At 43.5% G+C, this 72,089-nt stretch overlaps 1 protein-coding gene across 1 annotated transcript; it reads left to right on the forward strand.

Moving 5' to 3' along the window:
• The first annotated feature begins 9,332 nt into the window (after positions 1 to 9,332).
• Positions 9,333 to 35,583, forward strand: LOC118239756 (zinc finger protein 120-like). The gene is made up of 5 exons (XM_035453545.1): positions 9,333 to 9,453; positions 9,655 to 9,715; positions 10,940 to 11,313; positions 27,496 to 27,506; positions 35,365 to 35,583. The coding sequence occupies exons 1-5, from the start codon at positions 9,333 to 9,335 to the stop codon at positions 35,581 to 35,583; spliced, it is 786 nt and encodes a 261-aa protein (XP_035309436.1).
• Positions 35,584 to 72,089: the final 36,506 nt, after the last annotated feature.

The raw sequence follows: 72,089 nt of genomic DNA on the forward strand, positions 1-72,089 counted from the left end.
TGTGTGGAGCAGATATTTAACTGAGCATTGAATGAATGATAATCACTGTTATGAACAATTAAAAAAATTCATACTTCATTAATGTCATTTTCTAATCATTTTGGAAATGTGGGTAACATTTGTTTGAAGCAGGGTCCTTAGAATTGCTGAGATCATGTTCTGCTCACTGAGCTACACCCAGCCCTAAATGGAACTATCAATTATTATGTATCTGATGATAAGGGCTTCAAACTTTGCCTGTGGCAGCATGCCCTGTCCTTTAAGGCACAGTCATGTTGGGCTTTGTGGATTCCCTGACACACACATCATCACCTGGTGTCTGGAGCATTGAAGTTCATGAGAGCTTTCCCACAAGACAGTAGACCAAGGGACATGAATAATCTGTATAGAAAATGAGGATCCCATTAATATCATAATTTAAAATAACAACTTCCCTGAACAATAGCAATCATTTAAAAACAATAAAGACTTCATCAGTTTCTGGAATATATAAGCAGGATGACAAATGCTGTCCACACAGCAGCTGGTAGGGAGCAGCACCAACAATGTTAGAGGTAAGGGCCACAGCTGTGCACAGAGGACTGGCAAAGACTGGTGTCACCCCAGAGGCATGGGAAGTGAAGCAGAGAGCCTTCTTCTCATCTCACCCACTACCCAGGCTTTTGCTTTATTTCAGCTTCTGGGGGTCTCTTGCATCTCTTGGCTTGTTGCCCCACCCTCCAGTTTCCAAGTCAACAGCCTAGCTCCTTTCTATCTTGCTACATTCTGTCGTCTCTACTTCTGTTATCGCATGTCCTATTCTGACACCAACTGTTCTCTTCTGTTCCCTTTGAAGACCCCGAGGCTGCATGGGACACATCTGGATGCACTCTCCTTCTTAAGATCTGTGGCTTAGTCACTCGTGCAGGTCTCTTTTTGCCAGTAAGGAGCCGACAATTAGAGTACTGGTGAGCTGGAGTTTCCCAGAACCACCGCATCATAATTTCAGTGCAAGAAACATAACAAAAGGAGCCAGCAAGCTTTCTGTGTGTAAAACTATGCCAGCTGGGGCTGGAAGGATGGCTCAGTGCTTAAGAGCATGCATACTGCTCTTTCAATAGCTCAAATTCAGGTCCCAGAACTCATATCAGGTGGCTCACAACTGTCATTCTCCAACAACAGGAGTATCTGATGCCTCTGGCCTCTGCTGGCATCTATACTCACACCCCCAAACACTCTGGCCCCCACAGATAAATAAATCTTTAAAAGTAGGTCATATGCTGAGTTTGGTGTCACACACCTCTAATCCCAGCATTTGGGAGGCAGAGGGAGGCAAATCTAGGCCAGCCTGATCTACATAGAGAGTTCCAGGTCAGCCATGGTGCTGGGAAGCCGCTGGCTGCAAACAGCCCTTCTCACGCTCTTCCCTGCTGCCTAGAATCTCTGATTGCACATTCACTTGGTGATAAAACTTCCTCCCAATTCATTACTTTGTCTCTGAATTCTTTCTTTGGCAGAAACCTAAATTACAAAGCATAGATCTTAATCTCAAACGCTCTGTTTGCTCCCTCTCCAGCTTTTAAAACAAGCCACAGCTTCACTGTAGAGAGGTGCATAACCTGGGAAGAACTTCCTGTTAGCCTACAGTATTATTCAAAAGCCAAGAAAATAGGGCGGGGGGGGCTGGTTCAGTTAGGAACGTGCTTGTTGCACAGCTTGAGGACAGGAGTTCAAATCCCAGGCACCCATGTAAGAAGTTAGGTACTACAGTCCTTGACTGCAATCCCAGCTCTGAGGAGACGATAAAGGATGCTCTCTGGGACTCAGTAACCTAGTGGTCGGGTCAAATCTGTAATCAGTGAGTTCCAAGTTGTTGAGAAACCTTGCCTTTGGTCAAAAAGTCAAAAAGTGATTGAGAAAAACATGCAGTGTCAACCTCCACCTACACACACACATGCATGAATATACACACTAACACATTCACACATAAATAAATGCAATGAAGACAGATGACCAAGTCATGGCACTAAAGAGACCGCATTCACCAGCAACACAAGCACACAGCTTCCTCTCTTGTTCTGCACCAGTCTAAAGTACAAGATGCTTCTATTCCCAAACACAAACAGGAGGGACCAAAGTCAGGAATCTTCCAAGAACTTTGGATTGTCCCTTCCTACAGAGAAAGCCAGTTATAAAATTTCCTAGACCATTTCAGAGTTAAATAGCATGGCTAGCCCATGAGTAAAGCTAGTCATGTTTATTATAGAAACAGGCTAAGAAACTAGGATTTTAATAGCTCAAACACAGCCCTGTAATTTCATTATGCATTTTCCATTTTTGACAAAGTAAGTGGAATTATAAAGAGTACCCACAGCATTGTAGGGGAAGAAAAATCAAAGTATTATAGTGTAGTTACATTATCTGGTGTGAAATGGACATCAAATGTAATAAGCATATTGTTCACCCCTGTTTTAAATACTACATTTAATTTAGGATACATACAACACTGCCAACCATTTACAAAGTGGTTAGGCTTTAAATGTAAACTGTTCCCCACAGATTCACATATCTAATGACTTGTCCTCAGCTAGTGGCACTGTTTTCGGAAGCTGTGGAATTTTTAGGAGGTGGGGACCTAACTGGAGGAAGTCAGTCTCTGGGGATGGGGTCTTAAGATTTGCAGCCCTGCTCTTTGTCAAGATTATACAAATGCAGCCAAGTTCCCCTCACTGCAGCCCAAGCTGCTTCTGCCACCACCACACTTTCCCTCAAAGCATGAGCTAACACAACACAATCCTTCCCACTGTAAGCGCTTCTTGTCAGGTTCTTGTTTGTGACGATAGTAAAGTAGCGAATGTAGACTATTGGCACTGAGAAGATCGGCTGTTTAGATTATATGCTGACTGTGTTGTTCTCAGACTTTTGGAACGGGCTTATGGGAGGAATGCGGAGCAGTTAGAGGTGCTGTCTAAAGAAGATCTAGAAGGCTGCGAGTGGCACTGAACAGCCTAAGAGTGGGTCTGTGAAAAAGCAGACTGCCTATGGAAATACGGATAGTAAGCAGGCCACTCACAAGGCTCCGGAGTGAGCTTGAGGTAGTCACTGTTACCTTCCAGCCACATCTCACTGGTGTGCTGGGAATTCTAGTGAGGCTGAATCAACAGCCACAGACTAATTTGTTTAGCAGAGTAAATTTCCATACAGCATGGAAAGCAGGCCATGGCATGGTTATTCTTCTCGGGCTTTAGTGTGTTGTAAATATGGATTCTAAGCAGAAAGTAGAGCACTGAAATGGCACCAAAAGACAAAAGTTAGTTGGTGAGGCCAGGAGCAGGAGTAGATTAAATACAGAGCAGGTGATGGGCACAAAGCACCTGCCACAGGTGTATCCAGCTCACAGAAGTGCTGTGGGGATCCAGTTTCTCTGGGTTTCATGCACTAAAGACCCACAGTTCTCCAAGAATCATCCTAGCCTTCATCACCACACATCTGGTCATTGACTTAATCATATAATAAATACATATAAATGCTATAGAACTGCTTTAATCTACCACTAGTAAATAGTTAAGTCCCCAAAGAAAGATATGTGGGATGTTGAGATAAATCAGTGGGTAGAGTGCTTGCCACCAAGCCTGATGACTTGCATGCTCAGCACCCAGAGGGGTGGTTCCGCATTAACCTTCAGGACACGCCCCTTCTCAGGGTCAAGGCGGAGCTTCAGGCGTTGCCCCTGGTGATTGAACATCGAGGCTCAGACCCGGCTCCTCCCGCTTCTTTCCACCCTCAATGCCACGGAGAAGCCAGCTCTGGAGGAGGCGAGCACTCAGCAGGGAGCACATCAGCCCCGCCCCTGAGCTCCGCGAGTAAACCCCGCCCCTGCTCTCTGCTCGGCCCCGCCTCCGGCCTCTCTCGGCCCCGCCCTGCTCTCTGCTCGGCCCCGCCTCTGGCCTCTCGGCCCCGCCCCTGCTCTGTGCTCTGCCCCGCCCCTGCTCTCTACTCGGCCCCGCCATTGCTCTCTGCTGGGCCCCGCCTCCGGCCTCTCAGCCCCGCCCCTGCTCTCTGATCGGCCCCCGCCTTCATCCTCTCGGCCCCGTCCCTGGACTCTAGGTCACACCCCGCCTCCGGCCTCTTGGCCACGCCCCTGCTCTCTGCTCGGCCCCGCCTCCTGGCTCTCTGCTCGGCCCCGCCTCCGGCCTCTCGGCCCCGCCCCTGCTCTCTGCTCGGCCCCGCCTCCGGCCTCTCGGCCCCGCCTCCGCTCCCGGGCGCTCGCTCAGCTGCTGGGCATCCGCGCTTCTCGGCCATGGAGACCCCTGGGAGTCTGGACAAGAAAGTCAAGCTGAGCGACACCGCGCAGAACGGGGGGAGTGGAGGCCGCGGGCGGGAGCGCGAGGAGCGGGGGCGGCTGTGTCCAAGCACTGTACCCTCAGAAGGTTCTTTCCTCTGTCGTCACTCATTGGTTGCAGAAGCTGAGATGGTAAGCGCGACGGTGGAGACCGTCCAACTTTGGAGGCTGCAAAGGCCTTGGTTTTAGGTTTAGATGGAATTTTTTATTCCACAGCTAACAGGATCCTGAGGTTTAAATTCAGTCTTGCAAATCATCGCTTACCCTTGGCAAGTCAGGGGGAAGGAAAAAGCTGTTTCAGGCAGATGTTCTTTTGAAGTCATTAATTTACCATGTCTGCCGTCAGGATCAGGAATTCTTACTGTCTCCTTTCATTCTTTTCCTTAACTTCTTAGAAGGTGAGGGGGCGGCGGAGATAAAGGGAGAGCAGGATATTGGGAGGAGACCTGGATTCCTAGCCTGGGCTCTAGTCCCAGCCTTGCCATTTGTAAGTTGGACGATCTTGAGGGAAGTCACTCTACTTTGAATCTCACATGACTGAGGGTGTAACAGTGTGCCTTTTGCAGGATTGTTTTTATTTGAAAGGGCGGTGAAACATTCCAAAGGTATTTTATGGGTAGAAAAGAAAGTTGATTAAACTGGAGTATTTAAAAATAATTTCAGTGAGGCCTCTGGCAGTGGGTCAGTATTTATCCCTAGTATACGAATGGACTTTGGGAGCCCATTCCACATAGAGGCATACTCTCTCAGCCAAGGCCCTGCTCCAAATGATATGACAGACTTTGAAGATTCCCCATGGAAGGCCTCACCCTCCCTGGGGAGTAGAAAGGGGGTGGCGTAGAGTGTTGTTGGGGGACAGGAGAGGAGGGGAGGGAGAGGGAACTGGAATTGACAAACATGCAGCTTGTTTCTAGAAAAAAAGGAAAATAATGATTTCAGTGAAAAAAAGAACTGATACAAAGACATATGACCGTTTAGGTGACTTTGTAAATTATATTTCAATGGGTTCTTACGTAGGTGTGTGTGTGTGTGTGTGTGTGTATGTGTGTGTGTGTCTTTGCCTCTGTGTATGTCTCACTGTGAACATCTATTTGTCTCTCTCTTTCTATGCTTCTCTATGATAAAAAGATCATAGGTCAGTTTATGCTTGGACTTGGCTGAGATTCTGATTTAATCAGGTCAGAAGACTTCTGCACTATGGCTTACACTACATGAGATTCACAATTCTGTCCTTGTAATCCTCACAAAATTACTGCTGACATCTGGGAAAGGAGTAAACCCATCCTCAAAATGTTCTTTTTTTTATTTATTTCTGTCATCAAACATTGCTCAGTGGTATATGGGATATCACTAAATTAGGAAGGTTTTCTCTTTCTACACAGAAAGGTATATTAATTTTGTGTGGTGGTTAATATTGATTTTCAAGATGATAAGATCTAGTTCAGTCAAGGGACCCTTCTCCAGGCACAATTGTGAGGGCATATCTATATCTTATTTTTCTCAGTGTATGTTTATGAGACAGGAGCTTGTACATTTAGTTCATTGAGATGAGAAGACTCTTCCCCCTTCTAGAAGTGATAGCAACATTCCAGTCCATGGTATTGGTAAATAGTAAGCACCAACATGTATCATTATCACCATCCTTTGTTTGGGAAAACTTTGTTTTGTAATGACTCCCATATTGTCTCTGCCTCCTTCAGGCAAGGCATTGTCTCATGTCTTCTGTCTTGGTGTTTCAGACAGCTATTCTGAAATTACCTAATTCACAAAGAGTTGCTTACCCCTGAGAAGGTAATTAATTAAAGGTTTTTAAATGGGAAAACTGGATATTAATCTTGATCACCTGAGGTGATAAGATCCACCTATAGGTGCTTGGTAGCACCTACCTTCCCACATTTCTCTCGAAAACCTGCTGCATCTCAGAAAGCAAAATAATGACAAACAGTGATGCTTCCCACAGAGATACTCATTAACACTCTAACAGAGTACCTAAACCATCCTCCAGAGACAAGACTCATTGTTTTTTGTGTCTACATTTCCCATCTCCTCTCTGGGGTACGGGAAGGCCAAGCAGGAGTGCTGAATCCATTAAACATGTGCTTTTTCTTTTTTCTTTTTCATTTAAATGAATTTATTTCTTGTAACTTTGCTCTGTTTTCATTTGTGTTTTTGTTCAGTTATAAGAACAGTTTTTAATTTGTGGTGGATTAGTGGCTAGCTTAATAATGGAATAGGATATTGTTGAATGTAATATGCCAGGAAACATACATTCAGAGCTGACAAGGGCAGTATGCTACCTCAGAGTTGTTTTGATTTGCATTTCCCTGATTGCTAAGTATATTGAGCACTTTCTTAAGTGTCTTTCAGGCATTTTAGATTCCTCTATTGAGAAGACTCTATTTTATTCTGTATCCTACTTTTTAATTGGATTTTTGGTGTTTGGGTGATGAGGTTTTGAGTTCTCTGTATATTTTGGAAATCAGGCTTCTGTCAAATATAGGGTTGTTGAATATATTTTCCCATTCTGTGGGGCTGCCTTTCTGTCTTGTTTACTATGTCCTTTGCCTTACAGAAACTTCTCACTTTCAGAGTCCCATTTATTATTTCTGGATCCCAGTCTTAGTGCTACTGTTGTTAGGTTCAGTAATCCTGCTACTGTACAGATTCTATGAGGGTACCTCCTATATCCTCTTCTAAGATATCCAGTGTGGCTGGATTTATGTTGAGGTCTTTGTTCCATTGGGACTGAAGTTTTGTGCATGTGCTAGTCATTTACTAGCCAGCACCCAAATATGCCAGCACTATTTGGTGAAGATGCTTTCTTTTATATAGTGTATAATTTTAGCTTCATTTTCAAACATCAGATGTCTGTAGATATGTGGGCCCACATCATGGTTTTAATTTGATTCCATTGGTCTACCTGTCTTTAAAATTATTTTTGTGATGTTCTTTGATTGAGCATCATTGGGGTGTATTTACCTGAAAGAAAAGAATTATAAGTAGATTCTGATCCATAGCACGTGATCACCTCCATTTCTGGAGAGAGTTCTAGAGCCTGGTGCCTCCCTTTTTTGAAGAAATATCAGTAGATCTATATTATAAACAACAGTTCAAAGGTCATTTTGAGGACTTTTTGTGAAAGTTGTGAAGTCTGTGTTTATTTAATTTTTATACCCATAGAACTATAGGAAGCTATATAACATTGACCAAGATCACTCTTTTCCTTTTCTATGTTTTCTTTGGTCTTTTTATTTAAAATTGACAATACTTTTCCTGTCTTATTTCTTGGCTTTTTGTTGCCAACCCCTTCATTCTTTCAAAAGTATTTCATATAATTTTGATTGTTGTATCTTGTGACAATTATAGACATCATATGATGTGAATCTGTGTACTGATTTTCAGTAATGTATAATGGTGAACTAGTTTTATTCATTTTTTTAAAAACTATTGGACATTCACAAATTTGTCTTCATAAAATTTTTTATGTTATCAGTTCCTGAAGGTTTTGCTTTTTGGGAAGTTGCTGTGGAGAGACAGGTTTATTTTTTCATGTTTATCTTAGTTGCCTCTTCCAATTTTCTGGCACACTGTCATATCTGTGTTCTCCAGTTGTTGCTGCCTTCATGTTTGAGTCTTTGCTGCTTAAGTGATTTATATGATTAGTATATGGACTTTGGATTTTAAAACCTTCTCATGTATTATTGTCTTTGTCTCCTAATTAGCCTCACGTATCAACATGATAAATCCTAGGGTCATCTGAGCAAACATTGATTGAGTGTGTTCTTAGACTGAATGTCTGATTCTGCCTGAAAAGATTGTGTTGACTGATGGTTGATATGGGAAGAAGACTTCCCCTGAGATGGCAATGTCTTTTATCAAGTGAACTTGGGCTGCTAAAGAGAACGAGCTGAATATAAGACCGTGACAGAGCAAAGGAGAAAATCAAGAAGCAGTTTTCAACATGCTTTTCCTTCAGTGCCTAACTTGAGTTTCTCCCCTAAGCTCTCAAAATGATAGACACTGGCCTAAATGTAACAACAAAATGAGGACATTACCAGAGTAGCTTTGACTTATGTAATTTAATCACAGCAACACCATTTCCTTTAACATTTCCCAGAATTCTTTAAGGCATTAATTCATTTCAACTTTCAAGACCTCTATCATCTTTATAAATATGGTCTTAATTGTTCTTCATCTGTGATGGAATATTGATGATTTGCTGTAATACAATAGCTGGAATCTGGTAGTGAGTTATTGTTCTTGAGGTTCTTGGTTATGTTTTATGCTGATGTCCAGTTATCTTGCTTTGAGGTGATTGCATGTCTAGGTGATGATTTCTCAGTTTTTCTTTGTTGTAAGGGTGTTCTTTCCTTGGCTTTTATTTACTTTCTGATCTTCTGATCTGAGGGCCTATGGTTGAACAGGGCATGTCATCCCAATTTGGGGGCTGTAAATCTTGCTGTAGGTGTGGACTTTGTTCTAGCAGAGAATACATGCCAACATTTGAAATTGAAAGAAGGGAAGAGAGGAGAGAACCTGGTGATAGTATTTAGGGGGCATGGAGAGACTTGGAGAGGTCTGTGGTCAGGCGGCCCATAGGGACTTCTGGCAGATGCTGTATCCTTTGAGCACAGGTTTTCCTCTATAGTTGGAGGCTACAACTTAGAGATGAGGAGGGAATTGGATTGTAAATAGTGTTGGTCGTTATTTAAAGAATGGAGAAGATCCACTGGAGAGAAACCAATTTGTAAATTGTACAGTTGGTCCAGAAAGGTGTCTTTGCCTCAGTTTGCCTACCAGTTCTCTCTTGGGTGACCTGCACTTCAGCAGAGGATATTAATCCAATTTGTTCATGGGGTTATGGATTTGGGGTCATGGATTTGAGCTACTGATATATTAGAAGACTCTGTCTGGGATTGTAGGTAAATAATGTTCTACAGAAATGTACATTTAAAATATTGTCAGTATCATGCTTTCAGTTGCATACATATATGTGATATTTTAGAATGCCATGACCTATGATGATGTGCATATTGACTTCACTTGGGAAGAGTGGACTTTGCTGGATACTTCTCAGAAGAATCTATACAAAGATGTGATGCTGGAGACCTACAAGAACCTTAATGATATAGGTAACACCTTTTTTCCTTCATTATTTAAAATAATAGGACAACTAACAGTCCATGGTTATTGTAGCTCTTCTTTAATTTTATTGAGAGTGAAAAAAGAATGTGGTAAATAAATCAGTCCAAGTTCTAAAGTTCACTGTAGACAGTAACTTAAATGTTGCATATTTTTCAAAAATAAACATTCTTTTTTTTACTACATTTTAGGGTACAGTTGGGAAGACAATACTATTAGAGCACATTGGGCAAGTTCTAAAAGACATGAAAGGTAATTTTCATTTATGAGCTCATAGAAATATGTCTCTGAAGCAATTGAAATCTGTCCTGGAATTCTGAAACAGAAACAACAGTGTAATTAAGCACAGATTAAATTGCATTGATGATTATTAAGTTCTCACAAAACCATATACCTCAGCTTCAGGTAGGTGAACTGCATTTGCAAGACATTATATTAAGAAAGAAGACAAAGAAACAAAGTCTTGAAAGAAATTACCACTTGAATCATTACACCATGATTGGTATGCTGTAGAACTGTAAATCCACTTATTTCATACTACCTATATTACTAAAGGTATACACATGGTTGATGTGATAAGCATATCTCCAAATCTCCCATTAAGCAAACACTCCATAGAAAAGTTAGTTTTCCTCATGTCCTTGCTGTTACTTTTGTAAGTTTAGTGACAGGGGCAATCATTGTCAAGAATCAAGGGTCAGTTTTTGCAGGGAAAGCCTAATCTCTCTAATACATGTCTATAAGGAACAGAAAGTCAAACTGAATTAAATGAGGAAGCCTCTTCTTTGTAATCTTTACATTATTAGGTATATCATGTGTTAGTCAGGATACAAGCCATATCAGCAAGGTGATATATAGAACATGGTATACCTATCTTTCATAATATTTAAAAGTCATGTAGTAGTACCCATTTTGGGCATACTTGTTGAATTTGATTCAAGTTTACAGTTAATTTGTTTTCCAGATTCATTGATAATACAACAACAAGCTCACTCAGCAGAAAAGCATTATGACTCTAGGACTGTGTAAATACTGTTTCTGTACTTCATTAAAAAATGTAGTATGGCTCATACTGTAGTAAAATTTAAAAATACAATAAGGTTGATAAAATGATGAATTTTTCCAGTTCTCTTCAATATATGAAAAATCTACTATGGAAAAAGTTTCTGAAAATGAGAAACATATAATAAAGGAGTATACCCACACTTGTGTCTTCAAAGATGCAAAAAATCTTAAAGTAGGGGAAAACATGAGTGTAAACAATGGTAAGAGTGCAATGTCTGATTCTTCTTCACAATTGTAACAAATTGTAGTATTAATTTATCCAGATATCAAGATTCAACACTGTATTGAATATGGTAAAGCATTTGCACATGCCCATTTTCCTTACAGGCATGAAAGAAGCCAAACTGGAGTCAAGACTTCTGTTTATACACAATGTGTTAAAGCCTTTGAATATATCAGTCATCTTCAAAGGTGTAAAAGTACACATACGGAAGAGAAACCCTATGAATGTAACCAATGTGTTAAAGCCTTTGCATATCACAGTTATCTTCTTATTCATCAAAGAACTCACACTGGGGAGAAACCCTACGAATGCAATCAGTGTGGTAAAGCCTTTGTTCAGCTGAGTAATCTTCAAAGACATAAAAGAATACATACTGGCGAGAAACCCTATGAATGTAATCAGTGTGGTAAAGCCTTTACTCAGAGCACTTGTCTACAAGTACATAAAAGAACACATACTGGAGAAAAGCCCTATGAATGCAATCAGTGTGGTAAATCCTTTGCTCACCACAGTACTCTTAAAATGCATAAAAGAACACATAATGGGGAGAAACCCTATTTATGTAATCAATGCCATAAAGCCTTTGCTCAGAGTGGTCATCTTCAAACACATAAAAGAACACATAATGGGGAGAAACCCTATGAATGTAATCAGTAAGCCTTTGTTCAGAGTGGTCATCTTAAAACACATAGAAGAACACATACAGGGGAGAAAAACCTGTGAGTGTAATCAGTGTGGAAAGACCTTTGCATGCCTAAGTTTTCTTCAAATGCTTAAAATAGCACATACTGGAAACTAATCGCATTAATGTAATCATTATGGTAAAGCTTTTGAAACAATCAGGAGTCTTCCAAAGTGGCTGTACCAGTTGGAACTCCCACTGGAAGAAACCATTCTGAGCTAGGTAACCCATTCACAAAAAGACAAACATGATATGTACTCACTCCTATGTGGATTTTAGACATAGGGTAAAGGATTACCAGCCTACAATCCACACTGCCAGAGAAACTAGTTAACAAGGAGGACCCTACAAGAGACAACCATTGTCCCCTAGAGAAGGGGAAAGGGTCACAATTCCCTGAGCAAATTGAGAGCATGGGAAATGGGGGGAGGGAGCTACGAGAATAAGAAGAGAAGTAGAGGAGGGATACAGAGGTCATGAGGGAGCAGAAAGTTTGAGTCAGGTGAACAATAGAAGAAAGGGTATGTGATAGGTAGGGTTTTAGTTGGGGGGTGATAGGAGAGGGAGGGAGGGAGAAGGGAACTGGGATTGTCATGTAAATCAATCTTGTTTCTAATTCAAATAAAAAAATATAAAATAACTAATTAGGAGTCTTTGAAATCATTACAAAAATCTTTAAGCAGTGAAAGTATAAATGTAGTCAGTTTGGTTTAATTTTGCACTTTATACAAGAGTAAACTTTATGGGCAATCAATCTGATGTAGCCTTTGCATGTTACAATATTTTTGAGTACCTCAAAAAGATACTTAGTTCTTCTGATTATCAAGTATTTGGTTGGATCTTTAGCCAATACACTTCCAAAATAGTATTTTATTAGTAGAAGAAACTTGACAGTGTCAAAAATATGTGCAAGAATTATGATATTCATTTTTATATTCATGCTCCAGGACACTAATGGAAAAAATGAATTTATAAACTTACAAAGCCTAATACGTTGTATAAAAGGGCCAGGAAGAAACACAACCTGAACCAGAACCCAGATCCAGTGAAAGAAACAGACTTTGGCCCTGAAACAAAAGACAAACAAACAAGGAAAAATCCTCACCAGTTTAGGAAAAATCCAACCAGTATCTGAGCTTGAAACCCACCAATTCCCAAGCAGGAATCCAACCAATCTCAGTGGTTTTTCAATGTCAGGTTTTGCAATTTTATCAAAAATCACACACACACACACACACACACACACACACACACACACACACACACACACACATATATATATATATATATATATATATATATATATATGTCCTATGCCTGTTTATTTGGCAGCTGGCATTTTGCACTAGCAGCCACTTTCCTGGATTCTCCCCTTCCAAATAAATCTGTTTGGTTTCATTGATGACCTTCTTTTGCCAGAGTGGATATAAAACTCCCTATTGGAGTGGAGCATCAAAGCAACACACTCTGCCTGGAAATGCCCTTAGGGGAACAGGGAAGGAGAAAAGTCTTTTCACTGGTGCTGTAGCTGACTGCTACATTTCTATAGCAGTTTCCTCCATAGTTAAGTGATGCAGAGAAGTGACAATTTGGGCTGCAGCTAAGAATAAATGGTTATCATTGCTTGGAAAATCACTAGTGGAAAAGAGAAAAGAAGAAACAATGGACGTTTATAGTGGTAAACTGTTAGCAGAATGGATTAAAGGCGGGGATTATAGTCATGTGCCACCATTCCTGGTGTTTATAGTTTCAGAGAAGGCCTTATTCTGCAGCACAGCCTGGCCTTGGGACTCACAGCAATAATCCTGCCTCAGCCTGTTGAGTGCTAGGATAAATGACAGGAATCACCGACCAGTTATTGTAGTATGTTTTTGTTTTGAGGCACAGACTCTCTGTGTAGTCCTGGCTGTCCTGTAATTGCTACACAGAGCAGGAGGACTTGAACTCACAGAGATCCTCCTGCCTCCACCTCCCAAATACTAGCATAAAGGCAGGGGCCACCACACCTGGCCCCAGTTATTTATTTTAGATATGGTGTCTTTCCTATGATGTCATTGAGGCCTGGGGCCTCAAACTTATCTGCAGAGTCATGGGGTAATACAGCAGGTGGCAAATAGTGTTCCACATTTTATTATATAGCAAACTCTTTTTCTCCTAAATCTTTCCCTCTGGGTTCTCTGGATTCTGCGTCCCAAGGACTGGGATTACAGCTTGTACAGACTCAAACCCCAGCTAAAGAGCTTTTCCTCATTCTCTCTGACTGGCAGGCAGCCCCTCACCCCCTACCCTCCAGCCCCCACCATGACTCCCTCCCTACCATGAGCCTTGCAGTTGGAAATCTTGCTAACTCTACAATTCGGGGAAGATTCTAGGGATTTGGTCTCTCCACAAAGGGTTTAAACTGACAGAACTGCCACGGAGGAGGCTCCGGCTTCCAGCCAGATCTCAACACTGCAGATTGCAGAGCTGATTCCACTGGAAGAAGAGATCGGCCCGCCAGCCGCAGGCAGCTTCTCTGCCATCAGATTGTTCAGGTTTGTGGAAATCAAGAGGGGACTTTAAGGCGCTTGGCTCCAGTGTCCCACTGCAGTCCAGTCTAAACCGACTCAGAGAGGCCCTCCTGCTACTCCCCAGGATTCCCACCTCGTCAGAATTTCACCCCTGTCACTGCCCGGGGAGGTCCCCTCACAGTTTCCAGTCAGAAATACTTTGTGTGTGATTGTGGGGGTCTGGTTGTCCTGGAACTGGCTGTGCTCCCGCCGACCCCAACTCCCAAGTATTAGGAATAAAATCAAAAGCACCATCACATTTTTTCCAAAGTGCATTGGGTTTCATGTCCATGCTGAAATCCCCTCTCTTGTTTATTTGGGTCAGGTCATTTCTCAATTCCTTTTACTTCGCCTTAAAAGTTGTAATCATAGCAAAGCTGCCAAGGCTACCTGATGATTATGTGCATTTGGGGGTTCCCAAATGTGAGGTTTTTGCTTGCAAAGTGCCTAACTGACAAAGCTATCTCCCCAAGACTCAGCATCACTATGTAACTCTGGCTGGCCACTACCCCAGACATATGCCTGCCACCCATGTGCTGAGATTAAAAACATATGCCACTAGGAAAACAGGTAAGCCCAAATCCCTTTTTTTCTTTTAGTTTTTCAAGATGGGGTTTCTTTGGTAGACCAGGCTGTCCTGGATCTCACAGAGATCATCCTGCCTACACCTCCTGAGTGCTGGGATTAAGGGTGTTTGCCACCATGCCCCTGACACCCCGCCTCACAACTCCATTTTTGGGGACTTTTTGATACAGCGTTTCTCTGTGTAACAACAGTTCTGGTTGTCCTAGAACTCACTTTGTAGACCATGCTAGCCTTGAACCCACAAAGATCCGCATGCCTCTGCCTCCCAAGTGCTGGGATTAAAGTCATGAGACACCCCACAGCCTGTTCTCCACTTAGGACCAGCAATACAAAACCCTCTGGTGGATACAGAGTATTGAAAAAAGACGTCACTCCACTTTCCTCAGACATTGGGTTGTTAAATTGATCAAGCCCTTTGGACACATGGTGCTGATTTGGTAGCGCCCTCCTCTCTTGACCAGTGTCCTTGCCAACCTACACACCGAAATCAGATGGTATGGTTGCAGGCAGGAAAATCATAAGTTGGAGACAAGACTTGGCCTCCTACCAACCCTGAGGGTAGTCTAAGGCCTTAATGCAAAGCTCCCACCATAGAAAATTGGCTCTTCAAAGAATAACTGGTTTTGTTTTTTTGTTTTGTTTTGTTTTTGTTTGTTTGTTTGTTTGTTTTTTAGAGATGGTGTTTCTCTGTATTGCTTTGGAGCCTGTCCTGGAACTCACTCTGTAGACCAGGCTGGCTTCAAATTCACAGAGATACGCCTGCCTCTGCCTCCCTCCTGAGTACTGTTATTAAAGGCATGTGCCACCACCATCCAGCACAAAGAACAACTGTTGGGAGTAGTCACTCATGTCTTCTCTCAACACTTCAGTGAGCTGAGGCAGGAGTATCGACAGAATACAAGTCCAGTGTGGCCAATGGAGTACAAGGAAAAACTACAATGTAACAAGCAGAGAGAAAACCCAAGAGACAGAAAACACTGGGGGCTGGGGAGATGAAGATGACTCAGAGGCTTACAGCATTTGCTTTTCTTGCAGAGAACCTAGGAATCCGAGAACCCCAGAGGTCCATGACCACAACCCAAAACTCCATGTCCAGGGGTTTGAATGCCCTGATATGATATCACTTTCGGCAAAGCCAGGGGTGCATTTTCTGCACCTATGTGCATACAGGCATGGAATCTCCTACATATTAAGTATGAATGAAACTGAAGTGATGCACAGAAACACTGAATTTTGGAGACAGGTGCTAAACCCAAACAATCTGAGCCCCTCATTAGCAGAAGGTTGGCTGTATCTGATGTCAGGCTTCAAAACTTAGGGAGAGCCACTTTTTGTGTCACGACACCAGCAACATGGCTAGAAGAGGTGGTGACAGCCACCTAAGTGGTGACCTGAGTTTAATGACTGGAAGTGATTATGAATGACTGTGTCAACTCCTCAAGTCCCCATATCAGTCTGTGAGTCAGGGTACATCTGTAAATCTACAACCAAAAAGAAAAGGAGCCACACAGGCCAGTTCTGTGCCCCATTCTCCCCACTCAGCTCTGTCAGTGGGACTTGCTGAGGACTTCTAAGTGGACACACAGACAAGTCCTGAGCTAGGACTTCATTGACTGCTATTATTGGGCTCCAGGCTTCTGCTGGTCAGGGGACTGACACTCAAGCCCTTTCTCCCTTGGGAAATCCAGAGGGCACTTCCCACTTGAGGGGTATACCCTAACAAGGTCTGATGGTTAGGTCCACCTGCTTGGTTAAAGAACCCACCAATAAATAAATAAATAAATAAATAAATAAATAAATAAATAAATAAATAAAATGAATGTATATATGTGAAAAAGAATGTGTGTAGCCTGGTATTGGCACACACCTTTAATCCCAGCATTCAGGAGGCAGAGACATGTGGATCTCTGTGAGTTCAAGGCCAGCCTGGTGTCCAGAGCAAGTGCCAGGATAGGCTCCAAAGTTACACAGAGAAACTCTGTCTCGAGAAACCAAAAAAAACAGAATATACATATGATATATATATCCCATATGTATATATGGGATGAATATGTTATTTCACAACAGCCCTCAGAAGGAGAGACACAGGGAGGCAGACACAGGAAATCAAGGCCTGTCTACTGTCCAAAACCAGGTTTAGGCTATCCACCCAAAGCTTCATGCTGAGACCTTATTTTGGTTTTTCAAGACAGGGTTTCTCTGTGGCTTTGGAAGCTGTCTTGGAACTAGCTCCTGTAGACCAGGCTGGTCTCCAACTCACAGAGATCCAACTGCCACGATGAGACTAGTCATGAGTGTCACCTGCCTTACCTTACGCAGCGAGACCTCTTGTCAAAATGAAATTGAACATTATAGCTACTGCTTAGCATTCGGGGAGCTGTGGGTTTCTGGATTCTCTCCCAGAAGTGGTGGTGAAGATCTGTGCTGTTTAGTCACAGTCTTAACAAAAATAGGTTTGGTTTTTCAAATGCTGGAGTCATGAGGGACAAGAGCTCAGCCAGGGACACTCAGCGTTGGAGGCACTGTCTACTGTCAGGACCCAAGAGTGCTGTCCCAAATCAATTGCCTGGCTCAGGGAGGCCTTCCAGGAACACGGAGATGTGCGTCCCCTGCTGTCACTTCAGGACATTGCTGATAGTGCAGCCTCTGAGGCAGGAGACAGCTTTGGGGCCTGGGTACAGATCTCTGTGATGGGTTACACACAAGGGCCAGCTGTCATTCCTAAGGACCATTGTCAACAAAGGCACGGGATGGAACCAGGATTCCTAGTCCGGCTGCAGTGTTCTCTTAGGAAAGGCTGCAAGCTGCAGGGACCCTGGGACAACAATGTTTAGACCTCCCCGAGTGTTCTCCCACACGAGGTGGTTTCTCCTTTGATCCTGTTCTGCCCACGGTGGAACTGGGCTGTGGGTTCTGAGAACCTGTGCGGTGCTGCATCCTGACAGTGCAGGGGCTCTGGGGGTGTTTGTGGGGGGGACCCGTACCTCTTACAACCTGTCTAGGCTGCCTGTGCTGTGCTTAAGAAGCCTGGCTCAGGCTGTGATTTCAAGCTGAGAGGCAGATTTTGTTAGTTTTGGGAAACAACTCTGAGGCTTGGACTTCACAATCTGAGGCAAAATGCCAGTCTTCAAGATCTTCGACATCTTTTTCCGTTCCCATTGCTGGTTCTTTTGTGTTTTGTTTTGTTTTTCCAGACAGGGATTCTCTGTAGCTTTGGAGCCCATCCTGGAACTAGCTCTTGTAGACTAGGCTGGTCTCGAACTCACCGAGATCCGCCTGCCTCTGCCTCTCGAGTGCTGGGATTAAAGGCATGCGACACCACTGCTGGGCCATTCCATTTATTTTTAACACACATGAATTTCTTATGTTCATGCTGGCCTCAAAGCAGGTCTAAAGCCCCAGCTTGAGGTAGAAATTCATGATTCTCCCTCCTGGAGGTAAGACCAAATCTGTATAGCCACAAAGGGGATCTCTACCTGTTCTGAGGTCTGGATACCCAGGTCTCAATCAGCCCAACATCCTTCCCTTCACAGGAAGATGGTTTTCCAACTCTGCCTGGCTGCCACTTTGCCACAGGCACCAGTGTTCATCAACAGGTATACAAACATGGACAATGACCACTAGAATCTTCAGTGGATATCCTTTTCATGTAGCTCTGCAGGCCTGTAGCAAATCATAGTCATCCTCTAGCCTCTGTTTCTAAAGTAACTATCATGCATGTAACTACACACCCACACACAGACACACTCACTCACACACAAAATATTTTGAGTTTGAAGCTAATTTGATGGGACCTTTGCTTGGCTGGATTCATCATAGAATAGACAAGGCAAAGTGGCCAAGGCCAGACTGGCAATGTAGAGACAGGAGAAGGATTCAAGATTATCCTCAGCTACATAGAAAAATCCAAGGCTGGCTTAGGCTAGAAAGACCCAGTCTCCAAATAAATAAAGGGAGAGAAAAAATATAAAAAGGAATCCAGTATTCTAGATTCTAAAACCTATATCCTTGATGATGTTGTTATTCATTGAGATGGGGGCTCTCTGTGTAGTCCTGGCCCCAAACTCAATAGATCCACCTGCTTCTATCTCCTCAGTGCTGGGATTAAAGGTATTGCTGCTACAAGGGTCAAATCAATATCTTTGTCTGCTTCCCCAAATAGAAGATCTAGCTGCTTGCTGACAAGGTTTACTTCTTCCATAAACAATAGATCTAAACTGCATTGAAATATGTCTGGAAGCTGGGCAGTGTTGGTGCACACCTTTAATCCCAGCACTCTGGAGGCAGAGACAGGCAGATTTCTGTGAGTTCCAGCCAGGACAGGCTCCAAAACCACACAGAAACCCCATATTGGAAAACAAACAAACAAACAAAGAAACAAACAAAAGAAGACTGAATCTCACTATGTACCCTGCTCAGTCTGGAATTTATTATTGTAGACCCCAGGGCCTTGAACTAACAGGGATCCTTCCCCCACCCCCAGCCTCAGCCTCACCAAGTGCTACAAAAAAGAAACCACCCTACCCAGACAGTAGCCATTTAAAAACAAAGAAACAAATTCACTTCCTTCTCTAGAAGTGGGGACAAGGAAGCCTGTGAAGGTCATTGTGCCCCAGGGAAGCTCAGCAAGGAGGACACAGGGTGGGGATTGGGTAAGGATGGCTCCAGGTGGGGGAGGAATACCAGAGCCTCCCCTCCAGGGGGACAATGAGCCCTCAGACTATATAAGAACTAGAGCCCTTCTCTCTCCCAGCCGTTTCTACTTTACCCATCCAGATCCTGGTGTTGGTGCTTGCGATTCCAGTCTGGCTTTTATCTGGAAGAAAGGTATTTTTTTTTCATTTCTAAGGTTTGGAGTCTAGGTTTTTGGCTTTGAGAGGCAGGTGTGTATCCCTGACATGGATATCTTCCCTCAGTTTTTGGAGGAGACACATTTATTTTAGGTAACATGGGTCAGGCTGAGTAACTCGGATCTGCCTTCCTCCAGATCAGTAAGGCCTGCTTTACTAATTTGGGTTTTCTCTATAGTTTGGAGCCTGTAGTGGAAAGTGCTCTGTAGACCATGGCGACCTCAAACTCACAGGTCTGCCCCTGCCGAAACTTCCCAGTGCTGAGATTAAAGGTGTTAGCCAGCACTAGGTTGCTTGTTTTTTTTTTTAATTTAAAAACTGGAATTTTAAATCAGCATGGCCGCCCATTCTGCCTCCTGTTCCCTCAGACAGCTGGGATTTGTCCCACACCACAGGAGCCAGTGGCCTGCAGGCAGATCTAGATTAGTTTCAACAAGGTAGGAAATTCAGGAGTGTGAGTGCATGGGGGGAGGCTATGAATGTTACAAAGCATGGGTGGTAGTCACTTGCTTGAAGGATTTCCAGAGGATCCCAGTCAATTGCATTTGGAGAAGCTGAATTATCAATAGTTTCAGAACCTGATACTAACCCGTATCCCCGATTTCATATATCACTCAGATTTTTGGCGCAGAGGATTCTTCATCTCTCTGGACCATGTCAGCCTGTGGTACTCAAACTATGGGGGCACTTTTTTGTTCTGGAATAAAGTGCCACCAAGTTTTGAGCGCTACCGGTTGACAAAGGGGCGATTTCCCCAGTTCGTGGTGACTACTCCAGTATTCATCTAGTGTGGGGGCACTCTTGGGACTTGAGTTATAATGGGTCCCTTGGTAGCGTGTGTCTGTGTTAACAGCAGTGTCCTTGGAGTTGGGACTCCACGGGCATGGAGGGGAGAATGTTGAGTGGGAAGGAAGAACTCAGGACATCGCTTGTACAGTAGACAGGAACTGAAAAAGTATTGGAGAGGACGGGGGGGGCGGGGAGGGGTCGAGGTGCCCCCAGGCTCGAGGGGAAAACCCACATAGTGTTCATCATGGTGGTTGCCCTCTCTGAGGCAGAACTAGAAAATGCTTCCACTTTGTGCCTTACAGTGTGGGGCAAGCATCCCAGTTGAGGCTATTGGAATCATTTGTGCACAGGCTCTCAGTTCAGGCTTGAGTGTAAAAGAGAGCTGCACTCCTAAAATCTATGTATTGGGGAAAAGATAATTTACTAGAACCAACCGTGTTAATACGGGATCTAATATACAAATATCTCACCTTAATACATGGGCAAAATCCTTAAGCAGATGTACAGGTCCTGTTGGACCCTTAACCAGTGATACTCAAACTAGGGTCTCTTTTGCTTTCCTGGAAGAAAAGTGCCACCAGTTGTTGAATGTTACCAATTGAGAAAAGGATTCCACCAAGACTGACAACTTAAAAGTCAGGTTCTGTTTTTAAAAACCAGGCAGATGGGTACATGAGGGGAATGAAGGCATGCCAGGGTAATACAGGTGCTGCCATCTGGAGGCTCAGCACAGTGGCTGCCCTCAAAGTGGAGGCCCTCTCCAAGGCTCATCCATCAACTGCATCCATTCTAGTCTGTTTGGACAAGGAGCCTGGAAACCCCATTGGAGCGTGGAGTTTCCCTTATCTGGGGGCAGGAGGTGAATTCCTTTCCACTGGATACTTCACTGATGAAGGAAGGTATTTGCATAATAAGGATTCACATAAATAAGGTCCCTACCCTGGTAAATACTCAGTTGTAAAGCAGGGTGGGGGTGGGAATACCCAACTGGGCAACACTTGCCATATATTTATGCCCCACTTTGTTTTTTTTTTTTTTTTTTTCCGATACAGGGTTTCTCTGTGGCTTTGGAGGCTGTACTGGAAAAAGCTCTTGTAGACCGGGCTGTCCTCGAACTCACAGATCCAACTGCCTCTGGGATTAAAGGTATGTGTCATCAGCTCCCGGCTGTTTTTTCTTTTCTTTTTTCTTTTTTTTTTAGACAGGGTTTTTCAGTATTGCTTTGGAGGTTGTCCTAGAACTCATCTTTTTGTTCTCAAATAGGGTTTTTTTCTGAGTAACCAGCCTGACTGTCCTGGAACTCTCTCTGTAGACCAGGCTAGCCTAGAACTCTGATCCACCTGCCTCTGCCTCCTGATTGCTGGGATTAAAGGTGTACACACTCAAAGCCTGTTTGTTTTTCCATCTTTTGGATTTTCAAGACAGGGTTTCTCTGTAGATTTGACCCACCTGCCTCCACCACGCTGAAACCTTTTATACTTTAAATTGCCAGTGGTAATAGTTCATTAGGAAATGATGGGGTACAAAATCCAAATCTGTTGCATTTTGAGTATAAGGCCAGCCGGGTGGACAGCCAGAGAAGGGACACTGATATGCCTATACATAATTTGACTTGTCAGTGGGGGAGGGTGGTGTGTAGACCAGTGTAGGCTTCCCCTCTTTAACCCAGTGCTGGGATTAAAAGGTGTCTACCATGCTTGTTGTTAACTTTAATTTGTTTCCGTTTTTCAGGCCTTACACAATAATTGAGATTCCTAACAGCTTTTCTACAGGTTACTTGCACAGCACCGTTCAGATCTCAACCTGCTCCACTCAAACTCTGGGGACACTTTTTGTTCCTTGGAAGAAGTGCTGCCAAGGTTTTGAGGGCAGCCAATTGAGAGAACGCTGCAAATGGGCAAGGTGGTGGTTGCTGTCCGTGGGGTGGCTCTCAAATGTCAGGAGCGCTCTTCTCATTTCTAAAGTGGAAAGTGTTTTGACATTTGGGTGCTGTCTGTGGGTACCATTCCCGCCTGCGCTGTGGATAGCGGCTCATCTTAAGAGATTTACTGTTTACTGTGCACTGTGAATCTTGCAGGGAAGTAAATGATGGGGAAGTAGGTGGGGAAGATTGAATTTGTCACCTCAAGTTCCCTTAACCCTCTGAGCTATCTTCCCCAGGCCCATTTAACACGCTTTAGACCCTTCTTAATGTTGCAGGCTCATCTGGATCCATCTTCTGAGGTCCCAGATAGCCATACTCAAAATGGAGGCACTCTCCAGGCCTTGTGAAGGGGAAAGTGACCCCATTTTGAGTGTTGCTGTGTGGAGAAGGCATCGTGGAACTTCTGTACACTGGCAATTGCTCACTTGGGGACTCTCAAATGTGGCGCACTCTTCTGGATGGAGTAGAAAGTGCTACACCATTTGAGTGTCCCCTGAGAGCACCTGTCCCTTAAAAATCTTCTGTTCCTATTCTAGACCTGAGTGTTAACTCACTGTCCAGACACTAGGTGGGGAGAGTTAAAGCCTGTTCCAGCTACAGTGGGAACTCCAGTCTTCTTGGGGTTTGAGTGAGGACCCCTGAGACCTGGTCCTGGACAATCTCAGCCAGAGTTAGGCATTGGAGTTGTTAGTGTATGGTGTCTGCAGCATGAGCATGCAGATTCGTCTCCTTCATGTGGGGGCTGAGAATTGAACCAGGATCCTGTTAGGCTGAACCACCTCTTCCCCTAATTCCAATTGTTAACTTTAATGTCTAAAGTAATTTTGAATCCTTGTGTTCAATTGGCAATTTTGGTTTTCTCCATTAAAGATCAATAAAGTCTTGTTCTTTTGGCACTTTTGTCTTCAGTTTTATTTGAACTGTATGTAGTAGGGTTGGGAATGACTCAGAAGGTTGCTTCCATGTGCTTTTTTGGAGGCTACCATGTTTGTGGCTTCCTCATTCCTCACAGGAGGTGCTAACTTTATACCCCTGCATTTTTTTCTCACCGAAAGGACCAAATCGCTTTGCAGTCCTGTAAGTATGTAGGCAGAACTTGCCAGAACAGTAGGTTTAGAGAGGTTCTAACCTTTAGGTCTGTAAATCATGACACTAAACAGTGAATTCTCTGGGGTTAGGGATGTCGGATGCTTCTCCAGAGGAAGAATGGGAGGTGGTAGCTAATGAATAATGCTCTTAAAGAATCTGAGATACACTCCAATCTGCTTTTGACATGCTATTTTAACAGACTGAGTTTTAACTCTAGGTAATGAGGCACTTTTTGAGAAAGTTAATTTGTGCAGAACAGGGATCTTTTTTCTGGGATTAAGGCATATGCTACTAGGCCAAGTGTTTTGTAGGGTTTTTTTTTTAGGGGGGGTGTTCTAAAATTCCAATAAATTGGCCAGGATGGTCTGTCTAAATGCTAGCTGTAAGGTCACCACAATATCTGGCCACATTTTTCCATTTGTGCCTGCCTACCTTTGGACCCATCCTTACTCTCCCGTGTCATAGGTTACCTCTCCACCATGTTGGTTCCTGTGAAGCATCTCTCGTCCTCATGTTGGTGGCAGGCTCCTTTATAAGGTTCAGCCCTTTACCATATTAACATTCAGAAGCTGGCTACATACTCTTGCCTGGAGGTGGCATGATTATAAGCTGTCCTGTGGGGACTGGAGTTCAAACCCCGGGTCACTCGAAGCTGTCCACATAATTGTCTTTTCAGGCAATGAAGGTGAGGATTTTACAGGTGACAGGTTTTAAAGGAAACTGTCATGAGCCCATCCATTGGTTGCTGAACACCTTCCTTAGTGAGTGGTGTAGCCCTCAGCAAATAGTGTCCCTGTCATGTTCACACAGGTAACCCCAACTAGCTTCACTTGGTGGCCAGAGGCAGATAGTTCTCTTGAGTTCAAGGCTACCCTAGTCTACAAAGCTGAGTACCAAGGCAGTCAGGGCTACACGGAAAAATAACCATTTGGGGTGTGGGATAGGACTTGGGGGCAACAAAGAATACAAGTTATAATAATGCAAGGGTTTTGTGTGTGTTTGTGTGCGTGCATGCGTGTGTGTGTGTGTGTGTGTGTGTGTGTGTGTGTGTGTGTGTATGTGTGTACGTTTGTCGAGACAGGTTTCTCTGTATTGTTTTGGAGCCTGTCATGGACCTTGCTCTGTAAACCAGGCTGGCCTTGAACTCACAGAGATCCACCTGCCTCTGCCTCCTGAGAGTGCTGGCATTAAAGGCTTGTGCCACCAAATCCCAGTCAATAATGTAAGTTATTATAGATTGGATTCCCTTCCTGGTTTGAAAACAATGATCAGTGATTTCCTTATGTGGTTAAACTGCTCCTCAGTTTTAGTCTGGAGTCACATTTGTTCTGGAAGAATAGAGTTAGGGCGGTTCCGACCGTCAAGGCTTCACTGTCCCCAGAGAACACATTTATAAACAGTGAGTCCAATGCCTGCAGCTTGGTAAGGCTTGGGTTTGCAGCAGTAGACACGGTGACTCACATCTGTAATCCCAGCAGAAAGAGGCTAATTTCTGAGTTCAAGGTCAGCCTGGGCTACAGAGTAAGTTCTAGACAGCCAGGTCTACACACAGAAACCCTGTCTGGGGAGATGGGGTCGGGGAGTAGACAGGGACAGAGTAGCACTGCGGGGATTCTGCCTCTAAACAGGGTGAGCCTGAGTGGGGAGACAGTATAGTAAGAGATCCCAGAAACCCAGATCCCCAAAGCAGGAGCTGGAGAGATGGCTCAGTTGTTAAGACTGCTCTTCTTGAGGAGCCAAGTTTGGTTTCCAGCATCCAGTTAATAGTTCACAACATCCTGTAAGTGGTGGTCCTGGTCATCTGATGTCATCTTCTGTCCTCTGTGGACACCCCCAGTCCCAAATACACATACACAAAGAGGAAAAGAAAATTCCCAAATCAAGCCATGCCTGCAGGCTGATCCTTGTAGATACACAAAATAATAATTGCCTTTTTTTCTAGAAGTCTCTAAACACACTCAAAGTTCATTACATGTTTGTTAATGAGGGGAAGTTGCTTTTGGGGTAATGGAGGAGTCTATTCTGTCTCTGATTATGTGTTTTTTTCCATGCAGGGTTTTCCTGTGTACGAACTGTAGTTTTCTGGGAAGCAGCTATGTAGACCAGGGAGCCCGGATATCCAGATGTGTGCTGCTTCTATCTCCAGAATGCTTGGATTAAAGTTGTGCACCACCACACTCAGAAATGTAGTTTTAAAAGCTCACTGCAGAATAGAGTGTTGGGTCAAGTCTTTATTCTTAAGGCAGAGACCAGTCTTGTCTACATAGTGAGTCCCAGGCTCGCCAGGGCTAGCAGGATTCTCTTTCTCTTACACACACACACACACACACACACACACACACACACACACTGAATCAAAAGAAACTAAATTCTGAGGTTGAAGCTAAATTGATGGGATTCTTTGCTTGGATGGATTCAGCATAGAATAGACAAGGCATAGTGGCCAAGGCTAGACTGGGAAGGATTGACAGGAGAAGGAGTCAGGGTTATCCTCTGCTACATAGAGAATCCAAATCTAGCCTAGCCTAGAAACACCTAGTCTCCAAATAAATAAAGGGAGAAAAAATATAAAAAGAACTCCAGTATTCTAGACTCTAAAACATATAACCTTGTTAATATTTTATGGAGATAGGGGCTCTCTGTGTACTCCGGGCCCCAAACTCAAGACATCTACCTGCCTCTGCCTTCCAAGGGCTGGGAGTAAAGGTGTTGCTACTACATGGGCCAAATCCCTATCTTTATCTGCTTCTCCAAATGGAAGACCTAGCTACTTGCTGAGAAGGTTTACTTCTTCAATAATCAATACATCAAAAATACATAGAAATATGCCTGGAATTGATGACTGAACTGGAAATGGTCTTTTGTGCCCATTATTCCAGCCCTTGGGAGATGGCAAGAGAAATTAAAGAATTCAAGGATGACCTTGGCAATTTAGTGAGTTTAGGGCCAGCCTGGAGTAACTGAGCCTTTGTCTGAAGAAACCCTAAAACCTAAGTGTGCAACAAGGCTCAGTTTCCAGCCCTGTATGCCTGGAAACCTGATTTCAATCCATAAAACCATGTAAAGGTAGAGAAAACCAACTCAATTAGTTATTGCTTGACTCACAGTGCAGTTTGGCAAATAAGGTCTACCTGTACACACAAGAGGAAGAAAGACAAAGGAGGCAGAGAAAGGACTTCAACTCAGTCAGAAAATAAGAAAACAAAACAAAACACTGAGCCTCCCAGGCAGAGGATACTTTCTTTTCTCCTTTCATTAATATTTTTAAGAATGAATCTGGAGCCAGCCTCAGCCTCAATAATTGCTACAAAAATGGAAACACCCGACCCATACAAACAAATCCACTTCCTCCTATCGGGTGAGGGGCAGACACGGGATGGTGGGGGAGCAGGGCATGGATGCTGAAGGTCATTCAGCCCCAGGGGGCATCAGAACCCAGGACAGAGGGTGGATTGGGTAAGGATGGCGCCAGGTGGGGAGAGGGATGGCAGAGCCTCCCCTCCAGGGGGCCAATGAGCCCTCAGACTATGTAAATACTAGAGCCCCTCCCTCTCCCAGAGACTTTTGGGATTTTGTTGGTGCTTGTCAGGATATTCTGCTCCACCTTTCGAGTTCGGCTTTCTCTCTGTCAGAAAGGTAAGTTTCTTTTTTTCTCTTCTGAGATTTGAAACCCAGGACCTTAGCTTTGAGAGGCAGTTGTAGGCTTGATACGGATGTTGGATGAGATAGGTTTAATTTAGCCAGCTTACGACCTGGGACAGGCTAATTATCACACTTCTGCCTTCCTCAAAAGCACAAAGGGCCTACTTACAGAACTTTTCGTAATCTGTGTAGTTTGGAGCATGTCCTGAATGCGATCTGTAGACTATGCAGGCCTCAAATGCACACGACTGCCTGCCTAACTAGGATCATGGGCTTGAGCCAACACTGACTAGCTTGCTTTGGGACTTGAAAACACTAGAGTTTTAAATGAACATAGCCAAGGATTCGGCCTCTTGGCCCCAGTCAGCTGAGTGTAGTCCCACGTCATAGGAGGCAAGGCCTGCAGGCAGATTGAATATAGTTTTAGCAAAGTAGTAATTTTCGGAGTTTTTGTGGGTGTTATGAATGACGTTTCTGGGAGTTTCAGAGGGTCTCAAGCAATTGTATTGGATTTGTTTGAGAAGCAAAATTACCAATGGACTTGGGTCAATTTTGGGACCGGATACTAACCACCGTGAATTATGCATCATTTAAGTTTTTGGCACATTAGTTTGATCTGTTCCGATGTTTTTAGTTTTCTGTCAGGTAAATTTTTTTCCGCCTTGTGCGTCTCTCTGGATCATGTCAGCTTGTGGTACTCAAACTATGGGGGCACTTTTTGCTCTGGAATAAAGTACTGCCAGGTTTTGAGCGCTGCTGGTTGACAAAAGGGCGGTTTCCCCAGTTCTAACTGACTCCTCTAGCATTCGAATAGTGTGGGGCACTCTTGGGACTTGAGCTATAATGGGCCCTTTGGTAGCTTGTGTCTGGGTTAACTGCGGTGTCCTGGGAGCTGGGACTCCACGGGCATGGAGGGGAGAATGTTGAGCAGGGAGGAAGGTTTTGTACATCGCTTGCACAGTAGCCAGGAACTGAAGCCGTATTGGAAAGGACGGGGAGGGGGGTCAAGGAGCCCCGAGGCTCGAGGGGACAACCCACAAAGCGGTCATCAATGTGGTTGCCCTCTCTGAGTCAGAACTGGAAAGTGCTTCCACTTTGTGCCTCGCTGTGTAATTCAAGCATCCCTGTTGAGCTCATGGGAAGCATTTGTGCACAGGTGCTGAGCTCAGGCTTGTTTGTGTGAGGAGTGCTGCACTCCGCTAAAAATGCTGGGCAAGTTAGGTGTGATGGGAACATTGTTCACGTATGTTCTTGGACCTAAAACGGAGCCCGGTAGTGGTGAGACCTAAGCTACAACGTTACATTTTGAAAGCGGATTTTTCTCTGGGAGGTTTTGAAACATTTTCAGTAGGTTCAAGTTTTGCTTTGGGTGTACGAAATCCTGTTTAGGGCACATGTCTCAGGGTATTTGTGTGGGGGGGTGGGGGCGTGGGTTCGAGACAGGGCTTCTCTCTGGCTTTTGAGGCTGTCTTGGAACTAGCTCTCCTGAACCAGGCTGGTCTTGAACTCACAGAGATTTGCCTGCCTCTGTCTCCCGAGTGCTGGGATTAAAGGCAGAGGGAAACAAATCAAGGCCCTAACAGGAACTCAGAAATTCCTTGAGCTTTGTTGCAAACCAACTTTGACATTGTTTTTTGAACTCCTTGAACTATGTTGCAAACCACCTTAGACATTGTTTTTTGAACACCCTCTGTGTGACCAAAACACCTCAATGTTTTTTTGTTTTGTTTTTTTTCAAGACAGGGTTTCTCTCATTTGGAGTCAGATCCACAGGCTTCTGCCTCACAAGTACTAGGATTAAAGGTTTGCCACACCATTGTGCACTCTATGAGGCCCTTTTTGAGATAGGCTGTTGATGCTGGAATTTCTGCCTACCAGAAACACAGATCTTGTTTCTTCTAGGATTAGGGTACATGCTACTTCCAAGTGGTTTTCTGAATTTTTTTTTTTTTTTGTGTGTGTGTGTGTGTCGGGGGGAGCAGGTGGTAGAATTCTAGTAAATTGTCCAGGTTGTCCTGACTGCCTCTTGGGTGCTAACTGTAACAGCCACAATACTGGGCACATTTTCCCTTTGTGCATGCTCACCATTGGGCCTGTGCTCACTCCCCTGTTTCAGGTCACTACAACCATGTTGGTTCCTGTGATGTATGTGTCGACTTCATGCTTGATGGCAGGCTCCTTAACATGTTTCTGCCCCTTTACCATTAGTGAGCATACTATTGCCTGGAGCTGGCATGAATATATATATATATATATATATATATATATATATATATATATATAGCTCCCATAAATCCTGGAGTTCAAACCCAGCTTCTTTCAAGTCTGTAGCCCTTCGCCAATTGCTTCATTTTCCTGGGCCTCCCTGTAGCTCTCTCTGCTCTTGAATGACCTTCCTTTGGTTCATAAAGGCACAAGACACCATGCACAGGTGATGTAAACATTTGTTCAGCCCAGATGTTAACCATTGGCATGCAATCTATATATCTCCTTAGGACAGAATAGAGTCCTGGGTTTCATGCATGCTATCTAGGCAGCCAGTCTTCCAGCTGGTCCACATGTCCTGCCCTCTCCATGTGCTGAGGCCTCATCTGTGTGGATAGCAGATACAAACATTCCTGGATATTTCTATGTATACTGCCTCTGGAACCGTGGTTTACAACCGAAGGGCACTTAGTATTTTTTGTGCTTCTGTTTTTTTCTAGTGTACAGTTTCCCAGTGTGATTACAATGTTGAGTTGTGAAGTAGGAAAACAAACAACTTTTTTTTCTCGTTTTTTCCAGACAGGGTTTCTCTGTGGCTTTGGAGGCTGTCCTGGAACTAGCTCTTGTAGACCAGGTTGGTCTCTAACTCACAGACATCTGCCTGCCTCTGCCTCCCGAGTGCTGGGATTAAAGGCGTGTGCCACCAACCCTCAGCTAAAAAGACAATTTTCTAAGGAATTGGCTGGGCAGGGAAATATTGCCCCCCTTTTATATATGTGCAAGGATTCTAGGTTAATGCTTGATTTGCCTCTGGAAAGTGTGCAGATATTTGAGGATCTAGAGAAGCAGAGGCAAGCAGAACTAAGAGGTGGAGGACAGCCAAGGCTACAGAAACACTTTGTCTCTAACATAATATACCCAACTCCTCCAAATAAGTGTCCTCTGCCCTTCTTTTAATCTGTAGTTACACATTTTGGGCAGTTGATGGAAGTCTTGTTACAGTGACTGACTGAAATGGCCAGTAATCAGATTTTTGTGGGTTTCCAGGTCAGCCTTGACTGTTACACAGAGAAAAGCAAACGTCACACACAAAGTAATGTCTCTCAAGTGCTGGATCACAGCTGTCCGATAGAATAAAAGTCCTGGTGGCCTCCATTCTGATGCCGCAGCCCTGCTCAGCACCCAATGTCCAATAAGGTTCTATGAGTTGAAGCGTTGCCAGCCTCCTGTGGGTCATTTTGTTCAGGACCATTCCAAAGAGCCTGTGGACAAACATGGGACTATCAGTATGGTGACTACAAAGACAGCATCATGGTACCCTGCCTTTTAGCCTCTTTTCCTTCCTTTTTTTCTTGGTTTTCAAGATTTATTTATTACATATACATTGTTCTGCCTACGTGCCAGAAGAGGGCACCAGATTGAATTGTAGGTTGTAAGCCACCATATGGTTGCTGGGAATTGAACTCAGGACCCCTGGAAGAGCAGTCATTGCTCTTAACCTCTGAGCCATCTCTCAGGCCACACAGCCTGTTTTACAAATATTGTTTTTATTAGTTCTGTATGGAGTACTTCCTGCTCTTGCACAGGGCCAGAGTTCAGTTATACATATAACCATTTTTAACTCAGGTCCAAGGGATCAGCTGTTCTTTTCCTGGCAAATATCAGCTGAATGAATGTGGACACATACATACATACATACATACATACATACATACATACATACACACAAACACACACACACACACACACACACACACACACACACACACACACAAACTCACACATTTTTCCAAGATGGTTTGTCTGTGTAACCTTGGCTGTCATGGAACTCAATCTGTATACCAGGCTTGCATTGAACTCCCAGAGATCTGTCTGCCTCTGCCTCTCAAGTGCTGGGATTACAGGGTTGCAACACTAATGCCCAGACTACTGCCAGTGTTCATAACTACTGAGCCATCACTCTAGCCACAACAATACAAATCTCAAGGGCAAGTGCAATGGAGATAACCAAGGAGAAAGGCTTTTTCTGCCTTGTTTGGTACCAGGAGAGCAGTGCTTTAAAAGTGTTCTCACACTTGTAGAAGTACTGTCTGCGAGAGCCTAGAGATGGCTCTGCGTCTTGACTCAAGATCAGAGAGTTCAAAACTCTCCTTAGTCATCCAAGGTTAAAGTCATAAGGTCTAAGGCATGGCTACTATAGGATGTTTGATCTTAGTCTTGAATGTCTTACCTAAATAACTACAGACTTAGTCTAGTTGTGGTTACTCTTGACGCTTCAAGGCCCATCAGGAGAAGTTGAGTCTCAGGTGTGGTTATCAAATGTTTGGTGGATTAACATAGAAAGTGTGTTTGTTCCTTATTCGTGATAAAGAAGTCTTTTCTGACATGTTCTCCTGTTGGTGGGGGTACTTAAGAATGTTGAAGATTATACTTGGGAAGTCCAGTATTCACACACTGGATTGCCCTCTTGACTCTATCCTTTGTCTCTTTTTCTTAAGGGTCTTTACCTGCCATTTCTCAATCTATTCTTCCCCCTCAGATATGAACCTGGCAAGTTGGCTGGATCCCACTGAAGCCTAACATGGATTGATTATGACAACTGTGCAATTCAGAAACACAGGTAAATGCAAAAACTTAAACTCTAGTTTGCAGTGTTGGAACTTACAGCTCTGGGGATGCTAGGAAAGCAGACACTCTACTGCCAAACCATCCTCCTATCTCACATTTTTAAGCAGAGCCTCACTAAGTTTCCCAGGCTGGCCTTGAACCTGGAATTCTCTTACTTCATTCTCCTGTGAACCTGGGATCCAGCTAGTGGTTTTGTTTGTGTTTGTCAAGGTGTGCTTTGGAGGCCAGAGATCAACCTGTAGATGTTTTCCTTTCCATCTACCAGGGTCCTGATGGTGAAGCCTGTCATCAAGCTTGGCAGTAGATGCTTTAACCTGCTAAGACAGCTCTCCAGCCTTTTAGTTTTGTTTTAGGATGAGTATTTTGCACACATGCATGACTGAACCTCATATTGCAGAGCCAATGGAGGTCACCACAGGTGATTCAATCTCCTGGAACTGGAGTTGGATCCCCTGGACAGGTTGTGAGCTACAAGTGGGATCTGGAAACTGGGACCTCTGGAAGAGCAACAAGTGCCCTAACCACAGAGTCACCTCTCCAGCCTCCTTACTCCCAATGTTCAGTTTATTTTTTGGAGACAGGGTCTCTCTGCTGCCTTGGCAGGCGTGGAATTGTTATGCCAAGTTTGTGAGACCTCAAAAAGACACCACCAAGAAGCTGACTCACTGATGCAAAAGCTTGCCTCAGTTGTGACTGGTTTTTAAAGGAAACAACAGCAATAAGTGATATATTTTCCTTGGCTGTTCAGGACTGGTTAAGAGTAGGTACTTGGGCCGGGTGGTGTTGGCAGCAGCCTTGGATGGAGTGGAATTCTTAGAGATCTACCTGCCTCTGCCTTCCATGTGGTGGGATCAAAAATGTTCCCAACCACTCTGGGCTCCTTACTCCCAATCTTGAGTGTCTTTAGACATTAATAAATAAATACCACTGAAACTCCTAGCTGTATTCTCAATTACAGATGCAGATAGCATGGTGTGGAAAGTATGTCCAGTCGGTAAATAACAGACTTAGAACTCCAAGATGCCAGCTGATACTGGTTTCATTTAAAAGAAAAAGAGAGGGCTCAGAGGTTGGAGCACTGGCTACTCTTCCAGAGGTCCTGAGTTCAATTTAAAACCACCACAGAGTACCTCACAACTATATTAAAAAAAAAGATTTGGTGTCCTCTTCTTGTGTGCAGTCATACATGCAGGCAGAATACAGTGTCCATAATAAATAAATATTTATAAAAATAAAGCAAAATCCAAGCAATGGTGGCCCACGCCTTTTTAATCCCAGCACTCATGAGGCAGAGGCAGGAAGATCGCTGTGAGTTGGAGACCAGCCTGGTCTACAAATCTGGTTCCAGGACAGTCTCCAAAGCCACAGAGAAACCCTTCCTCGAGGGAAAAAAAACAAAAGTACAGGAAGTAAAGTTAAACTGAGCAGCACTGTTGTGAATCAGGGTGAGTCTGAGAGGATAGCCTGTATAGTAATAGATAACAGAAACCTAATATCCCAATAACAAGAGCTGGAGTTATGGCTCAGTGGTTAAGGCTGCTCTTCCAGAGGAGCCAAGTTTGGTTTAGTTGAACATCCTGTAACTGATATTCCCGGGCATCTGATGCCATCTTCTGGCCTCTGTGCACACTGCAAGTCCAGATGCACATACCCATAGATGAAAAGAAAATGCCCAAATTAATAAATGCTTATTCCCCAAGCAGTTTCTAAACACCCCCAAGGTGTGTCACCTGTGTGTGTGTGTGTGTGTGTTTGTGTGTGTGTATGTATTTATGTATGTGTATGTTTGTCTAATGAGGTGTTGCTTTTTGTAGGATGGGAGATTCTTTTCTATCTCCACTTATGTGTAGAGTTATGGAAGCAAGTGGTCACTATGGTGGCAGGAGCAGGAACTTGAGATACCACATTTCCTTTTTTTGTTTTTTATTTAAGACATGGTTTCTCTTTGCAACATTTGGTGCCTGTCCTGAAGCTTGCTGTGTAGACCAGGGTGGCATGGAACTCACAGAGATCCTCCTGCCTCTGCCTCTCGAGTGCTGGGATTAAAGGCTCCAGCCGATACTCCCTGGCTCAGTTATGTTTATGTGTTTCCTGCCTTTAGAATGAAAATAACCATCGTTGTTTTCTGTGCTGTTTTTTGAAGTAGCGTCTCCCATATCCCACGCTGGCTTGATAGTAGCTATAAAGCTGAGGCTGGCCTTAAAATTTCTACTTAAGCAGCCAGTGTGTAGTGGTTCATGACTCCATTAGCATCCCCACTCTACTCTTGTCGCCCTCCTCCTAAGCAAAACACTCACCACAGCTTCTGGAGTCTGCAGGCCTTCCCCCAACAGCCATAGGCCCTGTCTCCCAAGTCGTTAAAGCTTATGCCCAGTTTTCAGAGGCAAGAGTTGACTTGGAACACATGGGCAATCCCTGCACATGCATCTAAGCCCAGCTGGCAAATGCCCAACCTAGAGGAAGGGATGGTCAAGGTGAGTGTGCCCCATGCCTTTTGGTTAGGTCACCAGGTCTGGGCTTACATGCCAAATTCGTATGTTGGGTGCAGGGGCATGGCCTTGCCCACCTTTGAGAGAGGCAAGGGGAGAAGGCAGAGAGGAAGGAAAGATGGAAGGCAAGGGTCAGGCAGCTCACAATTGGCTGTAACTCCAGTCCTAGGCAATCTAAACTTGTCTTCTGGACTCTGTGGGTACCAGGCAAGAGCTTGGTGAAAAGCATACATGCAGGCAGAAAGCCACATCTGTCAAATTTTGTAATTTAAAAAAAGAAGAAAGGGGTGGGGCTGTGGTGGTGCACACATTTAACCCCAACACTCAGGAGGCAGAGGCAGGGGGATAGCTCTGAGTTCAAGGCCAGCCTTGTATACGGAGCAAGTTCCAGGACATCCCGGGCTGTTACACAGAGAAACCTTGATGGTTAATTGTTGCAGGAGCCCGTTGTGGGTAGTATATTCCTGGGCCAGTAGGACTGGGCTGTATAAAAGCAGCTAGCAGAGCAAGCCACAGGAAACCAACCAGTAAGCAGCAAATTTCTTTGGTTTCTTTACTGTTTCAGGCTTCTGCCTTGGTTTCCCTCAGTGAAGAGCTATATAACTTGTAGGATACCAAAAACTCTTGCTTTCTGAAGTCACCTTTGGTCATGTTGTTCATCACAGTAACAGAAAGCCAAGTAGAACAGAGGGTACACTTTGGTCAGTGCTATTTGTTCTGAGACATGAACGATTAACCAATCTCCTCCCCCCCGAAATTATATATATATATATATATATATATATATATATATATGTGTGTGTGTGTGTGTGTGTGTGTGTGTGTGTGTGTGTGTGTGTGTGTGTATGTTTATGTGTAAGTATGTGTGTATACAGTTTTCTGCTGGCAAGTATGCCTGCAGGCCAGAAGAGGGCACAAGATCTCATTATAGATGTTTGTGAGCCATCATATGGTCACTGGGAATTGAACTCAGGACCTCTGGAAAAGCAGCCAGTGCTCTGAACCACTAAGCCATTTCTCCAGCACTTCCCCTGGAAACTAAATGTACAGCAGAACAGAAGAGCCATTTCAGTGGTGTCAGTGATGTGTGAGTAAAGACCCTGTGGCAGAAAAACTTAACAGCAAGATTCTGTAGCTAGAGCTGGTGAGGAAATTGGAGGTCCCACTGCCTCCCTCGACAGAGAAGACGGGGAAGCATGCTGAATCCGGAACTCCACTCACCGGAGGGTCTGCAGTTTGTAGTCTGGGTGCCTGAGGCCCTCACACAGGAGAAGCACCCCAGGATCACCAAGGTCATTCAGGCCCAGGTCCAGCTCAGTCAGGGTCTGGTTCAGGCTGAGGCTGGAGGCCAGATCTTCACAGGCAGCCTGGCTGAGGTGGCAGATTTTCAGCCTGTGTAAAAGCCAACCGGTAAGCATGATGGGGGAATTTCCTGGGGACATGGAATCTATCCTCTGCCCCTGTCTCCAGAGTTCAGTGTTCTCAGGATGCTGTGTGGCACACACCTGTGACACCCACCAGCACATGGTAGACAGAGGCAGGAGGATGTTCCATTAGACTTGCCTGGGTGTATAGTGAGGCTCTGGCTCAAAAAGCCAGGGGCTGTAGGTGTAGCTCAGTAGTAGGGCTCTTGCCTGCTGCGTGCAAGGTCCTGGGTTTGATTCCCAGCACAAACCACCCCCCAAAAGAAAGCAATTAGAACACAAAAGCAACGAACTCTTCAAGGCCTGGCGATGGTGGTGCACACCTTTGATCCCAGCACTCAGGAGACAGAGACAATCAGATCTCTGCATTCAAGGCCATCCTGTTATACAGAGTGAATTCCAGAACATCCAGGACTACACAGAGAAACCCAATCTAAAAAACAAACAAATGGACAAACAAAAAACACCAGTCCAAGATGCCAATATGTTATTACAGGTACTTGATTACATAAATATATACAGGATTTTCAAATTGCACTTAAAAATTATTTTGTGGCCTGGAGTTGTTGGCGCAGGCCTTTAATACCAGCACTTGGAAGGCAAAGACAGGCAGATCTCTGTGAGTTCGAGGCCAGACTGTTCTCCAGAGCGAATGCCAGGATAGGCTCCAAAGCAAGAAACCCTGTCTCAAAAACCAAAAACAAAAAATTATTTTGTGTGAGGTGGGCATGCTGGCACTTGCCTTTAATCCTGGCACCGAGGAGGCAGAGGCAGGCAGATCTCTGTGAGTTGGAGGATAGTCTGGTCTACATATCAAATTCCAGGTTAGTTAGAGATATACAATGACACCCTGTCTCAAAAATATTTTGTGGGCTATACATGCACAGCAGCAAGTGCTCCTCAGCATGGAGCCATCCCTCCAGCCCCTGTGGTTCTTTTCTAATTAATGCAGGAGCCCATTGTGGGCATTGTTCCAGGACAGCTTGAAAGAGTCTCTCCTTTCAGAGTGTGGGCCCCAGGCACTAAACTCAGATTGTCAGGAGGAACCATCTCAGGAGCCCCTACATGTACTTTCTAGTAAGACTTTTAATTCTCTAAAACAAACAAGACTAGAATATGTCTCAAGCCTTTAGTCATAGAAATTGTGCTTATAATTGTGGCGATCATGTTCTTCCTATCTTAGTAATGAATGCTTGAACTTCATCGGGGGCAGCATTATATCACCAGCCTTAATAGCCAGTGCATTTATCTGCTGCACCGACACCTTTTGGACCCCTTCTATCAAATCTCTCTGTCTCTCTCTGTCTCTCTCTCTCTCTCTCTCTCTCTCTCTCTCTCTCTCTCCTCTCTCTGTCTGTCTGTCTGTGTGTCTGTGTACACCAGGCTGGGCTCGAACTTGCAGAGATCAGCCAGCCTCTGCCTCCCGAGTGCTGGAACTAAGGGCATGCACCACCAACACCTGGCCTCTTTTTTCTAATTTTTAAAATTATTATTTTACTGGGTTAGAGAGATGGTTCAGCTATTAAGAGCACAGGCTCCTCTTGCAGAGCACCAAGGGTTCAATTCCTAATACTCACATGGCAGGTCTCAGCTGTTGTGAGATATTAGTTGAAGATGTGTTACATTCTTTTAGGTTGCAGTTGTTTAACTCTGTGAAGCTGTGTTACTTTTCCAGCCCAACACACATGACTGGTCTAATAAAGAGCTGAACTGTCAATAGCTAGGCAGGAGAGAGGGACAGACAGGACTGGTGGTCAGAGAGAATAAATAGAAGAAGAGAGAGAGGAAAAGGGAAGGAGGAGGAAAGGAGGAAAGAGAACACCAGGGGGCAGCCAAACATCTGCCAACAGAGTAAGAAGGAAAGAAAGAGATAGAGAATAGAGAAGGGTAAAAGCCCAGAGGCACAAGGTAGATGGGATTTTTTCAAAAAAGATTTGTTTATTTATTTTGTGTATACCATTCTTCCTGCATATGTGCCTGCCCTGCATACTAGGAGAGGGCACTGGAACATATTACAGATGGCTGTGAGCCACCATGTGGTTGCTGGGAATTGAACTCAGGAACTCTGAAGAACAGCCAGTGCTCTTAACCTCTGAGCCATTCCCTCTAGACTGAATAACTATGCACAACCATCTGCAACTCCAGTTCCAAGGGACCCAGCACCCTCACTCAGACATACATTCATGCAAAACACCAATGCTCATGAAATACAAAATACATAACATTTCAGCTGGGCGGTGGTGTCACATGACTTTTAAACCCAGCACTTGGGAAGCAGAGGCAGGCAGATCTCCTTGAGTTCAAGTCCAGCCTTGTCTACAGATCCATGATAGCTAGGGCTACACAGAGAAGTCCTGTTGGGGACCTCTTTGGGGGTCTGCTGTTCTTCTAGCAACTAAATGTGACCCACAGTGCCCTTAGGATCCACCGTCTGTCTCATGACTAGGTGTTTACTTCCTAGTTCCCTCCTTCCACCTAGGTCTGTATGCAAGAATGTAAATTATCCACACATTGAGGGGGGCTTGGGGGCATGAGCTTGATCTGAGTAAATTTACACTGTGACTGCTGTTAGTATATAAACCTACTTCCCTTTGAAATAAACTGCCTTCTCCTTGCAAGAGTGACCATCTGTGTTGTCTTTATCTAATCCTCAGATTCCCTTGCCAGAACCCATGAGAAGGTTGTAGCACTGGATATTATGACAACTGGAGGTCCCACAGGTCTGACCAAGATTTGAGAAAGAAGGGCAGACACTAAAGGATCAACTGGGAAGACTTGCCAGTATTAAGGTAAGGAACGAGTGTATGGAAGATGGGTGCAGCTAGTTCTTACTCTCTTATGGGGAACCAATTGGTCCAATTGTCCAATAAGCAGGGCACCAGAATTAAGTACAAGACAACAACAGACTTTTAAAAACTGTACATGAGGTCAGCCATGGTTTTTAATCTCTGGTGACCTTAGTATTGTTGATGGAGAACAGATGAGGATAGACATGTAAAGGGCATTACACAGAGATGGGCCGAATGCCATACCAACTGTTACTTTTTCTCTGTGGCATCTTGTCAAAGAAGCACTTCTTAGTAATACTGTGGAAGTGAAAAAGCAGGTTGAGGAAGCCAAGGCTGCCTTGACAGAGGCTCAGAACCAAGAATCTTAGGTCACTTCAAGCTTCTAATGACACTTCCTTTGGCTCCTCTCCCTCGTCTTCAGGGCATGAGACTAAGGAAAGTGAAGAACTTGAAAGTGACATTAAATTATAACATAAGGTAAAGAAAATGTTCCCTGAGCCTTGACCTCCTGCTCATAATTCTAGTGCTCTCTGGTTTGCATCGGCCTTTCCTGAAGAGCAGAGGGGCACAGTGATGTTCCCAATCATAGAGACAGTTACTCCCCAAGGCCAGAATCAGAGACAGCATTCCCTCTTAATTTTAAGGATATTAAACAGCTGAAAGAGGCAGTTATGTCTTACGGGCCTCATGTCTCTTTAATTACTCTGACAATTTTTTAATTCTTTTTGGTCTTGAATTGCATGCCCAGTGATTGGCAACAATTATGTCCAGCTGTGCTGTCCAGGGGAGATTATTTGATTTGGAGAGGTGAATTCCAACAGCTATGTAACCAAATGGTACAGCGCAACATGGCTGTCGGTTTCCCTGAAAAGAACTCAGAAAACCTTACTGGTATGGGATCCTATGCAGACCTAGGTCAGCAAATTCTTTACAATCCAGCTGTATATGCACAGATCTCAGCAGCTGCTTGCAGGGCATGCATTTGGGGATACCGATAATGTCATGTCTATAGTGAGAAAACTAGCTTTAAAAAATGCCAACAAGTATTGTAAAGAGGTTTTACCACCTCACAAGGCCCAAAGCCTCAATGATTACATTCGCATTTGTAGAGATATAGATGGACACCACATTATGGGACAAGTTATTGCTTCTGCTATGCAGGGAAATACGAAGATCAGTGAGGGACCCAGACCCAAGACATGCTTGGTTGTGGCAAATGGGGTGCACCCTTAAAAGATTAGTCTTCGGCTGGACACCCTTCAAACTTTAAATGTTTTTCAGAGGCTTCTGGGTGATATTAATTGGATCAGACCTAGTTTAAAAATTACTACTTGGCCAATTAAACCTCATTTTAATATTTTACAAGGTGATTCAGATCCCAACTCTCCTCAAGTCTTTAATACTGGAGGAGGGAAGTGCATCCATTTGATTGAAAAGGCCTTAGAATGAGCTAATTTGGATTATATAGATTATGCCCAGCCTTTAAAATTATTAGTGTTTTGTTCTGCTCATTCTCCTACAAGAGTTTTTTTGGGCAAGAGAATCCTATTCTTTGGGTCCATTCTCAGGCCTCCCCATCTAAATCAGTGGTATCCTATCCCCATGCTATAATTACACCCCTATTTAAAGCACAAAAGATTGCTTTGCAAACTTATGGTAAGGAGCCAGATCATGTTGTTACACGTTTATCCCGTCAACAAATAGAGTGGCTACAAAATAATAGTTATGATTGGGCCATTTTTCTCTGTGCTACCCAGAGTTATTTTGAAAATCATTATCCATCTAAATAATCTGGTTTCCCTTTTAAAGATGCATCCTTTAATTTTCCCAAAGATTATAGTCTCTCAGCCTATTTCCCAGGGGTGAATGGTTTTCACAGATGATTCTTCAAAAGGGACAACTGTAGTTGTATCTTATCCTATCATTAAGATAGCCATAAATTTGCTGCAGCTTCTGCCCAAATGGCCGAACTTTTAGCCTTGGCCATGGCTCTACAACCCTTCCTCAGGGAAGCATTATCATGTATACTGATAGTCAATATCTAGCTCAAATTGTCCAACCTTTGGAGATGCCTGCCTTGTTGCCACTATCTCCAGAGTACAAGAGAGTTTGTGACAGATACAGGGTCTGCTATGGCAACGGAGTGAACCTGTATGTGTGGGACATCTTAGGGCCCATACCCATTTGCCAGTGAAAGAAATCAAATAGTCAACATGTACACTCAAATCATTGCAGTTTCACAAAGATCTCACTAGAGCACAATCCTTACATAAGTGCTTTCATCTCAGCGCAGGGTCCTTACAATTTCATACTGGAATAACCAAGGATCAAGTTGTTTAAATAGTTAAAAATTGCCCTCTTTGTGTGGAATTTCTTCCTGTGCCTTACTTGGGAGTTAATCCCTAAGGACTGTTGCTCAATGCTCAATCATATGTGTCAGATGGATGTAACATATGTGCCATCCTTTGGTAAATTGCAATGTGTCCATGTTTCTGTAGATACTTTTTCCAGACAAATATTTGCCTCTGACCATTATAGTGAAATGAAAGATGTTAAAAGCCACTGTGTGCATCCTTATGCATATATGGGGGTCCCATAACAAATTAAGACTGATAATGGCCCTGCTTATGTCAGCAGAGGTTTCACTCAATTTTGTCAAGATTTTGAAATTACCCCCTAAACTGGTATTCCTTACAATCCCCAAGGACAGGCTATTGTGGAACATGCCCACCACACTTTAAAAGCCTATTTAGTTAAAGTAAAGAAGGGGGACCTTGAGGGTCACCTTGGCTCCCCTAACTCTATCACTTATTTTCTATCTTAAATTTTTTAAGTGTGGATGATTCTGGTAACTCCGCAACAGACCGTCATTGGTGGTCCACTGCACAGAAAAGTGGTTTGGTTAATTGGAGAGACCTTCCCTCAGACCTTTGGAAAGGGCCAGATCCAGTTTTGGTGTGGCCCCTGCGTTCTGTTTGTGTTTTCACACAGGATGGCGGGGCCCCAAGTTGGGTTCCTGAGTGTTGTGTGCTCCTGGTTCCTGCTAATATGCTTCAGGCATCTAATGACCCATTGGGTATTGGGACCCAGGCCCCACAGGGTCTCTAGGAGTTGTTTTCCAGTATAACCACAGGTACCTCCTGTTTTCCTAACCTTGCCCCACTAGGATCATGATGTGAACCCTTTGACCTGGGATTTTGGAAGTTTGTATACAAGGCTGCTTCACAATAAAAGTGAGGAACATTCTCTCAGTAAGAGAACCAGGCATCTTGTGGTTCATCCAAATCTCCAGGCACTAACTCAGTTGTCACTTACCTTTACCTGAGGAACCATCTCTGTAGCCCCTACATGTACTTTCTAGTAAGACTTTTAATTCTCTAAAACAAACAAGCCTTTAGTCCTAGCAATAGTGGTTATAATTGTGGCGATCATGTTCTTTCTTCCTTAGTAATGAATGGTTGAACTTCATCAGGGGGTTGCACTTTGTCACCAGCCTTGATAGCCAGTGCCTTTATCTGCTGTGCCGACACATTTTTGGCTCCTGAAATCAAATCTCTCTCTCTCTCTCTCTCTCTCTCTCTCTCTCTCTCTCTCTCTCTCTCTCTCTCTCTCCCCCTTCCTCCCTCCCTCCTTCCCTCCCTCCCTCCTTCCCTCTCTCTCCCTCTCTCTCTCTCTCTCTCTCTCTCTCTCTCTCTCACTCTTTCTTTCTTCGAGACAGGGTTTGGAGGCTCTCCTGGAACTCTCTTGGTAGACCAGGCTGGCCTCGAACTCACAGAGATCAGCCAGCCTTTGCCTATCTAATTCTGGGATTAAAGGCATGGAACAGCAATGCCCGGCATCTTTTTTCTAATTATTAAAATTATTATTTTATTGGCTGGGAGAGATGTTTCAGCTATTAAGAGCACAGGCACCTCTTGCAGTGAACCCAGGGTCAATTCCCAATACTCACATGGCAGCTCACAGCTATTGTGGGATATTAGTTGAAGATGTGTTACATTCTTTTATGTTGCATTTGTTTAACCCTGTTAACTGTGTTTCTTTGCCTGCCAAACATGCCTGACTGGTCTACTAAAGAGCTGAACTGTCAATAGCTAGGCAGGAGAGAGGGATAGACAGGGCTGGTGGGCAGAGAGAATAAATAGAAGAAGAGAGAGAGGAAAAGGGAAGGAGGAGGAAAGGAGGAAAGAGAACACCAGGGGGCAGCCAAACAGCCGCCAACAGAGTAAGAAGGAAAGGAAGAGATAGAGAATAGTGAAAGGTAAAAGCCCAGAGGCACAAGGTAGATGGGATGTTTTTTAAAAAGATTTGTTTATTTCTTCTGTATATAGCATTCTCCCTGCATATGTGTGTGCCCTGCATAATAGCAGAGGGCACTGGAACACATTATAGATTGCTGTGAGCCACCATGTGGTTGCTGGGAATTGAACTCAGGAACCCTGAAGAACAGCCAGTGCTCTTAACCTCTGAGCCATTGCTCCAGTCCCTGTAGATGGAATAACTATGCACAACCATCTGCAACTCCAGTTCCAAGGGACCCATCACCCTCACACAGACATACATTCAGGCAAAACACCAATGCTCATGAAATAAAAAATACATAACATTTTAGCTGGGCGGTGGTGGCACAGCAGTAGGGAGACAGAGGCAGGCGGATATCCTTGAGTTCGAGTCCAGGCTGGTTTACAGAGTTAGATCCATAATATCTAGGGCTACTCAGAGAAATCCTGTTGGGGACCTTTTTTGAGGTCTTCTGTTCTTCTGGTAACTAAGGGTGACCCACAGTGCTCTTAGGATCCACTGTCTGTCTCGAACTAGGTGTTTACTTCCTAGCTCCCTCCTTTCACCTAGGCTTCTATGCAAGAATGCAAATTATCCATGCATTGAGGCAGGATTGGGGGCATGGACCTTGATCTTAGTAAATTTACAATGGGGCTGCTGTGGTATATAAGCCTACTCCCCTTTGAAATAAACACCCTTCTCTTTGCAAGAGTGACCAGCAGTGTTGTCTTTATTTAATCCTCAGATTCCCTTGCTGGACCCCATGAGAAGGTTGTAGTGCTGGCCTTTATGACAATTGGAGGTCCTAGCAGGATTTGGAAAAGAAGGGGACACACTGAAGGATTACCCAGGAAGGCTTGCCAGCATTAAGGTAAGGAACGGGTGTATTGAAGATGGGTGCGGCTAGTTCTTACTCTCTTATGTGGGGAACCAATTGGTCCAATTGTCCAATAAGCAGGACACCAGTATTAAGTACAAGACAGCAACAGACATTTTAAAAACTGTACATAAAGTCAGCCCTTGGTTTTTAATCTCTGGTGACCTTAGTATTGTTGATGGGGAGCAGGTGAGGATAGACCTGCAAAGGACATTACACAGAGATGGGCCGAATGCCATACCAACTGTTACTTTTTCTCTGTGCCCTCTTGTCAAAGAAGCACTTCTTAGTAATACTGTGGAAGTGAAAAAGCAGGTTGAGGAAGCGAAGGCTGCCTTAGCAGAGGCTCAGAACCAAGAGTCTGTTAGGTGACTTCAAGCTTCTAATGACACTTCCTTTGGGCCCTCTCCCTCATATTCAGGGGATTAGAGTAAGAAAAGGGAAAAACTGAAAAGGTATGTTAAATTGTAACATAAGCTAAAAAAATGTTCCCTTGAGTCTCATCCTCCTGCTTGAAATTCTACTGCTCTCTGTTTTCCTTTGGCCTTTCCTGAAAAGCCCAGTGGCCCAGTGATCATAGAGATAGTTGCTCCCCAAGGCCATAATCCGAGAGAGCATTCCCCTCTTAATTATAAGGATATTAAACAGCTGAAAGATGCAGTTATGGCTTACAGGCCTCATGTACCTTTTACTACTCTGACCATTTTTTAATTTTTTGTGGCCTTGAATTTCATGCCCTGTGATTGGCAACAATTATGTCCAGCTGTGCTGTCCAGGGGAGATTATTTGATTTGGAGAGGTGACCTCCAAGAGCTATGTAACCAAATGGCTGCTGGTTTCCCTGAAACGAACTCAGAAATGCTTACTGGTATGGGAGCCTATGCAGACCTAGGACAGCAAATTCTTTATGATCCAGCTGTATATGCACAGATCTCAGCAGCTGCTTTCAGGATGTATATTTAGGAATACCGATAATATCATGTCTATAATTAGAAATCTAGCTTTAAAAAATGCCAACAAGTATTGTAAAGAGGCTTTACCACCTCACAAGGCCAAAGGCCTCAATGATTACATTCACATTTGTAGAGATATAGATGGACACCACATTATGGGACAAGTTATTGCTTCTGCTATGCAGGGAAATAAGGTCAGTGAGGGAGTCAAACCTAAGACATGCTTGGTTGTGGCAAATGGGGTGCACCCTCAAAAGATTAGTCTTCGGCTGGACACCCTTCAAACTTTAAATGTTTTTCAGAGGTTTCTGGGTGATATTAATTGGATCAGACCTAGTTTAAAAATTACTACTGTTGCGATTCTGCAGCTGAGGCAGCAGTGGAGGGGGAGGAGGAAGGGGGCGGCTTGCCCACAGTCTGGCTCCCACGCCATTTTGTACCTGGAGAGAGCCAGCAAGAAACCTGAGGTGTAGCACGCGGCGGGTAGAGGCCTGCTGAAAATGACTGATTATAAACTTGTGGTAGTTGGAGCTGATGGCGTAGGCAAGACTGCCTTGACGATACAGCTAATTCAGTATCACTTTGTGGATGTATATGATCCTACAATAGAGGACTCCTACAGGAAACAAGTAGAAATTGATGGAGAAATCTGTCCCTTGGACATTCTTGACACAGCAGGTCAAGAGGAGTACAGTGCAATGAGGGACCAGTACATGAGGACTGGGGAGGGCTTTCTTTGTGTATTTGCCATGAATAATACTAAATCATTTGAAGCTATTCACCATTATAGAGAACAAATTAAAAGAGCAAAAGACTCTGAAGATGTGCCTATGGTCCTAGTAGGGAATAAATGTGATTTGCCTTCTAGAGCAGTAGACACAAATCAGGCTCAGGACTTAGCAGGAAGTTATGGGATTCCATTTATTGAAACCTCAGAAAAGACAAGACAGAGAGTGGAGGATGCTTTTTATACATTGGTGAGAGAGATCCGAGAGTACAGATTGAAAAAAATCAGCAAAGAAGAAAAGGCTCCTGGCAGGGTGAAGATTAAAAAATGCATTGTAATGTAATCTGGGTGTTGATGATGCCTTCTATACATTAGTCCGAGAAATTCGAAATCATAAAGAAAAGATGAGCAAAGATGGTAAAAAGAAGAAAAAGAAGTCAAAGACAAAGTGTATAATTATGTAAACACAATTTGTACTCTTTTCTTAAGGCATACTCTATTAAAAGTGGTAATTTTTGTACATTACACTAAATTATTAGCATTTGTTTTAGCATTATCTAACCCTATTTTTTTCTATTCGTGCAAACTTTCAGCTTTTATCTTAAATGCTTATTTTAAAGTGACAGTGGAAACCTCTTTTCTCTAAGTGGCAGTATTCCCTGGACTTCAACTAGCAATGCCTGTGGAAGAGACTGAAGACCTGAGACTGTCTTCCTGGGTTTTGGTGCATGCAGTTGATTCCATGCTAATTCTCTTACCAGCTGTGAGCATTGTGTGACCTGGAGTAGTGAAGCTTTTGATCCATCTCTGCTCTGTTTCATCTAGTCACTGAGTGAATTAATTAGTAATTACAGCTGCATTGAGACCTAAGACTTTGGAATCACAGATTTATGGGCTTCCCTTGATTCACATTTAGCATGTCCTAGAGTTTATCATCCTTCATAAGTGTAGTTAGACTGTTCAAAAAGGCTTTCTCTTTAATATATTACAAGGTGATTCAGATCCCAACTCCCCTCGAGTCTCACTACTTGAGGAGGGAAGTGAATCCATTTGATTGAAAAGGCCTTAGAAGGAGCAAATTTGAGTTATGTAGATTATGTCCAGCCTTTAAAATTATTAGTGTTTTGTTCTGCTCATTCACCTACAGGAGTTTTTTGGCAAGAGAGTTCTATCCTTTGGCTTCATTCTCAAGCCTCCCCATGGAAATCAGTGGTATCCTATCCCCAAGCTATAATTGCACACCTATTTAAAGAGCAACAGATTGCTTTGCAGACTTTTGGTAAGGAGCCAGATCAGGTTGTTACACCCTCATCCCGTCAACAAATAGAGTCGCTACAAAATAATAGTTATGATTTGAGCATTTTTCTCTCTGCTACCCAGAGGGATTTTGATAATTATTACCCATCCAATAATCTGGTTTCCTTTTTAAGATACATCCTTTGATTTTTCCAAAGATATGGTCTCAGCCTGTTTCCAAGGGATGAATGATTTTCACAGAGGGTTCTTCAAAAAGGACAGCTATAGTTGTATCTTACTCTATCATTAAGATAGCCATATTTGCTGCAGCTTCTGCACAAATGGCCAAAAGTTTAGCCTTGGCCATGGCTCTACAACTCTTCCTCAGGGAATCATTATGATCCATACTGATAGTCAATATCTAGCTCAAATTGTCCAACCCTTGGAGATGCCTATTCTGCCACTATCTCCAGAGTACAAGAGAGTTTGTTACAGATACAGGGTCTGCTAAAGCAACGGAGTGAACCTGTATTTGTGGGACATCTTAGGGCCGATACCCATTTACCAGGACCTCTCAGTGAAAGAAATCACACAGACAACAGGTACACTCAAATCATTGCAGTTTCACAAGAGTTCACTAGAATGCAATCCTTACATAAGTGCTTTCATATCGGCACAGGGTCCTTACAATTTCATACTGGGATAACCAAGGAACAAGTTGTTTAAATAGTTAAAAATTGCCTTCATTGTGTGGAATTTCTTCCAGTGCCTCACTTGGCAGTTAATCCCCGAGGACTGTGGGGCAATCACCTGTGGAAGATGGATGTGCCATCATTTGGTAAATTGCAATTTGTCCATGTTTCTGTAGATACTTTTTCTAGACTAATATTTGCCTCTGCCCATTCTCGTGAAAAGGTAAAAGATGTTAAAAGCCACTGTCTACAGCCTTTTACTTACATGGGGGCCCCAAAACAAATTAAGACTGATAATGGCCATGCTATGTCAGCAGAGGTTTCAGTCAATTTTGTCAAGATTTAGAAATTACACCCCAAACTGGTATTCCTTACAACCTCCAAGGACAGGCTATTGTGGAACATGCCCACCACACTTTAAAAGCCTATTTAGTTAAAGTAAAGAAGGGGGACCTTGAGGGTGACCTTGGCTCCCCTAACTCTATCACTTATTTTCTATCTTAAATTTTTAACTGTGGATGATTCTGGTAACTCTGTAGCAAACTGTCATTGGTGGTCCACTGCACAAAAAAGATGTTTGGTTAATTGGAGTGACCTTCCCTCAGGCCCTTGGAAAGGGCCAGATCCAGTTTTGGTGTTGGACCTGGGTTCTGTTTGTGATTTCACACAGGAAGGCGGGGCACCAATTTGGGTTCCTGAGTGTTGTGTGCTCCTGGATCCTGCTAATATGCTTCAGCCATCTAATGACTCATTGGGTGTTGCGACCCAGCCCCCTCAGGGTCTCTAAGTGTTGTTTTCCAGTATAACCACAGGTACCTACTCTTTTCCTAACCTTGCCCTACTAGGATCATGATGTGAACCCTTTGACCTGGGATTTTGGAAGTTTGTATACAAGGCTGCTTCACAATAAAAGTGAGGAACATTCTCTCAGAAACAGAACCAGGCATCTTTTGGTTCACCCAAATCTCCAGGATTTTGATACTCGGACTTAGTGGTGGCCAAAAGCAGCCACAAATTGAGGTCACACTGAGAACAGGAACGAAAGGGGACCCTGAGAGATCACCCTCAGAATGCTGGAAAGCAAATAAGGATTTGTGAGGGTGGATTGCAAAAGGTACTGGAAAATACTTACCTCAACTCCTAAGAGAGTTTGATTGTATTAGAGATCACAGTCAATCACACAGAGAAAGTTTAAAGAGACAAGGTACTGGTAAGATTTCATTTTAACATTGGATTAAGCAATAATGCTAAGAAATTTATTAAAGAAATCCGGGAAATCTGCCTCTGAGTTATCCCTACTCCATGAACTACCCACCAGCAGCCAGCTGACCCAGCAGCCTGTGCCCTTAGCACTGGAGCCCACTCCAGTCAGACAAAACTGATGTGGTGTGCACAGGCTGGCTGGAGAAATCACTCCTGAGAAAAAGTTGGGGCACTATGCTTGGAAGAAATTCTGGTTCATCCTACGGAGCAGTGAGATGTGTTGGTGACCCAGATGTAAGAATGAACACTCTAAGAACCCCCTGGGGATCCTCAACATAAACTTCTATACGCAGTTGGATGTAGCCTTGACATTCAACAAACAAGAGCTCCAAAAGAGGTTCATGTTTGATATCGTTATCAACGAGCACACCATTTACCTGGGGGCTGACACAGTTGTTGACAGGAATAGGTGGGTCCAGAGCAACTGCCAGATCTGCAGCTTCAGTCAAACTAAAGAGAGCATTGACACCCTGAGAAACCTTTCTTCAGTCAGTCATAATCTCTGCTCTTCTCCAGCCGAATTCAGCAGCTCCAGTCAGCCCCTGCCCGGAGCAGGGTCTGGGGCAGATAGTGAGGATGTGTACACGTTCAAGGCACCCAGAAACACCCTGTGTGGGGAATTTGGAAACCTCCACGTGGACTCAGCCTTAGTTGCCCCACCACACCCCAAGACACCTTTGGGGGCAACCCTCAACAAAGACCTCCAGTCAGTGACTACAAGTGTCTAACACGAGATGAAGAAACTGCCTGCTGATCTGCTAAATCTCTAGAAAAGAGTATCATAGATCAATCAGACAGTGCCAGCTCTGATTTCAATTATATGCCTGTAAACCCAGGTTCTGATATCCCCATGAGCACAATGCCCCATCACTTTGCCAGCCGAGGAAGTGAGATCCAGCCACCCCCGTTCAATCTCCACCTCAAGCCTGGCCGAAAAGCAAAGTCAGTACCCCTTGACCTGAGTAACAACACTGTCATCAATGAGCTCCCTTTCAAGTCATTTTTCACCAAGTCTTGGTCCACGTTCAACCACACCTTTAACCCCAGCTCCTCCCAGTACTGCCGTTCCATCTCCAATACTGACTCTGGAGACAGTGAGGAGAACTGTGTCCCTATGCAGAACCCAATGTCTTCATCCACTGTACCCAGTGGCACTAACAACCCAGCTCCAAAAAGAGTACTGGCAATGCCAATTACATAGCCCTGCACTTCCAGGCGCTCTCCCCGAGACCTCACCACAAGCCATCCACATCATTGTCACATCAGATGAGAAAGGAGAATATGTCCAATAGATAAAGAATAGACCCAATCCCTACAAAAGACCATACAGGAATGGACAAAGATGCAGCAGTCTTCAAGATGCTCCAGAGATTCCAAGCTATGGTTAGGATGGCCATCCCCTGACACCTCCTCTCCTTTGTGAAGTTTGTTCAAAAGATGTATGTAGTTTCTGTATGTATGGTGTGGACACACATGTGTGTATATGATGTGTGATTGTAAATGTGTGACTGTTAAAAAAATAATGCTATTATGTTGTCTTTAAATAATTACTAGGGAAGGAACAACAGTTGTTAAAGTACAGGTTAAGTGGGAGAGAAATTTCTGCTTTTTTTTCCATGGAGGGTGAAGAGCTGTAAATTCCTTCCAGACTGGTATGGTTTCATGGGGCAGGACCCCATGAAGCAGTGGCCCAGGTGATCCTTATATTTGTTTTCATTTATATTTGGTCAGTTAGAAATGGTAGTGGTCACAGTCAATCACTTTTTAAAGGAAAAAAGAGGAATATGATATAGAAATGATAATTTGTATTGCAATGGATCCTCATTTGTTTATACTTTATCTTGGAATGGATCTGCGTTTGTTGATATTAGTTAGGTTTTCTAGATATATAGATATTCTTCAAACCATTCAAAGACCTATGGAATATATGGTTTAGGGTTTTTCTTGACAGACACAACTTCTCCTGGCACAGCAGTTACATCTGAGAGGAAGACGGGCATCGAAGAAATAAAGTTTGCCTTTGATGTCCCAAGACTGGCCATTTGGGCAAGAAGCTGCTCCTGCCTGAAATGTTTGACTGTTGCTTTATACACTGGACATGCAGTGGCCACAGGAAAGTGACTGCTAAAACAAGATGGACAGTCATGAAAGGTTCCTGCTTCATGGAAGAGTCTGCCAGATATTCTACAGAACAAAGAAAAAAAGGTTTCAGACAAACTGCCAATGCAGGTGGAGAGTTTAGAATTTTGCTTTGCTGAGAAGTCTGTCAGACACATTGTGACGTGTAGGCTAAAAATGGATGCCACAACATTACCAAGAACCTTTGGGTGACTGTCTAGGAAACAAGATGGGTCTGTCGTTTCTAGAGTTTATATATTTTTGTTCTATGGTCTTTGATGGAGTTGAAGATAGATAGTTATAGTAACTCACTAAGATAGAATGGGTGAATTCTTATAGTTCTTACTTAATCACTGTTTTGTTATATATAAAATAGGGGGAGATGTTGGGACCCAGCCTCCACTGGGTCTCTAAGAGTTGTTTTCCCAGCATAACCACAAGTACCTCCTGTTTATCTAACCTTGCCCTAATAGGATCAGTATCCTGTTGTGAACCTTTTCACCTGGGGTTTTTGTAAGTTTGTATATAATGTTGCTCCACAATAAAGGTGAGAGTCTTTCGCTCAGAAAGTGGACCACGAATCTTGTCATTCATCCAAATCTCTAGGCTTTTACCAGATATTCAGACTTAGTGATGGCCAAGGGCAGCCAGAGAGCAGCATGCACAAAACAGACTCAGCTATCTGCTGGCATAGATGATGGTTCCACAGCAAGGGTTAACACTGTCATCCTAACATGTCACAGATTTTCAGTTTAAAATAAACCCAGGAGCCAGAGTCCTCTGGGAATACATCATGCCTAAAAACTAATCAAAATGCCTTTCTTTAGTCAACATGATTCCCAGAAAGAATTAAATATGTGTTTGCTCATGTCAAGTCATTTTAAGTGAAAAGAGAAAATATTTTGTATTATATGTACATGCTTAACTGTCCTCTCTCTTCCCATGTGTATATAAGGTAATAATCATATGATTAAATAACGGTCAATTTTTTTTCGAAAAAAAACTATTTCAGAAGAGAAAGTGCATGTATGTATATGTACATGTACATATACATTTAAAGCAAATTTGACTTTTCATGAACACATATAATTCAAGAGGTAGCTTAAAATATGGAAATCATCTAACAGATCATTGATTCATCCAGGTTCTTTATTTCACAGAAAAAAACAAAGAAAATAAAACACAATGTCCCTCTCAACAGAAGCTGAGTACTCCTATCAGACCTGTCTATACAATAATGGTATGTACACACATATAAAATGCACCATAAGGCTCTTCTTAAGTCCAGTCACACAGGTACATCCTTCTCCCCTTGAGTCCTGGCCAGCACCCCCTCTCCCCAGGCCCCTGCAAAGCACTGACCAGCGATGCTATTTTCCAGAGGTTTGTGTGATTGCAGGAGGGGGTGCCCTGAAATCTGACTCACTCTCACTCACCACTGCACCTTTAGCACCAGGCAGTAGTCATTTAACTGTGTGGAGCAGGTATTTAACTGAGCATTGAATGGATGATAATCACCAATATGAACAATTGAAAAAAAAATCCATGTTTCATTGATGTCTTTTCCTATTGTTTTGGAAACTTGGGTAACATCCTGTGCTGTCTGTAGGGTACACCCTTGTAGCAGGGGTGCTTCCAAATAGCTGAATAGAGACTTCACTCTCCCTCTGTGTGGGTGTCTCTTTCTCTCTTTGGTTTCAAGTTTGAAGCAGGGTCCTTAGAATTTCTGAGATCATGTTCTGCTCACTGAGCTACACCCAGCCCTAAATGGAACTAACAATTATTCTGTATCTGATGATAAGTTCTTCACACTTTGCCTGTGGCAGCATGACCTGTCCTTCAAGGCACAGCCATGTTGGGCTTTGTGGATTTCCTGACACACACATCATCACCTAGTGTCTGGAGCATTGAAGTTCATGGGAGCTTTCCCATAAGACAGTAGGCCAAGAGACGTGAATAATCTGTATAGAAAGTGAGGATCTCATTAATATCATAATTTAAAATAATAACTTCCCCCAGCAATAACAATCATTTAAAAACAATAAAGAGTCATCAGTTTCTGGAATATATAAGCAGGATGACAAATGCTGTCCACATAGCAGCTGGTAGGGAGCAGCACCTACAACCTTAGAGGAGAGGGCCACAGCTGTGGGCAGAGGACTGGCAAAAACTGGTGTCACCCCAGAGGCATGGGAAGCAAAGCAGAGAGCCTTCTTCTCTTCTCAGCCATACCCAGGCTTTTGCTTTACTTCAGCTTCTGGGGGTCTCTTGTATCTCTTGGCTTGTTGACCAACCCTCCAGTTTCCAAGTCAACAGACTAGCTCCTTTCAATCTTGCTTCTTTCTCTCGTCTCTGCTTCTGTTATCACATGTCCTATTCTGACACTGTTTTCTTCTGTTCTCTTTGAAGACCCCAAGGATGCATGGGACACATCTGGATGCACTCTCCATCATAAGATCTGAGGCTTAGTCCCTCTTGCAGTCTCTTTTTGCCAGTAAGGAGCCGAAGATTAGAGTACTGATGAGCTGGAGATTCCCAGAACCACCACATCATAATTTAGCATGAAAAACATAACAAAAGGAGCCAGCAAGCTTTCTATGTGTAAAACTATGCCAGCTGGAGCTGGAAGGATGGCTCGGCGCTTAAGAGCATGCATACTGCTCTTTCAAGAACTGGAGTTCAGGTCCCAGAACTCAGATCAGATGGCTCACAACTGTCATTGTCCAGCTCCAGGGGTATCTGTTGTCTCTGGCCCCTTCTGACATCTATAATTACACCAAACCCTCTGCCCCACAGATAAATAAATCTTTAAAAGTAGGTCATATGCTGAGCTTGGTGTCACACATTCTAATGCCAACATTTGGGAGGTAGAGGGAGGCAGTTCTTGGACAACCTGATCTACATAGAGAGTTCCAGGTCAGCCATGGTGCTGGGAAGCCGCTGGCTGCAAATGGCCCTTCTCACGTGCTTCCCTGCTGCCTAGCATCTCTGATTGCACTTTCACTCTGTGATAAAACTTCCTCCCAATTCCTTACTTTGTCTCTGAATTCTTTCTTTGGAAGAAACCTAAATTACAAAGCAGAGATCTTAATCTCAAACGCTCTGTTTGCTCCCTCTCCAGCTTTTAAAACAAGCCACAGCTTCACTGTAGAGAGTTGCATAACCTGTGAAGAGCTTCCTGTTAGCCTAAAATATTATTCAAAAGCCAAGAAAATAGGGCTGGGGGGCTGGTTCAGTTAGGAAAGTGCTTGTTGCACAGCTTGAGGACAGGAGTTCAAATCCCAGGCACCCATATAAGAAGTTATATACACCCATATACTACAGTGCTTGACTGCTGTCCCAGACTTGAGGAGACAAGAAAGGATGATCTCTGGGACTCAGTAACCTAGTGGTCAGGTCAAATCAATAATCAATGAGTTCCAGGTTGTGTGAGAACCCTGCCTTTGATCAAATAGTCAAGGAGTGATCGAGAAAAATATGTAGTGTCAACCTCTACCTACACACACACATTCACGAATACACACAATAACACGTGCACACATAAATAAATGCAATGAACAAAGATAACTGGATGTGTTAGTCATGTTCATCAGCAAGTGTTCCAAGTCATGGCACTAAAGAGGCCACATTCACCAGCAAGAGAAGCACACAGCTTCCTCTCTTTCTGCACTAGTCTAAATTACAGGATGCTTTTATTCCCAAACACAAACAGGAGGGACCAAAATCAAGAATCTTCCAAGAACTTTGGATTTTCCCTTCATACAGAGCAAGCCAGGGATATAAAAATGCCTAGACCTGCTGGATGTTGGTGGCAAACGCCTTTAATCCCAGCACTTGGGAGGCAGAGGCAGGTGGATCTCTGTGAGTTTGAGACCAGCCTGGTCTACAAGAGCTAGTTACAGGACAGCCTCCAAAACCACAGAGTAACCCTGTCTTGAAAAAAAAAGCCTAGACCCTTTCAGAGTTAAATAGCATGTTTGGCCCATCTTAAAGCAAGTCATGTTTATTTTAGAAGGTGATAGCCTATGAAACTATGATTTTAAAAGCTCAAACACAGCCCTGTAATTTCATTATGCATTTTGCATTATTGACAAAGTAAGTGGAATTAGAAAGAGTACCCACAGTATTGTGGGGGAAGAAAAAAAATCAAAGTATTATAGTGTAGTTACATTATCTTGTGTGAAATGGACACCAAACGTAATAAGCACCCCTGTTTTAAATATTATATTTAATTTAGGATACATAGAACACTGCCAACCATTTACAAAGTGGTTAGGCTTTAAATGTAAACTGTTCCCCATAGATTCACATATCTAATGACTTGTCCTCAGCAAGTGGCACTGTTTTCAGAAGCTGTGGAATCGTTAGGAAGTGGGGACCTAACTGGAGGAAGTCAGTCTCTGGGGATGGGGGTCTTAAGATTTACAGCCCTGCTCTTTGTCAAGATTATATAAATGCAGCCAAGTTCCCATCACTACAGCCCAAGCTGCTTCTGCCACGACCACACTTTCCCTCAAAGCATGAGCCAATACAATCCTTGCCACTGTAAGCGCTTCCTGTCAGGTTCTTGTTCGTGACGATAGGAAAGTAGCACATATAGACTATTGGCACTGAGAAGATCGGCTGTTTAGATTATATGCTGACTGTGTTGTTCTCAGACTTTTGGAACTGGCTTATGGGAGGAATGCGGAGCAGTTAGAGGTGCTGTCTAAAGAAGTTCTAGAATGCTGTGAGTGGCACTGAACAGCCTAAGAGTGGGTCTGTGAAAAAGCAGACTGCCTATGGAAATACGGATAGTAAGCAGGCCACTCACAAGGCTCCGGTGTGAGCTTGAGGAAGTCACTGTTACCTTCCAGCCACATCTCACTGGTGTGCTGGGAATTCTAGTGAGGCTGAATCAACAGCGACAGACTAATTTGTTAAGCAGAGTAAATTTCCATACAGCATAGCAAGCAGGCCATGGCATGGTTATTCTTCTCAGCCTTTAGTGTGTTGTAAATACGGATTCTAAGCAGAAAGTAGAGCACTGAAATGGCACCAAAAGACAAAGGTTAGTTGGTGAGGCCAGGAGCAGGAGTAGCTTAAATACAGAGCAGGTGATGAGCAAAAAGCACCTGCCACAGGTGTATCCAGCTCATAGAAGTGCTGTGGGGATCCAGTTTCTCTGGGTTTCATGCACTAAAGACCCACAGTTCTCCAAGAATCATCCTAGCCTTCATCACCACCCGTCTGGTCATTGACTTAATCATATAATAAATACATATAAATGCTATAGAACTGCTTTAATCTACCACTAGTGAATAGTTAAGTCCCCTAAGAAAGATATGTGGGATGTTGAGATGGTGCAGTGGGTAGAGTGCTTGCCACCAAGCCTGATGACTTGCATGCTCAGCACCCGGAGGGGTGGTTCCGCATTAACCTTCAGCCACGCCCCTTCTCAGGGTCAAGGCGGAGCTTCAGGCGTCGCCCCTGGTGATTGAACATCGAGGCTCAGACCCGGCTCCTCCCGCTTCTTTCCACCCTCCATGCCACAGAGAAGCCAGCTCTGGAGGAGGCGAGCTCTCAGCAGGGAGCATGTCAGCCCCGCCTCTGAGCTCCGCGAGTAAACCCCGCCCCTGCTCTCTGCTCGACCCCGCCTCCGGCCTCTCGGCCCCGCCCCCTCTCTGCTCAGCTCTGCCTCCGGCCTCTCAGCCCCGCTCCTGCTCTCTTCTAGGCCCCACCTCCGGCCTCTCGGCCCAGCCCCTGCTCTCTGCTCGGCCCCGCCTCCGGCTTCTCGGCCCTGCCTCGGGCCTCTCGGCCCCGCCCCTGCTCTCTGCTCAGCTCCGCCTCTGGCCTGTCGCCCCGCCCCTGCTCTCTGCTCAGCCCCGCCTCTGGCCTCTCGGCCCCGCCCCTGCTCTCTGCTCGGCCCCGCCTCCGGCCTCTCGGCCCCGCCCCTGCTCTCTGCTCGGCCCCGCCTCCGGCCTCTCGGCCCCGCCTCCGCTCCCGGGCGCTCGCTCAGCTGCTGGGCATCCGCGCTTCTCGGCCATGGAGACCCCTGGGAGTCTGGACAAGAAAGTCAAGCTGAGCGACACCGCGCAGAACGGGGGGAGTGGAGGCCGCGGGCGGGAGCGCGAGGAGCGGGGGCGGCTGTGGCCAAGCACTGTACCCTCAGAAGGTTCTTTCCTCTGTCGTCACTCATTGGTTGCAGAAGCTGAGATGGTAAGCGCGACGGTGGAGACCGTCCGACTTTGGAGGCTGCAAAGGCCTTGGTTTTAGGTTTAGATGGAATTTTTCATTCCACAGCTATCAGGATCATGAGGTTTAAATTCAGTCTTGCAAATCATCGCTTGCCCTTGGCAAGTCAGGGGGAAGGAAAAAGCTGTTTCAGGCAGATGTTCTTTTGAAGTCATTAATTTACCATGTCTGCCGTCAGGATCAGGAATTCTTACTGTCTCCTTTCATTCTTTTCCTTAACTTCTTAGAAGGTGAGGGGGGCAGCGGAGATAAAGGGAGAGCAGGATATTGGGAGGAGACCTGGATTCCTAGCCTGGGCTCTAGTCCCAGCCTTGCCATTTGTAAGTTGTACGATCTTGAGGGAAGTCACTCTACTTTGAATCTCACATGACAGAGGGTGTAACAGTGTGACCTTTGCAGGATTGTTTTTATTTGAAAGGGCGGTGAAACATTCCAACAGGTATTTTATGGGTAGAGAAGAAAGTTGATTGAACTGGAGCATTTAAAAATAATTTCAGTGGGGCCTCTGGCAGTGGGTCAGTATTTATCCCTAGTATACGAATGGATTTTGGGAACCCATTCCACATACAGGCATACTCTCTCAGCCCAGGCCCTGCTCCAAATGATATGACAGACTTTGAAGATTCCCCATGGAAGGCCTCACCCTACCTGGGGAGCAGAAAAGGGGTGGAGAAACTTAAATCATGCAGCTGTGTTTTTAATTTTTATACCCATAGAACTATAGGAAGCTGCATAACATTGGTCAAGATCACTCTGTTCCTTTTCTATGTTTTCTTTGGTCTTTTGATTTAAAGTTGACAATACTTTTCCTGCCTTATTTCTTGGCATTTTGATGCCAACCCCTTCTATTCTTTCAAAAGTATTTTATATATTTTTGATTATTGTATCATGTGACAATTATAGACATCATATTATGTGAATCTGTGTACTGCTTTTCTGTAATGTATAACAGTAACCTAGCTTTATTCAATTTTTAAAAACTATTGGACCTTCACAAATTTGTTTTCATAAAATTTTTTGTGTTATCAATTCCTGAAGGTTTTGCTTTTGGGGTAAGTTGTTGTGGAGAGACAGGTTAATTTTTTCATCTTTATCTTAGTTGCCTTTTCCCATTTTCTGGCACACTGTCATATCTGTGTTCTACAGTTGTTGCTGCCTTCATGTTTGAGTCTTTACTGTTTAAGTGATTTATATGATTAGTGCATGGACTTTGGATTTTAAAATCTTCTCATGTATTATTGTCTTTGTCTCCTAATTAGCCTCAGATATCAACATGATAAATCCTAGGGTCATCTGAGCAAACATTGATTGAGTGTGTTCTTAGAATGAATGTCTGATTTCTGCCTGAAAAGATTTTGTTGACTGGTGGTTGATATGGGAAAAGACTCCCCCAGAGATGGCACTGTCTTTTATCAAGTGTACCTCGGCTGCTAAAGAGAACTAGCTGAATACAAGACAGTGACAAAGCAAAGGGGGAAAATCTAGAAACAATTTTTCCACATGCTCTTCCTTCAGTGCCTAACTTGAGTTTTTCCCCTAAGCTCTCAAAATGATAGACACTGGTCTAAGGGTAACAATAAAATCAGTACATTACCAGAGTAGCTTTGACTTAGGTAATTTAATCACAGCAACACTATTTCCTTTAACATTTCTCAGAATTCTTTAAGGCATTAATTCATTTCAACTTTCAGGACTTCTCTCATCATCATTATAAATATGGTCTTAATTGTGCTTCATCTGTGCTGGAATATTGATGATTTGCTGTAGTACAATAGCTGGAATCTCGTAGTGAGTTATTGCTCTTGAGGTTCTTGGTTATGTTTTATGCTGGTGTCCAGTTATCTTGCTTTGAGGTGATTGCATGTCTAGGTGCTGATTTCTCAGATTTTCTTTGTTGGAAGGGTGTTTTTTCCTTGGCTTTTATTTACTTTCTGATCTTCTGATCTGAGGGCCTATGGTTGAACAGGGCATGTCATCCCAATTTGGGGGATGGAAATCTTGCTGTAGGTGTGGATTTTGTTCCAGCAGAGTACATGCCAACATTTGAAATTGTAAGGGGAAGAGAGGAGAGAACCTGGTGATAGTATTTAGGGGGCATGGAGAGACTAGGAGAGATCTGTGGTCAGGTGGCCCATATGGACTTCTGGCAGATGCTATATCCTTTGAGCACAGGGTTTCCTCTAAAGTTGGAGGCTACAACATAGAGATGAGGAGGGAATTGGATTGTAAATACTGTTGGGGTTGTTTAAAGAATGGGGAAGATCCACTGGAGAAAAAAAAACAATTTGTAAATTGTACAGTTGGTCCAGAAGGGTGTCTTTGCCTCAGTTTGTCTACCAGTTCTTCTATCTTGGGTTACCTGCACTTGAGCAGAGGATATTAGTCCAAATTGTTCATGGGGTCATGGATTTGAGCTACTGCTATGTTGGAGTACTCAGTCTGGGATTGTAGGTACTGTTGAAGCTTCACGAGCTGCTGACCCACCTTGCCTGTTATTCTGGCTGGTGTGACAGGCACATGAGAAAGGGATGTCTCCCTGAGGTGGGGGATGGAATACAGCTATATTTCTCTTAATCTGAATGGGAAAATATCCCCGGATGTGTAAGTTGTAAATCCTTAATTCATTTGTTGATTATACTGCCATTGTCTTGAGTATCCGAAGAGAATATGGAAATTTGTGCTTTTGGGGCTGTTACAGGTTATGAGGAGAAAATGCATGGCTTCCCCTACCTCCATTCCCTCCAGCCCTTTCCCCAATATATTCATGACCAGGCTGGGAAACCCACAGAAATAGGTGACTTGACTGAACAAGGAGGAGTTCATTGACTCTAGACTGACAATTCAGAACCAGCATAGGACAGAACTAGGCCCTCCAAACACGGGAGTCAGTTAGGAGAGGTGGGCAGTCTATGGAGCCTCTAGGCAAGGAACAGTACTTACCTCTAGTTGACAAATGGACTCTGGGAGCGCATTCCCCATAGAGGGAGACTCTCTCAGCCTAGACACTGTGGGAATGGCCTAAGCCCCGGCACAAATGATGGGATGGACTTTCATGATCTCCATGGAAGGCCTCCCATTTTATATTGAGCAGAAAAGGGATGGGATATGACTCAATGTTGGGTATGGGTGGATGGTAGGGGCACGGAACTGGGACTGGTGTATAAAGAAAACATATCTAATTTAAATTTAAAAAATAGAAAATATAGAAGATCTTATTCATCAGAATGTAGAACCCTTAAGTTCAACAGGAGAAGAGGTCTGAAAGAGTAATTTACCTTCAGCACTTTATTCTTGCCTCTCATTATCACCTACCTAGTTATAGGTAGGTTCTATCCTAAACTTTCCACACTATGTCAGCTCTGCTCACATCTATATCGTAACAGTTAAAAAACAATGAAGATAATAAACAAGTATCATATCCTGAAATTGAAAACCATGTAAGGATTATAAACAGGAGACTCTGACTTCATCTTTAAAGAGAAACTAGAGCTGTGAAATTAATGTGAGGTAAATTAGCTATAAAGGGTGTATTAGTTATATTTATAAGTTATTCAAATCTCGGATATGCATGTTATATGAAATTATGAAGAGCATATTGCGGCAAGGCTCTAACACAAGTATCTATGACTTAGATACTTCTACAAGGGCATAACCACAAATAAATAAAAAACAACTAGGTGAAATAAACTGGAAAATACATTACTATATATAACTAAAAGAGGGATGAACCTGAAAGGGTTTTGGTTTAACAATGGAATGTAAGGATAAATTGATGGGCCATTTTCCTGGAGCAATGTTTGTAAACTTCATGTTGTGGTGATGCCTAACCATAAAACTATTTTTCTTGCTAGTTAATTATTGTAAGTTTGGCACTGCTATGAATTGTAATGCTAAGATTTTTTAGATAGGTGATTACCAAAGGAGTTTCAAACCATGGTTTGAGAACCACTAGTATGATCTGTTACTTTTAATGTGCTAAATTTATCCCTTTTAGCTAGGTAATATTAAAAAGTTTGTCAAATGGCTGAGTGGATGAAGGTAATTGCTCCCATAGCCTTCCTACCCGAGTTTTTAATATTTAATGCAGTGTCCAGCTTTAGGAAAAGTATACAAACATGTAACGTTATTTAAAGCTATCAAACACAAACCATATCTGTGTCAACCTGGAACCAATCCATTACCTCCTGTGTCCTGTGGAAACAAAAGCAAAACTTCTTCTCCAAAGCATTTTTGATTTTCATTTGACAAATATTTTGCCTTTTTTAAAGTTAAGGCATTCATAATGTATGTAGACTCCTTTAGTTCAACAGTCCCTTTTTCAATTCCATTTACATCTGGACCTATTTTACTGTATGTGTTTTAGTCTTTTAACTGCCAAAGAAAACTTTAGACTGCTAAGATACACATGATTTTTCTGCATGATCTCACAGCTGGCTAATCCTATTTCTGAGTTTGTGAAGGCAAAGTCTAAATCTCACAGCCCAGTCAGAGTTAGGTCACCAAGAACTACCTGTAGCCTTCCTAGAGCTCTAGCATTCCCATGATTGTGCTGTGGCAGTCTTTGTAACTGAGGTTATCATTGCTACTTTGGGTAATGTCTGTTCAAGGTCTCACCAGTAGGCAGAAACTCACTAAGGAGATGAAATGTTTTTTCAGCTTTCTCAGACCTTATATAGAAATATCGCCCCATGTTGGGTACCAAAGTTTTGCTTAATGTTTTACTCCTTTAGCTCTTTAGTGTTTTAACTTCGGGGCAGCGGACGTCCAAAGTCCCAAATTGATGCACAGATGCATGTTATTACTTATAAATGCCTTGTCTCTACTTGGCTTATTTCTAGCCAAATTTTCTTAACTTAAGTGATGCCATCTACCTTTTGCTTCTGGACTTTTAAGTTTCCCTATATACTTTTTACTTTCCCTGCTACTCCATGACTTGCTGTGTGGCTGGCTGGCTGGATTTTACCAATCTCTTCTAATTTTTCTTAACCCTTCCTCCTTGCTTCCAGATTTATCCTTCTATGTATACTTTGTTCTTGTTAATATCACTATTGGGTATTCACCTCTTTATCAGAACATCAGATGTTGTAGACAGCTTCACAGAGTTAAACTAATACAGCATAAACAAAAACTACACATAGTTATTTCATTAAATAAATGTACCATAGCATAAAACTAACATATCTTAAAATAATGTTCTACAGAAACATAACATTTACAATATTGTCAGTATCATGCTTTCAGTTGAACATATTTATGTAATATTTTAGAAAGCCATGACCTATGATGATGTGCATATCGGGTTCACTTGGCAAGAGTGGACTTTGCTGGATACTTCTCAGAAGAATCTCTACAAAGATGTGATGCTGGAGACCTACAAGAACCTTAATGATATAGGTAACTCCTTTTTTTCCTTCATGATTTAAAATAATAGGACAACTAACAGTTCCATTGTTATTGAAGCTCTTCTTTAATTTTATTGAGAGTGAAAAAAGAATGTGGTAAATAAATCAGTCCAAGTTCTAAAGTTCACTGTAGACAGTAACTTAAATGTTGCATATTTTTCAAAAATAAACATTCTTTTTTTTACTACATTTTAGGGTACAGTTGGGAAGACAATACTATTAGAGCACATTGGACAAGTTCTAAAAGACATGAAAGGTAATTTTCATTTATGAGCTCATAGAAATATGTCTCTGAAGCAATTGAAATCTGTCCTGGAATTCTGAAACAGAAACAACAGTGTAATTAAGCACAGCTTAAATTGCATTGATGATTATTAAGTTCTCACAAAACCATATACCTCAGCTTCAGGTAGGTGAACAGCATTTGCAAGACATTATATTAAGAAAGAAGACAAAGAAACAAAGTCTTGAAAGAAATTACCACTTGAATCATTACACCATGATTGGTATGCTGTAGAACTGTAAATCCACTTATTTCATAGTACGTATATTACTAAAGGTATACACATGGTTGATGTGATAAGCATATCTCCAAATCTCCCATTAAGCAAACACTCCATAGAAAAGTTAGTTTTCCTCGTGTCCTTACTGTTACTTTTGTAAGTTTAGTGACAGGGGCAATTACTGTCAAGAATCAAGGAGCAGTTTTTGCAGGGAAAGCCTAATCTCTCTAATACATGTCTATAAGGAACAGAAAGTCAAACTGAATTAAATGAGGAAGCCTCTTCTTTGTAATCTTTACATTATTAGGTATATCATGTATTAGTCAGGATACAAGCCATATCAGCAAGGTGATATATAGAACATGGTATACCTATCTTTCATAATATTTAAAAGTCATGTAGTAGTACCCATTTTGGGCATACTTGTTGAATTTGATTCAAGTTTACAGTTAATTTGTTTTCCAGCTTCATTGATAATACACCAACAAGCTCACTCAGCAGAAAAGCATTATGACTCTAGGACTGTGTAAATACTGTTTTCTGTACTTCATTAGAAAATGTAGTATGACTCATACTGTAGTAAAATTTAAAAATACAATAAGGTTGATAAAATTATGATTTTTTCCAGTTCTCTTTAATATATGAAAAATCTACTATGGAAAAAGTTTCAGAAAATGAGAAACATATAATAAAGGATTATACCTACACTTGTGTCTTCAAAGATGCAAAAAAATCTTAAAGTAGGGGAAAACATGAGTGTAAACAGTGATAAGAGTGCAATGTCTGATTCTTCTTCTCAATTGCAACAAATTGTAGTATTAATTTATCCAGATATCAAGATTCAATACTGTATTGAATATGGTAAAGCATTTACACATGCCCATTTTCCTTACAGGCATGAAAGAAGCCAAATTGGAGTCAAGACTTCTGTTTATACACAATGTGTTAAAGCCTTTGAATATAACAGTCATCTTCAAAAGCGTAAAAGTACACATACTGAAGAGAAACCCTATGAGTGTAACCAATGTGTTAAAGCCTTTGCATATCACAGTTGTCTTCTTATTCATCAAAGAACTCACACTGGGGAGAAACCCTACAAATGCAATCAGTGTGGTAAAGCCTTTGTTCAACTTAGTAATCTTCAAAGACATAAAAGAATACATACTGGCGAGAAACCCTATGAATGTAATCAGTGTGGGAAAACCTTTACTCAGCGCACTTGTCTACAAGTACATAAAAGAACACATACTGGAGAAAAGCCCTATGAATGTAATCAGTGTGGTAAAGCCTTTGCTCACCACAGCAATCTTAAAATACATAAAAGAATACACACTGGAAAGAAACCCTATGAATGTAATCAATGCCATAAAGCCTTTGCTCAGCGCACTCATCTTCAAACACATAAAAGAACACATAATGGGGAGAAACCCTATGAATGTAATCAGTGTGGGAAAGCCTTTGCTCAGAGTGGTCATCTTAAAACACATAGAGGAACGCATACAGGGGAGAAAAACCTGTGAGTGTAATCAGTGTGGAAAGACCTTTGCATGCCTAAGTTTTCTTCAAATGCATAAAATAGCACATACTGGAAACGAATCCCATTAATGTAATCATTATGGTAAAGCTTTTGCAACAATCAGGAGTCTTCCAAAGTGGCTGTACCAGTTGGAACTAGAAGAAACCATTCTGATCGAGGTAACCCAATCACAAAAAGACAAACATGATATGTACTCACTCATATGTGGATTTTAGACATAGAGTAAAGGCCTATGTCTACAAGCCACCCTGCCAGAGAAACTAGTAAACAAGGAGGACCCTACAAGAGACAAATATTGTCCCCTGGAGAACAGGAAAGGGTCACAATTCCCTGAACAAATTGAGAGCATGGGAAATGGGGGGAGGGAGCTACGATAATGAAAAGGGAAGAAGAGGAGGTATACAGAGGTCATGAGGGAGCAGAAAGTTTGAGTCAGGTGAAGAATAGAAGAAACGTTATGTGATAAGTAGGGTTTTAGTTGGGGGTAATAGGGGAGGGAGGGAGAAGGGAACTGGGATTGTCATGTAAATCAATCTTGTTTCTAATTCAAATAAAAAATTATAAAATAGCCAATTAGTAGTCTTTGAAATCATTACAAAAATCTTTAAGCAGCGAAAGTATAAATGTAGTTAGTTTGGTTTAATTTTGTACTTTTACAAGACTAAAACTTTATGGGCAATCAATCTGATATAACATTTGCATGTTACAATATTTTTTGAGTACCTCCAAAAGATACTTAGTTCTTCTGATTATCAAGTATTTGGTTGGATCTTTAGCCAACACACTTCCAAAACAGCATTTTATTTGTAGAAGAAACTTGACAGTGTCAAAAATATGTGCAAGTAATATGATATTCATTTTTATATTCATGCTCCAGGACACTAATGGAAAAAATGAATTTATAATCTTACAAAGCTTAGTATGTTGTATAAAAGGGCCAGGAACAAACACAGCCTGAACCAGAACCCAGATCCAGTGAAAAACAGACTTTGGTCCTGAAACAAAAGGCAAACTAACAAACTCTATTCCTTATCAGTTTAGGAAAAATCCAACCAGTATCTGAGCTTGAAACCCACCAATTCCCAAGCAGGAATCCAGCCAATCTCAGTGGTTTTTCAATGTCAGGTTTTTCAATTTTATCAAAAATCATACACAATCTCTCTCTCTCTCTCTCTCTCTCTCTCTCTCTCTCTCTCTCTCTCTCTCTCTCTCACACACACACACACACACACACACACACACACACACACACACACACATATTCCTATGCCTGTTTATTTGGCAGCTGGCATTTTGCCCTGGCATCCACTTTCCTGGATTCCTCCTTCCCAAATAAATCGGTTCAATGAATTTCATTGATGACCTTCTTTTTCCAGAGTGGATATAAAACTCCCTATTGGAGTGGAGCATCAAAGCAACACATTCTGCTTGGAAATGCCCTTAGGGGAACAGGGAAGGAGAAAAATCTTTTTACTGGTGCTGTAGCTGACTGCTACATTTCTATAGCAGTTTTCTCCATAGTTAAGTGATGCAGAGAAGTGACAATTTGAGCTGCAGCTAAGAATAAATGGTTATCATTGCTTGGAAAATCACTAGTGGAAAAGAGAATAGAAGAAACAATGGACGTTTATAGTGGTAAACTGTTAGCAGAATGGATTAAAGGCGGGGATTATAGTCATGTGCCACCATTCCTGGTGTTTATAGTTTCAGAGAAGGCCTTATTCTGTAGCACAGCCTGGCCTTGGGACTCACAGCAATAATCCTGCCTCAGCCTGTTGAGTGCTAGGATAAATGACAGGAGTCACTGAGCAGTTATTGTAGCATGTTTTTGTTTTGAGACACAGCCTCTCTGTGTAGTCCTGGCTGTTCTGGAATTGCTACACAGAGCAGGAGGACTTGAACTCACAGAGATCCTCATGCCTCCACCTCCCAAATACTAGCATAAAGGCAGGGGCCACCACACTTGGCCCCAATTACTCATTTTTGATATGGGGTCTGTCTCCTTATGTCATTGATGCAGGTGGCCTCAAACTTATTTACAGTTTCATGGGGTTATATAGCAGGTGACAATTAGTGTTCAGCATTTTATTATATAGCAAACTTTTTTCTCCTGATTTTTTCCCTCCGGGTTCTCTGGATTCTGCTTCACAAAGGCTGGGGTTACAGCTTGCACAGACTCAAACCGTAGCTGCAGAGCCTTTCCTCATTCTCTCTGACTGGCAGGTAGCCCCTCACCCCCGACACCCTGCCATGACTCCCTCCCCACCATTAGCCTTGCAGTTGAAAATCTTGCTAACTCTGCAATTCGGGGAAGATTCTAGGGATTTGGTCTCTCCACAAAGGGTTTAAACTGACAGCACTGCCACCGAGGAGGCTCTGGCTTCCTGCCACATCTCAACACTGCAGATTGCAGGGCTGATAGCACCAAAAGGAGAGCTCAGCCGTAGGGCTGCAAGCTGCTTCTCCACCATCAGATTGTCCAGGTTTGTGGAAATCAAGAGGGGACATGTAAGGTGCTTGGCTCCAGTGCCCCACTTCAGTCCAGTCTAAATTGACTCAGAGAGGCCCTCCTGCTTCTCCCCAGGATTCCCACCTCGTCAGAATTTCACCCCTGTCACTGCCCCGGGAGGTCCCTTCACAGTTTCCAGTCAGAAATACTTTGTGTGTGATTGTGGGGGTCTGGTTGTCCTGGAACTGGCTGTGCTCCCGCCGACCCCAAGTCTTAGGAATAAAATCAAAATCCCCATCACATTTTTTTCCAAAGCGCGTTGGATTTCATGTCCATGCTGAAATCCCCTCTCTTGTTTATTTGGGTCAGGTCATTTCTCAATTGCTTTAACTTTGTCTTAAAAACTTGGAATCATAGCAAAGCTGCCAAGGCTACCTGATGTTTAAGTGCATTGGGCGGTTCCCAAATGTGAGGTTTTTGCTTGCAAAGTGCCTTAATGACAAAGCTATCTCCCCAAGACATCATCACTATGTATCTCTGGATGGCCACTAGTCCAGATGTATGCCTGCCCCCCATGTGCTGAGATTAAAAACATATGCCACTAGGAACAGGTAAGCCCAAATCCTTTTTTTCTCTTTTAGTTTTTCAAGATGGGGTTTCTTTGGTAGACCAGGCTGTCATGGATCTCACAGAGATCATCCTGCCTACACCTCCTGAGTGCTGGGATTAAAGGTGTGTGCCACCATCAACCTGACACCCAGCCTGACAACTCCATTTTTTGGAATTTTTTGATACAGCCTTTCTCTGTGTAACAACAGTCCTGGCTATCCTGGAACTCACTTTGTAGACCATGCTAGCCTTGAACCCACAAAGATCCGCATGCCTCTGCCTCCCAAGTGCTGGGATTAAAATCATGAGACACCCCACAGCCTGTTCTCCACTTAGGACCAGCAACACAAGACCCTCTGGTGGATACAGAGTATTGAAAAAAGACGTCACTCCACTTTCCTCAGACATTGGGAGGTTAAATTGATCAAGCTCTTTGGACACATGGTGCTGATTTGGTAGCGCCCTCCTCTCTTGACCAGTGTCCTTGCCAACCTACACACCAAAATCAGATGGTATGGTTGCAGGCAGGAAAATGGTAAGTTGGAGACTAGACTTGGCCTCCTACCAACCCTGAGGGTAGTTTAAGGCCTTAATGCAAAGCTCCCACCATAGAAAATTGGCTCTTCAAAGAATAACTGGTTTTTTTGTTGTCTTGTTTTTGTTTGTTTGTTTATTTTTTAGAGATGGTGTTTCTCTGTATTGCTTTGGAGCCTGTCCTGGAACTCACTCTGTAGACCAGGCTGGCTTCAAATTCACAGAGATACGCCTGCCTCTGCCTCCCTCCTGAGTACTGTTATTAAAGGCATGTGCCACCACCATCCAGCACAAAGAACAACTGTTGGGAGTAGTCACTCATGTCTCCTCTCAACACTTCAGTGAGCTGAGGCAGGAGTATCACCAGAACACAAGTCCAGTGTGGCCAATGGAGTACAAGGAAAAACTACAATGTAACAAGCAGAGAGAAAACCCAAGAGACAGAAAACACTGGGGACTGGGGAGATGAAATGACTCAGTGGCTTAGAGCATTTACTTTTCTTGCAGAGAACCTAGGAATTCTAGAACCCCAAGGTCCATGACCACAACCCAAAACTCCATGTCCAGGGGTTTGAATGCCCTGATATGATATCACTTTCGGCAAAGCCAGGGGTGCATTTTCTGCACCTATGTGCATACAGGCATGGAATCTCCTACATACTAAGTATGAATGAAACTGAAGTGAAGCACAGAAACACTGAATTTTGGAGACTGGTGTTAAACCCAAACAATCTGAGCCCCTCATTAGCAGAAGGTCGGCTGTATCTGAGGTCAGGCTGCAGAACTTAGGGAGAGCCACTTTTTGTGTCACAATACCGGCAACATGGCTAGAAGAGGTGGTGACAGCCACCTAAGTGGTGACCTGAGTTTAATGCCCGGAAGTCATTATGAATGACTGTGTCAACTCCTCCTGTCCCCATCCCCATGTTAGCCTGTGAGTCAGGGTACATCTGTAAATCTACAACCAAAAAGAAAAAAGAGCCATAAAGGCTGGTCATGTGTCCCATTCTCCCCACTCAGCTCTGTCAGTTGGCCTTGCAGAGGACTTCTAAGTGGACACACAGACAAGTACTGATCTGGGACTTCATTGACTGCCATTATTGGGCTCCAGGCTGCTGCTGTTCAGGGGGCTGACACTCAAGAGGGAGGCCCTTTATCCCTTGGGAAACCCAGAGGGCAATTCCCACTGGAGGGGTATAGCCTGACAAGGTCTTCTGGCTATGTCCACCTGCTTGGTTAAAGAACCCACAATAAATAAATAAATGAATAAATAAATAAATAAATACGAATGTATATATGTGAAAAAGTATGTATAGATATAGATATAGATATCATATGTATTTATGGACTTAGCCTATTGGCAAACTTATTCCACAGCAGCCCTCAGAAAGAGAGACACAGGGAGGCAGACACAGGAAATCAAGCCTGTCTACTGTCCAAAACCAGGTTTGGGCTATCCACCCAAAGCTTCCTGCTGAAACCTTGTTTTTTCTTCTTTTGGTTTTTCGAGACAGTTTCTCTGTGGCTTTTTAGGCTGTCCTGGAACTAGCTCTTGTAGACCAGGCTGGTCTCAAACTCACAAAGATCCACTTGCCTCTGGGTGTGCCACAGAGAGACTGGTCATGACTGTCACCTGGCTTACCTTACACAGTGAGACCCCTTGTCAAAATGAAATTGAACATTATAGCTACTGCCATACTCTTGCCTAGCAGTCAGGAAGGTGTGGATTTCTGGATTCTCTCCCAGAAGTGGTGGTGAGGATCTGTGCTGTTTAGACATGGTCTTTAAAAAAATGTGTTTGGTTTTTCAAATGCTGGAGTCATGAGGGACAAGAATTCATCCAGGGACACTCAGCCTTGGAGGCACTGTCTATTGTCAGGACCCAAGAGTGCTGTCCCAAATCAATTGCCTGGCTCAGGGAGGCCATCCAGGAACACGCAGGTGCGCGCCCCCTGCTGTCACTTCAGGACATCGCCGATAGTGCAGCCTCTGAGGCAGGAGACAGCTTTGGGACCTGGGTACAGATCTCTTTGATGGGATACACACAAGGGCCAGCGGTCATTCCTAAGGACCATTGTCAACAAAGGTTGGGGATGGAACCAGGATTCCTAGCCAGCTGCAGTGTTCTCTTAGTTCTCTTAGGCTGCAAGCTGCAGGGACCCTGGGGCAAATAGTGTTTAGACCTCCCGGAGTGTTCTGCTGCATGAGGTGGTTTCTCCTTTGATCCCTTTCTGCCCACGGTGGAACTGGGCTGTGGGTCCTGAGAACCTGTGCCGTGCTGCATCCTGACAGTACAGGGGCTCTGGGGGTGTTTGTCGGGGGGACCCGTACTTATTGTAAAAGGTCTAAGCTGCCTGTGCTCAGCTTGAGAAGAAGCCTGGCTCAGCCTGTGATTTCAAGCTGAGAGGGGGGATTTTGTTGGTTGCGGGAAAACAACTCTGAGGCAGGGACTTCAGAATCTGAGGAAAATGTCAGTCTGCAAGATCTCCGAAATCTTTTTCAGGTCCCATTTTTGGTTCTTTTGTGTTTTGTTTTTCCAGACAGGGTTTCTCTGTACCATTGGAGCCTGTCCTGGAACTAGCTCTTGTAGACCAGACTGGTCTCGAACTCATCGAGGTCCGCCTGCCTCTGCCTCCCGAGTGCTGGAATTAAAGGCGTGCGCCACCACAGTCTGGCCATTCTTTTTATTTGTAACACACATGAATTTCTTTTGTTCATGGTGGCCTCAAAGCAGGTCTAAAGCCCCAGGTTGAGGTAGAAATTCATAATTCTCACTCCTGCAGGCAAGACCAAATCTGTACAGCCCCAAAGGGTATCTCTACCTGTCCTGAGGTCTGGATACCCAGGTCTCAATCAGGCCATCATCCTTCCCTTCCCAGGAAGATGGTTTTCCAACTCTGCCTGTCTGCCACTTTGCCACAGGCACCACTGTCCATCAACTGTATACAATCATGGTTTCTACAGCATGACAAAGAGGACAATGACCACTAGAATCTTCAGTGGATATCCTTTTCATCCTACTGCTGTCCTGTAGTAACTCATAGACATCCTCCTGCCTCTTCTTCTCAAGAAACTATCATGCATATAACTACACATCCACACACAGACACACTCACTCACACACAAAATCAATATTTTGAGTTTGAAGCTAATTTGATGGGATGCTTTGCTTGGTTGGATTCAGCATAGAATAGACAAGGCATAGTGGCCAAGGCCAGACTGGGAAAGTAGAGACAGGAGAAGGATTCAAGATTATCCTCAGCTACATAGAGAATCCAACCCTGGCTTAGCCTAGAAAGACCCAGTCTCCAAATAAATTAAGGGAGAAAAAAATATAAAAAGGAATCCAGTATTCTAGACTTAAAACCAGAATCCTTGATGCTGTTGTTATTCATTGAGATGGGGCTCTCTGTGTAGTCCTGGCCCCAAACTCAAGAGATCCACCTGCCTCTATCTCCTCAGTGCTGGGATTACAGGTGTTGCTACTACAAGGGCCAAATCAGTATCTTTGTCTGCTTCCCCAAATGGAAGATCTAGCTGCTTGCTGACAAGGTTTACTTCTTCCATAAACAATAGATATAAACTGCAATGAAATATGTCTGGAACCAGGGCAGTGGTGGTGCCCACCTTTAATCCCAGCACTCTGGAGGCAGAGACAGGCAGATTTCTGTGAGTTCCAGCCAGGACAGGCTCCAAAAACACACAGAAACCCCATATTGGAAAACAAACAAACAAACAAACGAAGACTGAATCTCACTATGTTCCCTGCTCAGTCTGGAATTTATTATTGTAGACCCCAGGGCCTTGAACTAACAGGGATCCTTCCCCACCCCCAGCCTCAGCCTCACCAAGTGCTACAGAAAAGGAACCACCCTGCCCAGACACTAGACATTTAAAAACAATGAAACAAATTCACTTCCTCCTCTAGAAGTGGGGGCAAGGAAGCCTGTGAAGGTCATTGTGTCCCAGGGAAGCTCAGCATGGAGGACACAGGGTGGGGATTGGGTAAGGATGGCGCCAGGTGGGGGAGGAATACCAGAGCCTTCCCTGCAGGGGGACAATGAGCCCTCAGACTATATATTAACTAGATCCTTTCCCTCTCCCAGCGTATTCTACTCTACCCATCCAGATCTTGCTGTTGCTGATCCGAGTCCGGCTTTTCTCTGGGAAAAAAGGTAATTTTTTTTCAGTTCTGAGGTTTGCAGTCTAGGAACTTGGCTTTGAGAGGCAGGTGTGTATCCCTGACATGGATATCTTCCCTTAGTTTTTGGAGGAGACACA

This window comes from Cricetulus griseus, unplaced genomic scaffold, assembly GCF_003668045.3.
Source record: "Cricetulus griseus strain 17A/GY unplaced genomic scaffold, alternate assembly CriGri-PICRH-1.0 unplaced_scaffold_1, whole genome shotgun sequence".
Lineage (NCBI taxonomy): Eukaryota > Metazoa > Chordata > Mammalia > Rodentia > Cricetidae > Cricetulus > Cricetulus griseus.

What these genes read in the sequence shown, in the direction of transcription:
- LOC118239756 (XM_035453545.1), top strand. Translation starts at nt 9,333, where the DNA reads ATGACCTATGATGATGTGCATATTGACTTCACTTGGGAAGAGTGGACT. An exon ending in CAAGAACCTTAATGATATAG is followed by an intron (nt 9,454 to 9,654) that starts GTAACACCTTTT and finishes ACTACATTTTAG; the next exon opens with GGTACAGTTGGGAAGACAAT. An exon ending in AGTTCTAAAAGACATGAAAG is followed by an intron (nt 9,716 to 10,939) that starts GTAATTTTCATT and finishes TCATCTTCAAAG; the next exon opens with GTGTAAAAGTACACATACGG.